The 72,089-nt window shown below is 44.9% G+C and overlaps 1 long non-coding RNA gene across 1 annotated transcript; it reads left to right on the top strand.

Annotated features, from left to right (window-relative positions):
- Positions 1-42,238: 42,238 nt before the first annotated feature.
- On the top strand, positions 42,239-46,738 carry LOC142861103 (uncharacterized). The gene is made up of 3 exons (XR_012912478.1): positions 42,239-42,385; positions 46,087-46,252; positions 46,562-46,738. It is a non-coding gene; the product is annotated as an uncharacterized LOC142861103 (long non-coding RNA).
- Positions 46,739-72,089: the final 25,351 nt, after the last annotated feature.

Below are 72,089 nucleotides of genomic sequence, written 5' to 3'. Positions count from 1 at the left end.
ATACCATGGGATTGGGTGGAAACCAAAGTCCAAGATCTCAGTGTAACAGCTTTACGTGACATATAGCTTATTTTTTCATCTATTCATCCACTCAGTAAGCATGTATTAAAATACTTCATCATACTTGATGACAGTTTAGGCATTATAATATTTGTCCATGATCTGCTATGCTCCAGGGGCCTGCAGATACACGTTGTTGGAGTGGCGGTGTCATATAGAGACTATCCACACGGGCTTCGGATTCGGGTGTGGAGTCCCAGTCTCGGCAGATAGTACATGTGTGACTCTGGACATGTCTACCAACTTCTGTAAGCCTCAGCACACCTAGGTGTGAGATGAGGATTATATTCATTCCTATCTGCCAGAGTTGTTGATGGAAATAAATGACTTAATGCACATTAAGTGCTTGTATTGCCACATCATAAACTTACATTATCTGTTCTCATTTTAAAATTTAGTCTTCACAATGACCCTGAAAAATAGATATGATTGTATCAGCATTCTGTATAGAGAATGTAAAGTTACAGATTTTGGAGAATTTATGTCTCAGATTTTAGAACTTTAAGTCACGATGGCCACCCTACTGTTTTATAGGTGAAGTAACCGAGGTGCAGAGCGGTCATGGACAAGACCAGAACACAAGCCCCTACCCCTAGTTTTCAGGCCAGGTCTCTTTTATTACTCACGATTCCCCTCACTGACGTCGCAGTCTGCAGCCGTCTGGAGGGTGCTCTCTGAACTGTCTGTGAAGGCCCATCACCTCGTGATGCCACAGTCAGCCCTCCCTCATTTGAAGGTTGACTACACCGCCCGTCATATTATCCGAACATTTTCATCCCTTTCTCTCTGCACGTGGGGCCTTTCCGGCCTCATCAATACCTCTACGAGCAAGGAAAGGTAAAAGGGTAGGAGATTTAAGACAGTTATTCTGCTCCTACTAGCAGCTCTGTTTAAAAGATTTGGTGGATGGGGAGGCTAGATTTCAGCTACAGTGGGGTTTTTTTTTACTATAGCCATGGGTTTAAATAAGCTGGATGACCTCCCTTGCTGTTACTATGGATAAATGAGTCAATTTTCTAGCCCTTGGGACCCGTGGCCACAGGGACCCCCTACCTGCCCATTCAGCCCCTCGGGCCTCCCTGGCTCTCTGCCTTGCCTGCTTGTGCCCCATTGCACACCCTCCACTGGGAGCTCTTCATTTCACATTGGAGACAGGATCCTCTCCAAGGTCACCGAGTCCTTGGCCATGTATGTTAGGGCTACCACGCTACACAGGTGAAAGGAGCCCAGAATTTGTGTGCCACAATGGCCCTGGGCCAATGTGAATTAGAAAAATTCAAAGCTGGAAATGAAAACATGTCAGATATTTCCTTTCATTATTGTTATATTTTAAAAGCTAGTTCTCCTCCTTGGAGAGTGCAAGTTTCCTCTGTCTAAGGTCCATGAGGCTTCTTTGCCACTTGTTGTTTTGTCTGAGTTCGGCCGTGGCCTGGGCCACTGCTGACAGAGATGGCCTTGCAGCCACGCGGCTGTTGACCCTGTCAAGTGGGCTTCCTTCTGTTGGCTCTTCATCGTGGGGGTACAGCAGGGTACAGTCCCCAAATCATTCTGCTCTTTGGCCTGTGCCACTTCTTAAGTCCTGTGCCCTGTTTGTCACAGGTCTCGGACACTTCCTTTTGTCTTCTATTACCTAACGCCTCTCTCCTGTGGCTTGACTGCCAGTAACCAAGAACGGGCTGAATCTCGATGGCGGATGAGATATTGGGCAGCCCTTGGGAAGGGGGGCTGCAGCTCTGCCGAACGGCCTCAGTTTTCTCATCTATGAACGTACGGGGCTGCTCTAATGGCATCTGCTGCCCCTGTCAGCACTGGCTTTCTGCGATTCTGTGAATGCTTGTTTTAGTAAGTCCCTCTTTGCATTCGTAGAAATCAGGCAACTGGTATGTAGTTTAGTATCTTCATTAATCATAATTTCAAATTCTCCATCTCTTTTTTTTCCCTCATAGAAGCTTTTGTTCAAAGTTTTAGCAATATTGTGAGAAGATATGGGATACCATCGGTGGAAGCTCTCTGAGCATTTCAGAAGAAAGCTATTACTCTAAATCCAAGGCATTAGTACTAAACTTTTAAGATTCCTCAAATGTAACAAAAGCGTAGCTTATATATTTTTAGAAGCTCAGTGCTATGCTCCTCCAGAATGAAGCTAATGCTTCAACCCTTGCTCTCGACCTCATGCCCACAAGACCCTTGCTTGCCTTTGCCTTCCGTTCCCTGGCTTTCCTGTCCATGTCCTTGTCCCTAGTCAGGCCCTAGTTCGTTGCTGCATGCTTAGAGTTAGGAATAATTGTTTTTAGAATGAGTTTCCTTAATGAAATGGTTAAAAGGTTTTCGTAAAATTAAAATGATTTCTTTTTCATAAGTAGGAAGATCAAACTCAGCAAATGTGATGTGCTGGAGGAGAAAGTGTAGTAGCCTAGCATCAGGGATTTGGGTTCAAGTCATAGCTCTGTTATAACTGGACCATAAGCCCTTGGAGGGCAGGGCTCTGTCCCCCAACACCTGGGCTGAATCCCTGGGGCCTGAGGTACTTCATAAATATCATAAATATTTAATAATAAATAACATAATCAAAATAAATAAACAACTGGGTGATCTTGGGAACTTTTCTGTGTCTTATTTTATTAACTCAGAAAATTTAGGGTTAGGCTCTGGGTGACACACAGGACAAAAAGTGTCTCTTCTTTTGAGCAGTAGGTAGAGTAAGAAGAGATAGCACCCCCCTTAACCTGCCTACGAGGCTATCTAAGGGGCAAAGGCAACGGGACCCTGTTGTTACTGTCTGCCATGCGTGAGGGTGTGGAGACGCTCCAGCCATCTCGACTCTGGTTGTCCATAAGCTTCTGGGCAGACCCTTCAAGAGCAGGGCAACTTCCAGCAGGGGTTTCCCTTCTTCATCTCTTTTTATTTTTGCATTGCTAGCCTTGACTCCCAACAGGTAGAATTCATCCTGCTGAAAAGGCCTGAGTCTTCATTTCTTTTCAAATCCTCTGCAAACAATTGCCTGAGACTGGGGTACAAGACTCTGTAGTGATAAGCACTATTTAAGATGCTTCTGTGAACACAGCTAGCATTAGTGGGGATACCCTAACCTGGCAGGTTCTGATGGGCATCCTCATTTTCTCCCACCCTACCCTGTTCCCTTTAAACAAACGTGAGTTTTTAAATTTCATTTGGCATGTACCCTCCACCCCTGCTCACACCAGGATTTTGGAATGAATAGCATTTTTAATAACTTGAGAAAGAGAGAATTTGGGAGCAGGGAGATGAGGGAGGTGGGTTGATAGTCGAAACTGGAGCTTTTATATTTGAGCTTGGGAAGAGAAACAGTGCTATATTGGGGGGTAAGAAAGGGAGATGGGCCCAGCGGCTCAGTGCCTGCTGGGTCTCGTGTGCTGGGAGGGGAACCTGAAGTCAGTGCCCTCTGTACTGGGCAGGGGTCAAAGGCCCTCTGCTCTGATGGGCAGCGAGGGTCCTTCTAGGCTCTGTGGAGCCACCGATGCTGTAGACACCCGCAGCTCTCCCATCAGATGCGTTTAAGTTGCTCTGCATCTCAAGAGCCGTAGATGTACTGGGAAAAAGAAGTTAACAAACAGGCCCCTCTCTTCAATTCTGGGAGACAGCCATGATATATAAGCTTAACAAATATATTTTAAACTCTGCTGGGTTTCTGATTACAACAGTCATGCTTGTTCATTGCTGAAAATATGAAAAAGCATCAAGAAGAAAATAAAAATCACCTAGAACTCTCTTTCTCAGATATGGCCACTGTTAGCATTCTGGCATGTAGCTTTTTCATCCACATCCACATACGTTTCTAATAAACAGGATTGTAATACCTATATGTTAATATTAATAATTTTGTAACTTGCTTTTCTTAAGCTTAACAATAAATTCTGGAACATTTTTGTTATGCGCTTAAATATTTGCCTTCCACATAATGTTTAGGGGTACCACTCACTCTTGGCTGGTCCGTCATGGCTACTGGTGCTGCCGAGAAGCTTGGGCGGATATCTGCTCTTCACCTGGAAAGTGTCTCTGGTCTCTGCCTCCCTCTGCTTTGCCCCATCTCTGAGAATGAAGGGCCTTCCTCCTCGCCAAGGCTGATGTTCAACCCCTGCTCTCGACCTCACGCCCGTCAAGACCCTTGCTTGCCTTTGTCTTCCATCCTGGGCTTCCCATCCATGTGCCTGTCCCTAGTTCTTTTCACTTGGTGGATATCATAGGAGCATTCTTCCTTATCGCTTCCCCTCCTATGTCTCTCCTCCAGCCAATATTTCACACATCATTGGTATATTAATCTTATTTACAGACACGATCATATCCTTTCTCTGTTCAAAAGCATTTAGCATCTCCCCACTGTCTACCACGTGAAGCCCACACACCCTAGGATCAAATACTGGGCCTTTTGCAATGTGGCCTCATTTCTCATACACAGAAGGAAAATTTTTAACTTTTTCTTTCTTTCTTTCTTCACAACCTCCTACCATGCAGGCTCATCCTCCTTCTCCCCAACCCCTTTGCCTTGGCTCATATCCTCTTTATTCCTTATCTGAATGCCTACAAGGATCTCATCCCTGGCTTTCCTGTCTCCACAACTCCCTCCTTGTCATTACTCTTCAAGATGCATGTAAAATGATGTTCTAAAATGAAACATGACCATTGTACTTTTCCTTAAAACATTTAATGGCTCCCAGAGCATTTGGAAAAGTCCCAATGTCTCAGCATAACCTAAAGGCTCTTCCTGATGTGGGCCTGCCTTGTGTCCCCCTGGCACCTCCTTGATGCTGGGCTGGAACCACACTGAATGCCTCAGAAGTGCCTTCCCTCCCCGGGAACCTGCCCCCACCTGGGCTAAATGCCCACCTTAAGCTTCCACAGCCCCTCATCCTCCTCCAGCCATGTTGCATGGTAAGCGCCCTTTTACCTGCCTGTGAAATAAGGATCCTTGAGGAAACAGATGGTATTGTGTTTGTCGTACTATTTCCCTGACATCCAGTACAGGGTGCACATCACGTTTATTAAGTCATTTCCTGTGTCTAATGAGTGAATAAGTATCTCAATATTATATAATAACGTTTCAGGGATTCAGATGCTGAGAGAAGGGGGCAGTGGATGAGCACTGTCCCTTGTTGGCAATCAGGCAAAAGAAGTTTGGTAAATCATTGTATCTAACAAGCAATCCCCACGATTGCTGTAAGTCTTCATCCTTCTGTATGTGCTTGGGGCTGCTTGTACATATCCTTTCCTGGCTGTGTATGTTCAGGGTTTCTTTAGGTGTCTGTGGTGCCTTGTGGCTGAGGCACTGGCCTGTTTCTGAGGGCAGATCCAGAGAGGAGGCCCCACACCTGGGAGCCCACATGTAGTCATGTCTATCCTAGGGCCACTTTGACTTTGGCCCATGATTTGGTAGCAGTGGCAATGGCAATGACGATGATGGTGATGATGGAAAAACACAAAAGAGTTTTTATTTGTGTCAAGCCCAGGCTGGGGTGCCATTATTCTGTAATGGGCATGAGACACAGGCCTTGTCCGTGATGAGCTTGACATGCGTCTGGTCCCAGTCACTAAACACTATTACAGCTGCCTTCTAAGGGCACCCTGCTGTCCTTCCAGGCCTACTCCATGGAAACATTCAGATCACACCACCCCTTCTTTTTAAGGCCCTTTGGCAGCTTCCTGTCGCATTCAGATCTGAGGTGTTTATAATGGTCTGTGAGGTCGCGCCATGCTCTGGCTCCTGCCTACCACCCCTGAGCCATCTCGCCCCTCTCTCCTCATTCACTCCCTTTCAGAGGCTCCAGCCTTTCTGTTTGTTTCCACCATAGCCACTCCTCTGCCTGGAATACTGTCCCCTTGCTCTTCGCATGACCGATTGCTTCTCTTGCTTCGGGTCTTAGGTGGGCACACCCTGGCCACCCTTTCTCACGGGCCCTCCACTGCATTCTGTCACTACACGCTTCTCATTTTCTCCCCGGCACTTCTCATCAACTGAAATGATGAATTCATCTTTTGGTTTATATGTTTATTGCCACTCTTCAATTCTAAGTTCTAGCACTTACCAGCGGAATAATCTTGGGCAGGTTATATAAACAACATTCACCCCAATGTCTTCATCTGAAAATGGAGATGTTGAGAGGATTAAATGGCAGTAATACCTGTAAGTGCTATAATAGTGCATAATGTTTAGTCAATGCTCGATAAATGCTAGCTGTTATCATCATCCAAGTTCCTTGAGAACAGGGCCCACATGTGTTCTGTTTACCTGTGCCTACCACTATTGGCACATATTATCCAAACTGCTGATTTTTCTTGAGAGCTATTACTATGTCCTAGGCAATGTGCTGATCACTTAAGATGGGTTAATGTATTCAGGCCTCCTTCGCACAGAGAGAGTACCCGAATTGCCCAAGACTGCACAGCTAGTTAATGGTGTACACAGCATTTGAATCCATTCATTCTGGTTTCAGAGTCCGTGCTCTTTACTGCTTTACCAGAACAAGTGCAAATGTTCACTGAAAGTAAATGAGAAGATCCCGCCTGACTTTTCTCTCTCAAAGCATTCTGCAGGACAGCAGGAACACTGCCGGCTCTCTGGATTCATCTAGAATGCTGGGGTGCCCCCATCCTGCTCCACTTGCTCTCCTTGGGAGGAAATGTGGCTTCTCCACCCCACCGAAGGCTGGAAACCGAGCCCCAGCCCCCAGGTGGCCCTGACACGACGCGGGCAGAGACCTCCCGTGGTTTCGCCCATGCGCCGTCGCTCCTGGCTGCACCTGCCGCCTGCAAACGTCCTGCTACAAGGAATTCGCTCCGGCTGATTCTTCTTTTCTTTTCCTCGACAAAAGAACTGTGCGGGGAGGAAACCCTTTACCTGAAAAGAGCTGAAAACCCTTTACCTGAAAAGTGTGGAGCTGGTCTTACTGTCCCACTGATCAAATGGGGCGCCCAGGAGCCTGGCAGTGGGGCAGGGTCTCTGCCTAGAAGCACCCAGGCTCTGAGGCCCCGTTTCTCTGACGGTCCTGCCGGATCCCCGACTGGAGGTGTGAGAGGTGCTGGCAGAGACAGGCTTTGCCTATGGCTGCAGATGGCAGACGCCGTCACGCACAGCCCACATTCCCATTGCAGTGCCTGCTTCTGCTTTCTGTACGAAGACGATACATTGAGGGTCTGTGGGGATTCCTTTGAGCACCCCCTGTGTGACGAGCCCACCTTTGAGGCCTGCCTGCAGTGGCTGCTCCTCCTCGGCTTCTCGCATCCCACCAGGCGAGTCTCTCGATCAGACCTGCGATGAGTCTCCTAAACGAGTGCCTAAGCCTCAGCGCCTCTCAAACCGCCCTGAGCAAGGCTCCCCTGCGGGAAGGGCTTTCTGCAGAGAGGAGGGGGTGTGAACACAAGCACAGGAGCAGGAAATTGTGCATGTAACCAGGAAATAGTGAGCTTGTGCGTTTGACTGACAGATGCAAGGAATGACATGCGTGGTTATTCTCCCCAAGCCCCCATGTCAGTATTTTATTCTTGCCTGTTTCGGCCTTGCTCTGCGTCCCAGGAGGCTGACTGCTAGGCTGGATCGCAGCTCCCTTGCCCTCTGAGCTTCCTGTTGGAATGGACCCGTAGGGGCGCTGCAAGCCGCGGAGGACGGGCACGGAGAGCCGCTGCTCCTCGCACTGCTCCTCCCGCCCTCTGGGAGGCCAGGCCTCCAGCCGCGCCTCTGCCCCGCGCCTCTTCCTCAGCTCCGCTGCGAGGAGGTCGGGCCACTGTTCCCACTCTTGCTCCTTTAGACGAGGGGCAGTTAGGGCTTCTCGCTGGTTCCTGTGGGATTCCCCTTCCCTGACGGCTAGCCACACCCGCAGCCTGTCGGCCGTCCGCGAGTGAATCCCCGGGGCTGGGCGTTGGCCCGTGTGCGCCCGTTCTCGCTGGAACCTGCGGCACAGAGAGCCCCGGGAGGCTCCTGCATAGACTGGCTATAGCTGTGTTTTGGAGAAAACTGAGGACTATGCTCAAGAATTTTACATGCTTTTAAATCAGGCAACCTGGAAATCATCAAATGTCTCTGAGCATAAGAAGGCCCTGAGTGGAGGTCTGAGGCAGCAGTCAACCGAGGAGAAGTGGGCTCAGGAGCTGACGCCCTGGCAGAGAACTGCTGGAAGGGGTGAGGTGTCAAATGTGGGATGGAGAAGGGCCTCTGAGTTGGGTCCACGTGTCCAGGGCGAGGCTCACAGAGGCAAGAACTGGGGAAGGGAGGGATAGTTGCTGTTCGCTTGGTTTGGAAAAGTTGAACATGCTTCAGACCTTCCTCTGCAAATTGTGGTCATGGCTGTGCACCTTGCAGGGGCTGTGGTGGTCTGAGCTAGTTCATCAGTCAGCCCCAGCCGGGGACAGCTCAGAAAGCATCCTGGGAACACACTTTCTGCGAGCGGGGAAACTTAGGAATCATCGGTGCATTTGGGTACTTTGGAAATTAACTCACGGTGGCCATCTGGCCTTACGAATAACAATGAGATCGCAAATCTTTTTCGTAGATGTAGTTTTTAATTTAGAAATGAGTTTAGGCAGCAAAATACATCATCTAAGGACACCGTGAAGAGCAGAGGGCTACTCAGGATGAGAAGAGAAGGCTGGGTGAGAACACGAGGCCCACTCTGTGCAGTGCGAGGGCAGCTCTGGGAGCAGGCTGGAGAGCCAGGGAGGCCACACTGGGAAGAGCCTTCCCAGGACTGGTCCTCTCTGTCCCCTGGGGCGAAGAGCCCCTCGCAGCAGGGTGAGCACCTGGTCCGGGAGGGGATTAAGCTGAAGCTAAATGCTTGCTGGTCGCTGACTCCGCAAAAAGTCTTTCTGTGTTGTGCTGTAAATCGGGCCGAGGAAAGTCATACCACGTTCCATTTCCATCTGTTCCAGCCCAGTGGTCCCATGACACTCCCACCCCTACACACAGGTGTGGAGGTGGGCTGGTGGCCGCAAGGCAGCTGTCCAAGTTCCTGGCCTTTCCTTATAGGTATGTTCTGGGGAAATGACAGGGCAAAGAGCAAACACAAACTCTTTGTGGGTCAGAAGTTGAATAACCTTATTTGTTCCTATTCTACCACTATGGTTACCTTTCTCTCTTTTAAATAATATCCCATTTCCTTTCAATTTAGATTAATGGTGTGAGTTTGATTGGTCAACCATATAGGGACTATGTAGAAGAGAGAACAAATGTGCTTTGATTCCCTAGTGGTTCTACCAGCTGCAGAGTTTCAAAGATTTCTTTTAAAATCTCAATTGAAGATGGAATAAAGGAAGTGTGCTGTGATGAAAGCACATGTGGAACATAGAAAGGTGGCAAGGGAGGAATTTCTTGTAAAATGGGGCCAGAGAAGATTCTCTTTCTTAGAAGTAAATGGGTGTTAAAAAGACGCATGCTTACCTAGAACCACGGTACTTTGAAAGAGTTCAGAGATTTTTCACGACAATTTTCTATTTAAAAAATCATATATAATATTTATAGATTGGCTTCAAGTTTAAAAACTATATTATATCATTTATTTTGAGGCAGGTGTGGTAAATAATTGCCCCATTATCAGATGAGCAAACTGATGCTGAGAGAGGTCAGTTTTCCTGTTTAAGGTCATGCAGGTGATAAGTGGATGGCTGGGTTTTGACCTTTAATCCTGTAGTCTTCCTAGCGCATCATAATGAGAGACTATATTGTCAACGGACACTAATTGTGCACTTACCTTGTTCCAGACACCGGCTAAGCACTTCCCTGGGTTAGCACATCCGATCCTTACAGAAATCCCCACTTTCCAGATGTGGAAAGAGAGGATGTTCCCCCCAGCCTCTGGCTCTCCAAATCGTAGACTGAAGTTTAGTCTCAAGGCCACAAGGCTCAGTCCAGCAGCTGTCCAGCTATGTTACAGGCTCGCCTCATCGCTCACCCAGCATGAAATCAGTGGCGGCAGCATGCAGCGCGCGAGGGTGCGCGTGCCCGTGTGCAGGGAGTGTGTGTGCTGCAGTGCCACCTGCGTCTCCCCTGCCCGCTGGCCATCTCCACTTGGTCACGCTCCCGGAAGCTGGGATGTTCCATTTCTCACACTAAACTCATCGTCATCTTTCCCAGACAGCTTCTGCGTCTGCATCCTCTATCTTGGCCAGTGTCATTGCTCAGGCTTAACCCAGGCACCTCTAGATTTTACGCTGTCTCATTGTGCATGGCCATTCAGGCTTTCCATCCTCCCCACTGTGCCTGGAGTCAGACCCATACCACCTGGACTGCGGCAGCAGGTCTCTCATGGAGCCTCTCCACCCCCTTCCATTCTTACAGATTGCCTCAAGTTATGTTTTCCAGAAACATAGATCTTACACAATTATCTCTTTCTTCAAAACTGTCATGGGCTTCCTGTTACAATCATTCATTCCACAGATGTTAATTGAGCGACTACTAAGGGGCCAATTACTCTTCTAGGGGCTGAGCATAGCAGAATGAACAAAGTAGTTACAAAGCCCCATCTTTGTGCAACTTAAAAAGCACAAGTTCTCCGCCCAGCATTCAAAGCCTCTACGCTTTGGCTCCACTCATCCTGGCCTTTGTCCACTCTTCATGCCACCTGCAGGTGGCAGCTGTATTTCTTGTGAGATAGTCATACCGAGCATTCCTGGGGTCCTTTCTAGCCTGTGTCTCGTTTGGTGGTAACTGGACCTGGAGTTCCCTCCCAAGTGTCCACATGTCTGTGTCCCAGCTCAATTCCATCTCTTCGGTGAATTCTTTCCAGATCAAGCTCCTTCCCCAGCTCTTCTGTCAGAATTAGCCTCTCCTTCACCTGTACTGTGCAGTGTTTTGGCACATCTGTGGTGATCTCTCAGTCTGCATTACTGTGTGTCTCTCCTCCCTAGACTGGGGTCCTGGAGCAGGGAAGCTGCGCCTTAGCTGTGCTTCACTCCAGCGCCCTGGCCCTGGCCGGAGCCGGATGAGTATTCGCCGCCCACACGCCGGGTGCTGCTGTTCACGAAGTAGCTCCCTCCTTCCCCACCGCCCCTCCATCTTCTCCAAGCTCCCTAACAGCTTTCTTACACTAGTAAACAAAGCTTGCACGCTAGCGTCCAAGCTCAGGAACTCGCTTTTAAGCCTCTAGGTGGCGATGTTACTGCGCTCACAGTGCCGAGTTCCCAGTCAAGTTGGGGAACTGCACCCAGGCTGGGGCACCTGCCTTCCTGCCTCCCCGGCTCCCTTCGCCCTTTCTCCCCTCTCCACCTCGCCCTCTCCCACGCGCCTCTCCCTCCGTCTCCGTTTATGTTCCTCCATTAAGTCTCTTCACAGATTTCTTAAAACCCCAAGGTGTAATTGTAGGCCGGAGCAAGTCCTGCCTCTTCCCTCACGCGCTTTGTGTAGAATTTTAAATGTTAATATTGCTACTAAACTCCATTTGCATGTCGGAGGTCTGGGTGGATGATGATCGTCAGAGGTGGGGAGGCAGGAAGCAGCTGTTTGCAGGAGCAGCGGCGACGGCCTTCCAGCCAGCCTCGCCAGGCCCTGGCAGCAGGTGCCACGGCAGCAGGTGCCACGGCTCCGCCCGCACATCTGGGGGGACTTGTCGACCAGGCTCAGGGAGGACCGAGGCTGTGCTCACAGATGTTTCCATTCAACCCGGGACAGAGGAGGGCTGGCGGAATCTCCCGGGAGCCTGGCTCGGAGGAGGAGCTGGACAGCGGGCGGGCTGGCTGGGAGCACGGGGAAGATGTGGCAGAGGAGGGCGGGGACGCAGGCGGGCTGGCTGGGAGCACGGAGAAGATGTGGCAGAGGAGGGCGGGGGACGCAGGCGGGCTGGCTGGGAGCACGGGGAAGATGTGGCAGAGGAGGGCGGGGGACGCGGGCGGGCTGGCAGGGAGCACGGGGAAGATGTGGCAGAGGAGGGCGGGGGATGCGGGCGGGCTGGCTGGGAGCACGGAGAAGATGTGGCAGAGGAGGGCGGGGACGCAGGCGGGCTGGCGGGGAGCACGGGGAAGATGTGGCAGAGGAGGGCGGGGGACGCGGGCGGGCTGGCTGGGAGCACGGGGAAGATGTGGCAGAGGAGGGCGGGGGACGCAGGCGGGCTGGCGGGGAGCACGGAGAAGATGTGGCAGAGGAGGGCGGGGGACGCAGGCGGGCTGGCGGGGAGCATGGAGAAGATGTGGCAGAGGAGGGCGGGGGACGCAGGCGGGCTGGCTGGGAGCACGGAGAAGATGTGGCAGAGGAGGGCGGGGGACGCAGGCGGGCTGGCTGGGAGCACGGGGAAGATGTGGCAGAGGAGGGCGGGGGACGCGGGCGGGCTGGCAGGGAGCACGGGGAAGATGTGGCAGAGGAGGGCGGGGATGCGGGCGGGCTGGCTGGGAGCACGGAGAAGATGTGGCAGAGGAGGGCGGGGACGCAGGCGGGCTGGCGGGGAGCACGGGGAAGATGTGGCAGAGGAGGGCGGGGGATGCGGGCGGGCTGGCTGGGAGCACGGGGAAGATGTGGCAGAGGAGGGCGGGGGACGCAGGCGGGCTGGCGGGGAGCACGGAGAAGATGTGGCAGAGGAGGGCGGGGGACGCAGGCGGGCTGGCTGGGAGCACGGGGAAGATGTGGCAGAGGAGGGCGGGGGATGCGGGCGGGCTGGCTGGGAGCACGGAGAAGATGTGGCAGAGGAGGGCGGGGACGCAGGCGGGCTGGCGGGGAGCACGGAGAAGATGTGGCAGAGGAGGGCGGGGGACGCAGGCGGGCTGGCTGGGAGCACGAGGAAGATGTGGCAGAGGAGGGCGGGGACGCAGGCGGGCTGGCTGGGAGCACGGAGAAGATGTGGCAGAGGAGGGCGGGGGATGCGGGCGGGCTGGCTGGGAGCACGGGGAAGATGTGGCAGAGGAGGGCGGGGACGCAGGCGGGCTGTGCCCCTCGTGCCAGTCTGGATCCCCCAGGGAGCACGGGGAAGATGTGGCTGAGGAGGGCGGGGGACGCAGGCCGGCTGTGCCCCTCGTGCCTGTCTGGATCCCCACCTGCCTATTTTTCTATAGTGCCCACTGCTCTAACAGCACAGCGTTTCAAAGAGGCGTGGTGGAGAAGGGAACGGGTAATTTAAGCATGAAAAGTGTCATTTTGCTCAGAGCAAACTGCCTTTCTGTGGCCTGGCTCTCTTTGTGTGGTTTGGATTTAGGCATACCTGGATGGTCATTTGCCCAGTTCTAAGAGGAAGGCTCACCGAGCCCATTTGTTATGAGACGTGATGGGACTTCCTCTCGCTGTGAGAACAGCAGCCACCCAGTGCCGCTGATTTCCATGTGGGCACACACAGACACGCAAGCACACTCCCCTACACCCACAGGGACACATTAAAGAACCCCTGGATTTCCATTTGCAAATTTCTCTTTGAGACAAATGAAATCCATCCACTTTCCTCCAAATCCCATTCTTCATTTTTTTCCTGCTTATGTTTAAGGTCATTTGGTTTAGAAAAGAGGCCCTTTTACCTGCATGGAGTTAATTAATCCTACTCTTTTCTCCTGCCAAATTCCTCAATATCTTTTGCTTTCTAAGCATGAGCTATATTTTCTTTTCCTTTTTCCTTCAAGTAGCACATGCATGTGTGTTGTCTATAGCTTTTGGGGACCATGCATTTATTGTTCAGTATTTGATTTCACTGTTGTTATTTGTCATTTTGAAAAATTCAGGTACAATTTTAGAAGAGGTTTAGGGCTTTGATTGTTTTTTCTGTCTACTGATAAAACTAGGTCTATTCCTTTTAAAAATATTTCTAAAAATTCTGTCTTAAATTCTTTGATTAGTGCAGTTGATCTCTGCTACCCTCTGGGCATTTGGGGCCGTGTGTGAGGCACCACATTCTCCTGACGCTGCAGCACAATTGTCTCTCTGTGAGCAAGCCTCTTCCCTCTCTGCACTCTAAGGCTGGGGGAGTGGATAGAAGCATCTGCAGATGGGTCTGCAGTATGTCAGCGTCTTTTCAGTTCCCCAAAGGTCCTTGAATAGAATGGTGTTTTGCTTTCCTTTCTCTTGCCTTCCCAGAAGCTTTCTCCAATGTGGTTCCTGGGACGTGGCTGGCACCCCCTGTGAAAGCTCCTACTTGTAGGATCTTTGCAGTTTAGCCCGTGCTCTTGCACCTCAGGCCCGCTCTGGAACCACAGGGAAACCCACAGCGCCCGGCGCGAGGAGCCCGTGCAAAGCCTGCCCGAGGGCCCCGTCTGCCGAAGGCATTCTTAGCAGTTTTCTAGAAATTGGGCTATGGTGGAAAATGAAGCTGCTCAGGAGGAACGTGGTGCCCAAAGGGAGGCAGCAGCCTGAGCGGAGGCTGTGGAAGAGGAGCACCTCGGTGGCTGAGAGCCTGGGTGTCCACGGCAGTCAGACTCAGGCTCCAAGGCCCCATCCACCACTGCGGGCGTTGGGGAGTTGCTTCACCTCTTCAGGCCTCTTTTCTTTTCTTTTCTTTTCTTTTCTTTCTTTCTTTCTTTCTTTCTTTCTTTCTTTCTTTCTTTCTTTCTTTCTTTCTTTCTTTCTTTCTTTCTTTCTTTCTTTCTTTCTTTCTTTCTTTTTTTCCCCAATAAGATGTGAGTTTTATTTTACTTATTTATTTTTTCTATTTTTTTTTAATTTTAGCGTATTTTGGGGGTACAAGTGTTAAGGTTACTTATATTGCCCACGCCCGCCTCTCCCCTTGAGTAAGAGCTTCAAGCATGTCCACCCCCAAACGTTGCACATCTTACTCGTTGTGGTTGTATGTACCCATCCCCTCCTTCCCCTCCCACCCTCCCGACACCCAATATGTCCACTTATGTGTTGATCCATTAATAGCAATTTGCTGGTGAGTACATGTGGTGCTGGTTTTTCCATTCTTGAGATACTTCACTTAGTAGAATGGGTTCCAGTTCTATCCAGGAAAATACAAGAGGTGCTGTATCACCATTGTTTCTTAAAGCTGAATAGTACTCCATGGTACACATATACCACATTTTATTAATCCACTCATGAATTGATGGGCACTTGGGTTGTTTCCATAGCTTTGCAATTGTGAATTGTGCTGCTCTAAACATTTGAGTGCAGGTGTCTTTTTCATAAAGTGACTTTTGACCTGTTGGATAGATGTCCAGTAGTAGAATTGCTAGATCAAATGGTAGATCTACTTGTATCACTTTAAGGTATCTCCATATTGCTTTCCACAGAGGTTGAACTAGTTTGCAGTCCCACCAGCAGTGTAGGAGTGTTCCTCTCTCTCTGCATCCACACCAGCATTTGTTGTTTGGGGACTTTTTGATAAAGGACATTGTCACTGGAGTTAAGTGATATCTCATTGTGGTTTTGATTTGCATTTCCCTGATGATTAGAAATGTTGAACATTTTTTCATATGTTTGTTGGTCATTATTCTTTCTTCTTTTGAGAAGTTTCTGTTCATGTCCTTTGCCTATTTTTTGATAGGGTTGTTTGATTTTTTCTTGCTGATTTTCCTGAGTTCTAAATAGATTCTAGTTATCAGCCCTTTATCAGATGGTAGCTTGCAAAAATTTTCTCCCATTCTGTGGGTTGTCTGTTTGCTCTCTTGTCAGTTTCTTTGGCTGTGCAGAAGCTTTTTAATTTCATTAGGTCCCATTTGGGACCTAATTGGTCCCATTGTTTATTTTTTTGCTGTTGTGATTGCCTTTGGGGTCTTCTTATAAATTCTTTGTCTAGGCCAATGTCTAGAAGAGTATTTCCAACATTTTCTTCTAGAATTCTAATAGTTTCACACCTAAGGTTCAAGTCAGCGTGAGTTGATTTTTGTGAGAGGTGAAAGGTGTGGGTTTTGTTTCAGTCTTCTACATGTGGCTATCCAGTTTCACCAACACCATTTATTGAATAAGGGTTCTTTCCCCCAGTGTATGTTTTTGTCTACTTTGTCGAAAATTAGTTGGCTATATGAGAATGGTTTTATATCTGGGTTCTCTGTTCTGTTCCACTGGTCAATGTCCCTGTTCTTGTGCCAGTAAGAAGCTGTTTTAATGACTATAGACTTGTAGTATAGTTTGAAGTCTGGTATATTGATACTTCCTATTTTGTTTTTATTGCCTAGGATTGATTTTGCTATATGGGGTCTTCTCTGGTTCCATACAAAGCGTAAAATTATTTTTTCTATCTCTGTGAAAAATGATGATGGTATTTTGATAGGAATTGTGTAGACTCTGTAGGTCACTTTGGGTAGTATACACATTTTAACAATGTTGATTCTGCCGACCCACGAACATGGTATATTCTTCCATCTGTTTACGTCCTCTGCTATTTCCTTCTTCAGTGTTTCATAGTTCTCCCTGTAGAGGTCTTTTACCTCCTCAGTTAAATATATTCCTAGGTACTTTATTTTCTTTGTTGCTATTTTGGAGGGAATTGAGTCTTTGATTTGGTTCTCACTTTTACTGTTCTCGTATATGAATGCCTCTGATTTGTGTGTATTGATTTTGTATCCTGAGACTTTACCAAATTCATTTATCAGATCAAGGAGTCTCTTGGTTGAATCCTTGGGGTTTTCTAGGTATAATATCATGTCATCAGCAAAGAGTGAGAGTTTGATCTTTTCTGCTCCCATTTGGATGCCCTTAATTCCGCTCTCTTGTCTGATTGCTGTAGCGAGGACTTCCAGCACTATGTTGAAGAGAAGTGGAGATAGTGGACAACCTTGTCTTGTTTCAGTTCTAAGTCGGAATGATTTGAATTTTTCCCCATTCAGTATGATATTGGCTGTGGGTTTGTCATATATGGCTTGTATCACTTTTAGGTAGGCCCCGTCTATGCCTATTTTGTTGAGTGTTCTTATCATAAAAGGGTGTTGAATTTTTTCAAATGCTTTTTCTGCTTCTATTGAGAGGATCCATATGGTCTTTGTTTTTGCTTCTGTTTATATGGTGAATTACATTTATAGATTTGTGTATGTTGAACCATTCCTGCATCCCTGGGATGAAGCCCACTTGGTTGTGATGAATTATTTTCTTGACAAGCACCTGGATTCGATTGGCTAGGATTTTGTTGAGAATTTTTGCATCTATATTCATAAGGGATATTGGTCAGTAGTTTTCTTTTTTTCTTGCATCCTTTCCTGGTTTTGGTATCAGGGATATGTTCACTTCATAAAATGTGTTGGGGAGAATTCGATCCTTCTTGGTGTTGTGGAATAATTTCTGCAGGATAGGCACCAGTTCTTCTTTGTATGTGTGGTAAAATTCAGGTGTGAAACCATCTGGTCCGGGACTTTTCTTTTTAGGAAGGTTTTTTATTGTTGTTTCAATTTCAGTACTTGATATTGGTCTATTCAGGAATTCTATTTCTTCCTGGTTGAGCCTAGGGAGGCTGGGTGTTTCTAAGAAATTGTCCATTTCCTCCACATTTTCCAGTTTGTGTGCATAGAGGTTTTTGTAGTATTCATAGATTATATCTTGTATCTCGGTGGCATCAGTTGTTATTTCTCCTTTATTGTTCCTGTTGGAGCTTATTAGAGATTTTTCTTTTCATCAGTCTAGCCAATGGTGTGTCAATTTTGTTTATTTTTTCAAAGAACCAACTTTTTGTTTTATTAATCTTCTGTAGAGTTTCCTTGTTATTAATTTCATTTAGTTCTGATTTTATCTTAATGATTTCAGTTCTTCTGCTGGGTTTGGGGTTGGTCTGTTCTTCTTTTTCTAGCTCTTTGAGACGATTCATTAGGTTGTCTATTTGTGATCTTTTCGACTTTTGGATATAGGCATTTATGGAAATGAACTTTCCTCTCAGGACTGCTTTAGCTGTGTCCCACAGGTTTTGGTAACTTGTGTCACTTTTGTCATTTTGTTCAAAGAAGCTCTTGATTTCCATCTTGATTTCCTATTTTATGAAGTGATCATTCAGCAGGAGGTTGTTTAGTTTCCATGATTTTGTGTAGAAATGAGGACTCCTATTAGGATTGATTTCTACATTTATTCCATTGTGGCCTGAAAAGATACATGGTATAATTTCTATTTTTTAAAATTGTTTGAGATGTGCTTTGTGTCCTAGGATATGGTCAATCTTAGAGAATGACCCATGAGCTGATGAGAAGAGTGTATATTCAGTGGTTTGGGGGTAGAATGTTCTGTAAATGTCAGTCAGGCCCATGTGTTCTAGTTTCTTCTGTTTAAGTCTATTATTTATTTGTTGATTTTCTGTTTGGAGGATCTGTCCTGTGCTGTCGGTGGGGTGTTAAAGTCTCCAACTCTTATGGTGTTGTTGTTTATCCATTTGTTTAGATCAAATAGAGTTTGATTTATGAATCTAGGTGCACCAAGGTTGGGTGCATATATATTTAGAATTGTTATGTCTTCTTGTTGAACTGTATCCTTCACCATTATATAGTGACCTTCTTTGTCTTTTATTACTTTTGTTGATTTAAAAACTAAGTTATCTGTAATGAGCACCGCCACACCAGCTTTCTTTTGGCTTCCGTTTGCTTCAAATATTGTTCTCCACCCCTTTACCTTTTTAATTGCATCCTTGCAGGGTAGATGTGTTTTCTGAAGGCAGGAGATACTTGGCTTGTGTTTTTTTTATCCATTCTGCCAGCCTATGTCTCTTGAGTGGGGAGTTCAAGCCATTCACATTTATTGAGATAACTGATAGGTGGGGCAGATTTCTGTTCATTATGTTGGGTTGAACTTTGTTGCTTTGTTTTCTCTCTTGAGCCATTGTAGTGTCTGGACTTTGATCTTTAGCTTTGAGTAGATTTACATTCATGAGTGTTTATTGTGCTGATCCGTAGGTAACACTGTTTTGAGTACTTCTTGAAGGGCTGGTCTTGTCTGGGTGAATTCCCTCAGCCTTTGCTTATCTGAGAATGTCTTGACTTCTCTTTCATATACAAAACTTAGTTTTGCAGGGAATCAGATTATAGGCTGTGCATTGTTTTGTTTCAGGAGAGTGAGAATGGGGCCCCAGTCTTTCCTTGCTTGTAGAGTCTCAGTGGAGAAGTCTATGTTATCCGGATTGGCTTTCCTTTGTATGTTATTTGCTTCTTTCATCTTACGGCTCTTAGAAGGGCCTCTTTAGTTGATACTTTGGTCAGTGTGATGACTGCATGTTGTGATGTCTTCCTATTTGCATTGAATCTCCCAGGGGTCCTCTGAGCTTCTTGAACTTGTATATTGAGATTTTTAGCAAGGCCTGGGAAATTTTCCTCTATTATATTTTCAGATAGCTTGTCCAACCCTTGGTGGTTTTCTTCTTCCCCTTCTGGTAACCCTATGACCCTCACATTAGGTTTCTTCACATAATCCCACATCTGTTGTAGGCTTTGCTCTTTTCTCTTGTTTCTCTGCTCTAGCTCTGTGACTGATTTATTTAATTGGAAGGTGTTATCTTCAATCTCTGAGATCCTTTCTTCTGTTTGATCTACCCTGTTATTAGGCTTTCCACTGTATTTTGTAGTTCCTTGAATTGATTCTTTATTTCAAGGAGTTCGGTTAAACTTTTCTTCATTGTGTTGATTTCTTTAGTTAACTTTTGTTCCAGGTCCTGGAGGCTTTTTGTGGTTTATTTGTGTTGGTTATGGAGCTGTTCTTGCAGGTCATTGAATTTTCTTATGATCCACATTCACAATTCCTCTTTTGTCATTTTGTTGCCTGATTTTGGTTGGTGTCCATTTCTAAGGGGTTGGTGCTCCTCTTTGGGGGTGTGGTTTCCTTTTGGTTCTTCATATTTCTGGAGTTCCTTTGCTGATTTCTTCTCATGTTGATTAGTTGTTGCTTTTTTCCTTTAGGTTTTCATTTGGTTATTCACATGCCTTGTTTAGTTTCTGATCCGGTAGGTGCTGTCTGTGGGTGAGACTTGACCACTCCCTGTACAATAAGTCAGTAGGTGCCATGAAAAGGGAGTGCAGGATGTCCTCCTTGTCAGTAGGTCGCGCTTGCTTGGAGGAAGAAGCTATGCTATTGTTTTTGTGACCTGTGACCAGCTCTGTTCCCCTGGAGAGGCACTCTAGTGCCTCAGATGGTGGGTGGGGCCCTGGGACTTCCAGGTGTGTCCTTTTCTCCCCCTCAGTGAGGGCTGGTTTGGGAGTGAGTCTGGGAGGAGCTGGGTTGGGTGAACCTGCCCTCAGGCACCACCAATGGCGTTAGCAGGGGTCAAAGTTCTGGTTTCTGCTTCCAGGAAAAGCCATCAGGGAGGGGCTGGAATGGCCCCGCTCAGTAAGAAAGTCTGCATGTGGGATGGGGCTATCTGAGACCCGCAGTCTGGAGCAGGCCTTGCTTCTTTCCACCCTCCCCAACTCCGAGGCTTACTCCTGGGCCTCTGCCCGCAGGCCAGACCTCATGCCACTGGGCCTCCCCTTACTGTGATGCCTGAGCAGGAAATCCACCTGGGGTGGGCTCACAGCCTCCCTTTGGGAGAAGGGTTGCCCTCTAGGACGCTGATCTGCCCCTGAAGGCACACACACCTCAGTAGGCTGTTCCCGTATATCCCTTCTGTGCCCCAGACAATGCGAGACCTCGGTGCTTGGGATCTGGTCTGCAGGTCTGACCTCTGGTTCCCAGAGTTCAATTATATCGCCACCAGGGAGAGGAGTGCCAATCTCAATTCCCCCATGGGGAGCCCAAGCTGGGTCTATGTCGCTTAGCCTCGGGGTCTGTCCCGTTCTCCTGGAATCACCGTGCCAGCAGCACCTGGGAGGGCTGGCGGGTATGGAGCTCACAGTCTGAGTTCCCCTCAGTCAGCTGTAGGGTCCCAAAAGGGAAGGTCCCGTTCCCTGGAGGTGCCTCCGGCTGGTGGCTGTATTGTCTCTTTGGGCAGCGGTGGGTAGGGTCGGGGGAGGGGGGAAGGGGACTATATGGCGCCTGCCTCGCGGCTCGGGTCTGTGCACAGGGAGGTGCCCCGAGGGAGTTGGGAGCCTGGTGCCCCATCCGCCACTGGCTTTCCGCTCACTGGCAGTGGCCGTCTCTGGGCTGGTGTCCGCAGGTCTCTCTAGCCGCTGGGGAGCCCACTAGCAGTCGAAGATGCAAGGGAGGGGAAAGTTGACCAGCTACACCTACCCTTGCCGCTGGTCTCCAGGCTGCTCCAGAGGTCTCTGCCTCCAGTTCTCCTCCCGTGGCATCTTCCTTGGTCTCAGGTACCCTCCTTCTAACCCTCGTCCCATGTAGCTTGTCTGCTTGCTTCTTTCTTCTAATTTCTGCTAGAATCTGTCTTTTCTGCAGAGACACTCTGTCTGGCGGTATTTCTCGTCTGCCATCTTGATCTGGCTGCCCCTCTTTTCTTTATATAATACAGTGATAATCATAGTACCTCAAAGGGTTATTCTGTGGGTCATGTGAGATATTGCAGTAAAATTGTTAACACAGTGCTGGAACCATGGCCAGGACTCGGTGAATTTCCCTGTGCCTGAGATGATGAGGCTGGAAGGCACCTGAGCCATCATCTGCCCACTCCTTCATCCCACAGCTGGGTGTGTTCCACTCAGACAGCTGGTGACAGCGGCTGCTGTTAGAAGGCAAGCCTCCTGACCTTCAACCGGTGTGCATTCTCCCATGTGGCAAGCCCAGGGCCTTCCATCCCATACTGGTAGTGGCAGTGGGTGCAATACAGTTCTCACGATGACATAGCCATTCATTCATTAAATATTTATGGGGCAGATGCAGTGACAAGCAATGCACAGATACGATATTCAGTGATCCTATTGTGTCATAGAGGAAACAAAATGTGCACTAGTAACTAAAATTCAGAGTGCTGTATGTCTGCAGTGCCCGCCCCCTGGCTGTGGACTGGTGCCCATCTGTGGCCTCTTAGGAACCAGGCTGCAGCGGCTCCACGTCACTTGCACCACCTCCTGAGCGCCACCCTCCACCCCCACCCTGTGGAAGAAACGTAGGAACCGGGTTGCACAGCAGGAGGTGAGCAGGAAAAAATGAAGCTTTGCTAGAAGGCAGGGAAAAGAGGCCACACGAAGCCAAACACTTAGCAAACACTTACCAGGCCCCTGCTATGTGCTCGCACAATGGGCTCGCAGACTTTAAGAGCAGGAACTGTGTCTCACTTATCTTTGGCTATTCAGCGTCTAGCATGGTGCTTGGCAAGTGGTGGGTGGACAAGTGTCTGTAGGGCGCATGAATAGTCCGGAATCTCTGTCTTCTGCCCCTACTCCAGAGACCACTGTGAGGAAGAGCTGGCAGTGCTGCCACCTCTGCGTCTTCTCCCTTCGGCTCGCGCTGTTTCCTCAAGTGCTGAGCCTGCAGGTGCCCATGGTGGACAGTGGCCCACAGAAGTCAGCCCTGCAGTGGTCACCATCAGTGCTCCGCCTCAGGGAAGACTCTGTCGCAGATGTCCGCACCCTCCAGGGCTGTTCCCGCTTCCCGCGCGAGCGTCCAGCCCGCAGCGCTCCGTGCTCCGCTGGTCTGCTCCGCGTTCCCATCGTGTGGTGTCATCGCCCTGCTTGGCCGCTCTGTTGTAGAGCAAGCTGAGAGGCGTGATCTGACTCTGGTGGGTTCTGCTGCTGTGGCTGGAGGATCGAGAGGAACTGTGTGGGTAGATTTATTTCTCAAATACTCCTCCCCAGAAACCTGTGTCGGCTGTCTTTGTGGAACAAATGGATATCATCAGTGTTATTGATCTGACCTTCTCCCTCTGCCGGTGGACAGCGTTGCCCTCACTGCTCTCACTCTTGGGAGCAATGAGGCAATTTAGAGCCATTTCTAGGAAACACATGCTCTTCCCTTTGGCATTTTGGAGAAAGAAAAACATTTTTGACATGAAAACAAAATAATCACCCCAGATTGTAGCACCCCAGATTCTAGCTGTGTGCCACACCGGAGCTCATGGAGAGCAATTTGGTGGACAATTCTAAATAAAATTTTCTGATGAAGATTCCATTTTGCTGGGAATCTAGTTGGGTTTTCATGTATTTTTGGTTGGTACAGAAAGGGGAACATTCTGATATTTCCCTCATTCTGCAGTGAGGGGAGAATGAGGGCTCAGAGAATTTTCATTTTCGTGCAGTCCTTGGGTTCCTGTGGTCAGTGGCACTGAATGTTCTTCGCAGGAGGAAGATGGTGCAGGAGGCAAAGTGCTCAGAAGTGTTCTCCTTGGGGAGCAAAGTTTGCAAAAGGATAAATTTTATATTGTTTTGCTGTTTCATTACAAAATTATATATGCTCATTAGAGAAAAATCAGGAATCAGATAAACAAAATAAAAAACGAATTAAATCAGGCTACTTTATATAAACTGAAATGTAATAATGAAAATACCATGTATTTGTACACTTTATTCTATTTATAAAATATTTTAATATATTATTTTATTTAATATTATAATGACTCTTTGATTTAGGTTGCTATTATCCTCATTTTTTAATTAAAAAACACTGAGGCTCAGAAAGGTATAGTGACTTCTTCCAACTAAATAGCAGGTAAGTGGCAGAGCTGGGACTTGAACCAAGGTCTTCAGAGCTAAAGTGCAATCTACTAGATTCCAGCCACCTCATCGTTTTATGGGAGCTGTGTGTATCATTCAACTATTGTTACAACATGCTGTGTAACAAACCACCTCAAAACTCAGTGACTCACAAGTATTTATGCTTTCACTGATAGGTTTGTAGATTGACTACAGTTAGCTAATCGAGGCTGGGCCCACCTGGGAGGCTCTACTTCAGACTGTGGATCTATTTAAGGCTTATGGCTGCATCTTTGGTTCAGGTCTGCTCCGTGTGTATTTATTCAGAGGACCAGATAGTAAGGATCCTGTTCTTATAGAAGATCACATGAATATAAGATCCATGACGAACCATCTAAGCACATTTAAAGCCCCTGTTCCTGCCATGCCTGGCGACATTCCATTGGCTAAAGCAATTCACCTGGCCAAGCCCATGACATTAGGAAGGATATGTTGCCACAATGGGAGAAGAGGGGAGTAGATAATAATATAAACCGTCACAATCAGGCATCTTATTCACTGTTCACCTGCATGCAAAATATACTTACCCTCATCCTAATGCCCTTAAGTGTCCCATCCAATTCTTCAAACTTGAAGTCTAGGATCTTGAGTGAAATTACCCCAAATCCTGACATGACTCCTATTGACTGATATATCTAGAAACTAAAGTGACAAGTTATTTGCTTTTCAACCACCCAACATATATGTTAAACAGAGGCAGAATAGCTTCGCCAAATACTCCCATTTGAAAAAGGGAAGAATGGTAGGTACATTGCAGTCATCGGTCTATAGCAATTCTGATATCCTGCCATGCAAGTGTGGCCAGGTTTCTTCATTCTGTGGATACAGAATATTCTTTACTAGACCAGGGGTTGGCAACTAGAAAGGGCCAGATAGTAAATATTTTAGGCTTTGCGGGCCGTATGGTACCTGTTCCAACTTTTCAACAAAAGCAGTATAGACAATATGTAAATGTATGGGGGTGGTAGTTTCCCGCTGTAACTTTATTTACTAAGTCACATAGCAGGCAGAGCTTGGCCTGAGGGCCATAGTTAGCTGACTAGGGGGTAAGGTCCTGGTTCTGCTCCCTAGGGTGATCACCAGTCCATTGTACTTCGTATCTTTTCCCTTCGGTCTCTAGGAGTTCTTTCCTTGTCCATTATCTACCATGCATGGCCACCTCTGAAGAGAACTTTAGAGAATAAGCCTTTATCTCTGGCTCAGTAACTTTTCAGCCTGCTTTCTATTTGTAGAAATTTGGGGACTAGAGATCTTTTTATATCTCAAACAATTACAGTCTCAGGCTGATGGCATTTCACCAATACAGGTGCTTTAAAAGTTTTGTGATTTTCCTGTATATTTGATTTCAGTCAACTCCATGTGCCAAAAGTTACTTCTGTGATGTATTTTGAGACATCTCTCTCTTAAGACTTAATTTTGGCTGCTTTGAGTATATCATGCCTCTGTAGGATCACACCTTTTACCTTTCCAGGAGCCCTTTGTTCAGCTAGGCAACACTTCAGTTCTTTCTGAAATTGTAGCAAAGAATATGACAGCCACATCCTTGATTCAGTCTTTGTTCTGGGACTGCTAACATGATAAAGTGAAAAACAGTTTCACTTTTCAAACCTGCAAGTCTTGGAATTTCTGGGCTTTGTATATTCTCTCTCAATTCTACTGGTCAGTTCTTTTTCAAACTCAACTTTGTCTTGCAATATTTTAAGTAGCCAGTAACAGCTAGATTATACCATCAATATTTTGTCTTGACACTTTCTTGCCCAGTGCTTCAAGTTCATTAGGCACATTTTCTGTCTTCCAAATGATCACAGATGAGTTTTGCCAAGTACTTCTCCAAATAACATGGGATGGCATATTTCCGGCTTCCATGACAGTTTCCTCACCATCTATTGCCTAGTCCCCAAACCACAGTTATATATTTTAGGTTTTCATTATGGTAGTACCCCACGTCTAATACCGATTTTTGTGGTAGCCAGCTACTGCTACAATAACACTGCATGATAAACTATCCCAAAACTCAGAGACTTCCAACTACAAGCACTTATGCTCAGAGTCACAGGTTTGCTGGTGGATTCTTGTTCAACTGATCTAGGCTGGGTTCAGCAAGCCGCACTGATTTAGGTTGCACAAGGACTAGGGTTGCTTCCAGGCCATGGTTTGGCCTCAGGTCTGCTCCATATGTGTGTGCTTTCAGCCTAGGCTGAAAAGGGGCAGCAGTTATGGGGGATGAGCTCTTCTTACAGTGTGTTGCCGGAGCACTAGCCCAGCTGAACCACGTAACACACTTAAAGCTTCCGCTTGCATCATGCCCACTAGCATTCCACTGAACCAAGCCAGGTACATGCCCAGCTTAACACCAATGGAACAGGGAAGTATACTCTGTCTATAGTCGTTGAGGGGAAGGGAATGTATGTTTTTGCTGAACAAGAATTCAAATGATCACACTACGATTCACTTTCGAGATACTGATATCAAAAAGTGAAGGAAAAGATACGGACATGTATCACATGCTTTACTCCAGGCATCTGGTTTTTCAATTTATTTCTCAGGATAACTCTATGACCACCTTCTGGCCAGTGGGGTGCAGGTGCTGTGTGCTACCCTGGGGGATTCTTAAAGGAAGTAGACACGCTCTCCCAGTGCCCCTTTCCATCTTCTGCTGGCTGGGGTCACTGTAGTTGAGGAGTTCCTTGGATCCCCAAATGGAAGCCACATGTTGGTGAAAGCTGGTTGCCTTCCCAGTTCTGCACTATTATGTGAGAGAAAAACTTTTATCTTGTTTAAGTCACTTATTTTTTTTTTTTTGTTACAGCTGCTTAGACTGTATATAATATTGCTTCTAGATTCTTACGTAATAGAGGAAAATCTTTCTGGTTTAAAACACTGCATTTTGGGAGATCTTTGTTAAAACAACTTAAACTTAATTTTTTCCTTAACAAATTGAGATTATAAGACTACTGTTCATGATTGATATAGGGATTAAATGAGATAATGCAAAAAAAAAATCAGAACCTAGTAGACTTAATAAATGACAGTATTAATATGATTGATATATAAAATATATCTAAATAGATTAATATATAATATACATTTTAAAATATATTTAATACAATATATAAATGCAATTAATAATTATTATTGTGGATTGAGCACCAGCCATATTCAGTGTAAAACAGCTAGTTCTACTGAACCGTCAACCTTAGTCCTCTGGGGAGCTCTTCTTTCTTCTGCCTCCCCTGCCCTCAATGTAGTAGTTGCCTCTGTCATTTTTAGTTCTTGCCTACCTCAACCTCCACTAGTTTATGCATAAATAGTCCTGACAATAGTGATGATTTAGAGGCGTTTCAGTGGGAGAACATGGTCTTGAAGGAGATTTGTTGAGTGTGGTTGAGGTGTCTCATTGGTTTCTCAAATAAAGAGTAAGTGTGTTGTGTATTTTGTAACCTCAGGACCACATATGCTGGACTTTTAAAATATAGTTTGATCTGTACCAGGCCCCTCTCAAATGCGTGCCATCTGGGTTAAAGAGAACAGGGCAGAGTATAGGTGGTTCAAGAAAAATTCATCACCATTTCTGGAAAAACAGGCTTACATTTAATAACCTATGCGCAGAAGATCAGTAATATTCTCCATGCATAGGAAGAATAGTATTTCATTACATATTCAGGGTTTATAGAGAGGTGGTTCTAGTGCCTCAAAGAACATCTGCCCTTCATTCCTGTGATGAGCATTCATTGAACAGTCTCACAAGCCAGGCACTTTGCTATGGCTGCAAAAATGAATGAGATGTGTTTGCTATCTGTAAAGGGCTCACTACCTAGTAGTTGTAGGAAGGCAATATATGTAGTGCTTAAGAGAATGGACTCTAGAGTCAGTCTATTTGGGTTCTAACTTTGGTTTTGATGCTAGCAACCTTTTGACATCAGGCAATTTACTAAATGCTTTGTGCCTCAGTTACTTCTTCTGTCATATGGAGAAAACAATAACATACTTTGTAGGGTGGTTGTGAGCATTAAATAAGTTAATACAGCTGAAGCACTTAGAACACTACCCGGCACGTGGAAGTACCCATTATGTCATTGTACACTGCCCATCATTACCCATGAGACTGTAAGCTCTCTGAGGGCAGGGCATCTTGTCTGCTTTAGACTAGGGCTTGGAACTAGTAGGCATTCAATAAGTATTTGTTGAATGAATGGATGATTGAATACAGTAGCATTCGCGCTTTTTGTTCCTTCCAGACCCTCCAATCCTCCAAAACGAAGGGTAATATTAAAATTTATTGAGTGCTATGAGACTCCATGCTAAGTGATTTCATGTATTATTTCACTTACTCGTGCACAAATTTTATGGGTTGGGTGTTATCAACATTACATTTTATGGATGTGGAAACTGAGGCTCGGAGAGGTTAAGTAACTGGCCTGAGGGCACATAGATGCTAATGGGCAGACTTAGGATTTGAACATAGTACTTTCTTGCTCAGATGCTTATGCTTTTGAACCACTGCCCTCTCCTCCTCCTCAAGCCCCATAGATGGCCGAGTTGGTGGTGCCATGAGTGCACGCACATGCCCGCGCAGGTGCCATCTGCAGCACGCAGAGGGAGCTGGGCGCTGTGAGGAAGGGCACGTCCTGGGACCCGCCTTTTGCCGCCACGGCTGCTATGTGTGCTCCAAAGGGGTTATCAGCTGAGAAGTGGAGGGTGGGCTTTGGCCGGAGTGCTGAGCAGCCCATTGCCTCAGCTGCTCCTGCCGTTCTTCATGCTCAGGAAACAGAAGATGCAGTCAAATTTTGAGTTAATGGATCTGTTCCATTCATTATTTACCCAGGGTAGTGCTTTTGATCACAGAAGCTCCTGTGTTTGACAAAGAAGGCATCTCATTAGTGCCCGAGAGGCTATGGAGTGGGCAGAGGGGTGCTGCTTTCTTCTTTTCCTAAACAGAAACACAGATGTCTCAGAGAGTGAGCAGGAGCTTAAATTCTGAGGACTCCAGCAAGCAAGTCAGATATCTTTCTCCCTGTTTCTGCCCTTACCCTTTGTTAAAAGTAAAATGAAGCCCTTTCTAGTCTTGCGCTGTCACGCGGGTGCTGTGGAGCAGGTATTTGCATGCAGCGTGGCCCTAAAGGGACGGGTGGAGCAATAGTGTCTCGATGTATACTGACCTGGCAGCTGCCAGCCTGGGCATGTTGGCGAAGCAGGTGATGTGGGGGTGGGGTCTTCCGGTGACCTGGCACTTTGGGTCCTTAGCTAGTAGTGTCTGTACTTAACAAGATGCCATATACTGTCAGAAGACTGTAGTTCAGGGGTCCTCAAACTTTTTAAACAGGGGACCAGTTCACTGTCCCTCAGACCGTTCGAGGGCCAGACTATAGTTTAAAAAGAGCTATGAACAAATTCCTACGCACACTGCACATATCTTATTTGAAGTAAAAAAACAAACAGGCAAAAACACCCGCATGTGGCCCGCAGGCCATAGTTTGAGGACGCCTGCAGTCTAGTTAATTACATCTAGGTCTTCCATCTCTAGGAATCAGTGGCTGGAAGAGCTATGACCTGATTAGTTAATAATATTCATCATGTTGGATGGAAAATAATAACCAAAATGAAAAAAAAAGATGATATTTACTGAATACTTCTGTATGCCTGTGTTAAACTAGTGCTTTATGTGCATTAGCTAATTTAGTCATCAGAACAATCTTATGAGGATTTTATGTAACAAAAATTAAACACCTGCTATATGCTTTTCATTGTTCTAGGCACTTGCGATAGTTGAGTGAACAAAAACAATAGGGGAGAATAAACAGTGGACACAGTAAGTGAGTTATATAGAATGCTAAAAGGTGTCTGGGTGCAGTGGCTCCCACCTGTAATCCTAACACTTTGGGAGGCTGAGGCAGGAGGATCGTTTGAACCTGAGGTTGAGGCTGCAGTGAGCTATGATTGTGTCACTGCTTTACAGTCTGGGTGTCAGAGTGAGACCCTGTCTCAAAATAAATGACTGACTGACTGACTGAATGAATGCATGCTGGAAGGTGATGAGGTGCTATGGAAGAAGAAGTAGAATGGGAAGGGTATCTGCAGTAAGCAGAGGGCAAAGAGTGGCCATGGAGGAGCGGGCGCGGGACCGCAGGCCGGATGTGAGTGGAGGAGTGAGCCATGCGGAGAGCTGGAGGGGAGGGCGCAGCTGGCACAGAGACCTGACACGGGAGCCTGCAGGCACGGGAGCAGCAGCGGGATGCGGCACCGTGGAGTGACCTGGGGGTGGGTGGAGCGGGGTGCGGCACCGTGGAGTGACCTGGGGGTGGGTGGAGCAGGAGATGAGGTCAGAGAGGTGATGGAGGGGCAGGTTGAGCGGGACGTGATGAGGAGGGGGGTGAAAGAAAGACAAGGCCGTGCCGACTGTGGCTGCTGTGGAAGAGCGTGTTGTGATGGCGGGTTCTTCCTACTTTAGAGCCGCGGAGACCGGATCTAGGCAGGCCAGGCAACCTGCCCGAGGCGGAGAGCCGGGCAGCGGCAGAGCAGGCCTGGCGCCCCCCGGGGCCCAGCGGCCCCCCCCCCCCGCCCGGCGCCCCCCAGGCCCGGCGCCTCCCCCTGGCCCGGCGCCCCCCCCTGGCCCGGCGCCCCCCCCCCGGGCCCAGTGGCCCCCCCCCCAGGCCCGGCGCCCCCCCCTGGCCCGGCGCCCCCCCCCCCGGGCCCAGTGGCCCCCCCCCAGGCCCGGCGCCCCCCCCAGGCCCGGCGCCCCCCCCTGGCCCGGCGCCCCCCCCAGGCCCGGCGCCCCCCAGGCCCGGCGCCCCCCAGGCCCAGCGCCTCCGAGCCGCCGGGCAGCTGCGGGAAAGGTGCTGTCCGTAGCATGCCCAGCCCTGCCCTGGGCGGACGAAGGGCATCTGTCCTCACACGTCTGCCCGCGGCCGCGGCCCTCGCGCCTCCCCGACTGGGTGTGAAAGCTTTGACCACTGCCGCGCGCAGCCGGTGCCCGGCTCTGCCCCGCCTCTCCCGGGAGAGTCCTGCGCGGGCGGGCCCCGCCTTCGCGCCGCGGAGCGGGAGTGCGCGGAGGTGCGCTGCGGTCCCTGCCGCTTCAGGGCTGAAGAACGACTCCAGGCATCCGACACCCTCGCACCCTCTTCATCGCCGGGAGTTGACGGCCAGGGGGTCACAGCCCCCAGCGGGAGACCCGGCTCTGTTTCATTCCTGTTCCCGGACCAGCACTTCTGCCTCAGTGGGGGCCCGCTAATGAATCAATTAAGGAGGGCATTATTATTGGAAGCTGTTTTCAGCCCAATTAAGACCTCTCGACATGTCAGTTTGTGACAATAAAAGTGAGTTAAGTTTCAATTTTTCTTTATTAGGGTGTTTATTAGAAGATTGAAATGTTCGTTAGGCGAGTAAAGCGCTACGTGCGGCCTCCGCTCACCAGCGGCGCCCTGCGCGCCCGGGCCACCGGGCCTTTCCGCACACAGCGAGCTCTAGCTCTGCCTTGGCTGCGCGTGACAGTGAGTTTGTGAGGGTCACAGCTCCAGTTAGGGAATTTTCTTTTGCCTAATGTGAACCTGAAATGCTGCCTTAGGAGTAAGACAGTGGGTCAATGTTTGAAATATTGATAATCCAAGTGTGAGGGCTGGGGAGAGGAAGCTTGTGCAAGACCCTGTGATTAGCCAAGGTACTAAAATCACAGATTTGGAAACTTTATAATTTTTGGCCAAAAAAATTTCAAATATATAGAAAAGTATAAGGAGTAAATTGCTAACATCCATGTAGTCTTCTCCCAGCCTTATCAAATCTTAACATTTTCCCCATATTTACTTCCTTTTTTTTTTTTTGGTTAATAAAATGTTATGGATTTAGTTGAAACCTCTAATGTAGCCTTCTCTGACCTAAGTTACCCACTCCCAATCCTCCATTCCTGAGTTAATTACCCTCCTGAATTTAGTATTTATCATGGCCTACAGGTTTGTATACCATTACTCTACATACTGTGTCTATTTGTAACAATATAAAATATTGTTTTGCCTACTTCCAAACTTTGTATAAATTTTAGCAAATAGTATATATCTTTCTGTGTGTTGTTTTTATTCATGTAATATTTTGTTTGAAGATTTATCCACGTTGACATACGTAGGTTTAGTTTGCTTTCCTTGTATGATATTTAATTGTATTCATATTTACCCCCATTAATTTATCCATTCTCCTATCGATGAACATGTTTACAGTTTTTCTTGATTACAAATAATATTACAATGAACATCCCTGTAGATGGCTCCTTACATACTCTTGCAAATGTTTCTCTAGACTAAGCTTCCTCACACTTAAAAAAAAAGGTAGAAATATTGGGCAGGGGGGAAGGGGGCGGGGGGCGGGTATATACATACATAATGAGTGAGATGTGCACCATCTGGGGGATGGTCATGCTGGAAACTCAGACTTGTGGGGGGAGGGGGGGAAAGGGCATTTATTGAAACCTTAAAATCTGTACCCCCACAATATGCCAAAATAAAAAAAGAGGTAGAAATACATTTTACATTGCAACTTTTGCATGCACACTATAACCCCCCCACTTACAAATAAAATTTACTTCAAACAAAACTATATCCATGAAGCACTCTGATATATACTCTGATATCTATTCTATTCTATTCTTATCTATCTTATCCCATTTGTTTCTTTTCATATTCTATTTCTTTTAAATTTAAAAAATGTTGGTTATGACTCAGGAAATTGATTTTATGGCTCAGGAATGGGTCACAGCATGGCAGTTTGAAAAACACTGTTCTATGGTATCTTGCAAAAAAGTGAAAATTTTTGACATTTTGGATTTTACTAGATATCAATAAATTTTTTTCTTAAGTGGTGTACCTTTTAATTTTGGGAGTATTTTGTTTTAGGTATGTCTGTTTTAAGTGATAATAATTATATTTAAAACAAATTCCAATGGTATTCTTTGATGTTTTATTGAAAGTTTAATCTGTGTACATATAGTTGGACTTTTTGTGACATTTTTATAATATTTTGCATGTTTATCATCCTTTTCCCTTGCTTCTTTTATCTTTTTTCCTTCTTTTCTTCTGTTGATTGAGAAACTTTCTATATTCCCTCTATATTTCTTCTGCTGATTTGGAAGATAGAGCCTATGGTACTATTCTTTTATTGATAGCTTCTCCTACCCTTTAAGAAATACATAATTCACTATAAATATTTATAATCTCAAGTTGTTAAGTAGTGTTTTATTCTTCTACTGAATATAATCAGACCTAGCACCCTTTATCCATTGAATATAACTCTTGCATCTCACCTTGTTATTGTATAAAATTTAGCTTTATCTGTTTTTAAAAACATACACAAATGTTATAAATTTTTATGATCAACAGTTAATTAAATTTATTGACCGCAATAATTTTCTGTTGTCATTTTATATTTCTTGCATTCCATGTTTACCCTCTGGATTCACTTTTTTTCTTGTTGGAGTATATACATCCTTTTGCACATCTTTTAGTGAAGATATATAAGTTATATATTGTCTTTCTGTGATGGAAATTTACCTTTATTTTTGTCTCTACTCTTGAATATTATTTTAACTGGGTCTAAATTTTAGGTTGACGTTTACTTTCCCTCAGCCTTCAAAGACATAACTTCATTGCTATCTGTCCTCTATGTTGCTGGTGAGAAGTTTGCAGTTATTCTAAATGTCATTCCCTTGTAGACAATTTGTCTTTTTTTTCTTTCTGTTGATAGCTCTTAAGCTTTTGCCTCCCTTCTCTTCCTAATGTTCTTCAGGTTCATTAGGAGTTTAGGTGTGGAATTACATTTCTTTGTCCTGCTCAGTAGTCAGAGAACAGTCTTGATTTGATGACTTGCATTATTTTGGAAAATTCTTAGTTCTTATCTCTTCTGGAACATCTCTTATTCTGTTAGAAATCTCACTAGGGGACCAAAGCAAAATGGCTAAATAGAAACCTCCAGTGACTGTCCCTCCACAGTCACTGCAGGCTTTGGGTGAGACTGGGCTGGCTTCAGGCATGAAGCCAGTGCTAGTGGCCACAAGGGAGTGCCCACATCACTCCTCCCTCAACTCTGGCAGCCAGCACAGATAGTGAGGGCAGAGAGTGAGAGACTTTGCCTGGTAGTCAAGGGAATTCTCCTATATCTTACCCAAGTTCACCAAGGAAGTACCACCAGAAGTCCGCAAGAGTCATAGCATAACTTGACTTGGGGCACTCACAGGGCTGATATTGCTGCGGTCACCAAAGACTTAGATCACAACATCCGATTTCCTTTGAGTACATGGAAAGACTTCTCAAGAAGGATGGGTCAAATGAGCCCAGATTGAGAAGATTAAAATAATGGCCATACATCAACAAACATCCACAAGCATCAAAAACATCCAGAAAAACACGGCCTCACCAAATGAACTAAATAAGGTAACAGTGATCAAAGCTGGCACGGTGGAGACATGTGACCTTTCAGACAAAGAATTCAAAATAGCTGTCCTAAAGAAGCTCAATGAACTTCCAGACAACACAGAAAAGGAATTCAGAGGTCTATCAGAGAAATTTAACAAACATATTGAAATAATAAGAAAAAATCAAACAGAAATTCTGGAATTAAGAATTCAAAGGACAAACTGAGAAATGCATCAGCATCTCTCAACAGCAGAATGAACCAAGCAGAAGAATGAATTAGTGAACTTGAAGACAGGCTATTTGAAAATACACAGTCAGAAGAGAAAAAAGAATAAAAAAGAACGAAGCATGCCTACAAGATCTATAAATATCCTCAAAAGGGAAAATCTAAGAATTATTGACCTTAAAGAGGAGGTAAAGAAAAAGGTTGGGATACAAAGTTTATTCAAAGAAATAATAACAGAGAACTTTTCAAACCTAGAGAAAGGTATTATTCAGGTATATTCAGGTACAAGAATGTCACAGAAAACCAAGCAGATTTAACTGAAACAAAACTACTTCAAGGCATTTAATAATCAAGCTCCCAAAGATAAAGGATAAAGGAAAGGTACTAAGGGAAGCAAGAAAAAAGAAAAAAATAACGTATAAAGGAGCTCTGATACATCTGGCAGCAGACTTCTTACTGAAAACCTTACAAGCCAAGGGAGAATGGCATGACATATTCAAAGTGCTGAAGGAAAAACACCCATAACCCTAGAATATTGTATCCTGCCAAAATATCCTTCAAACATGAAGAAGAAATAAAGACTTTACCAAACAAAAGCTGAGGGATTTCATCAACACCAGATTTGTCCTATAAGAAATGCTAAAAGGAGTTCTTCAATCTGAAAGAAAAGGATGTTAATGAATGATAGGCAATGTTCTGAAAGTATGCTACTGAAAGGTAACAGTAAGTACACAAATACAGGATACTCCATTGCTATAGTTGTGGTGCATAACTCTTATATCTTGAGTGGGAAGACTTTTCAAAATATAGATAGCATAAAAAGATATGGATGGAAACAGCAAAAAGTTAAAAAGTGGGTGTAGGATGGAGTTAAAGGGTAGAATTTCTGTTACATTTCTCTTTGCTTGTTTATTTGCTTGTTTGTAAGCAGAGTTGTCATATATTTAAAATAATTGGTTGTAAAATTTTTTTTTTGCAAGCCTCATGGTAAACTTAAATAAAAAACTTACAACAGATACACAAAAAATAAAAAGCAAGAAATTAAAACACACTATCAGGGAAAATCACTTTCAACAAAGGAAGAGAGGAATGAAGTAAGAAAGAAAGAGAGGACCACAAAGAAACTCAGAAATCAAATAATAACATGGCAGTAAGTCCTTACCTACCTATAATAACATTGAATGTGAATGGGCTAACTCCAATCCAAAGATGAGGAATGGATGAATGGATTTAAAAAAAATAGTCAACCATATGTTGTCTGCAAGAAACACACTTCACCTAGAAAGACACACATAGACTGAAAATAAAGGGATGGAAAAAGATATTCCATGCAAATGGAAACCAAAAAAGATCAGGAATAGCTATACTTCTATTATTAATAAATAAAATAGATTTCAAGAGAACTCTCTCATTCTATTCTGTATTTCTTAACTGCTTTTTAATTTATGTTTTCTGTGTGATATATTTTGAGTGAATTTCTTAGTATGACTCTAGAATGTCCATTCGAGGGGTTTTTTTTAAAGGATTCATGACTTTATTTATTTTAATTTTTTTATTTCGGATATTACAGGGATACAAATTTTTAGGTTATGTATATTGCCTTTAACTCACCGAGTCAGAGCTTCAAGCATGTCCATCCCTCAGATGGTGCACTCAGCACCCATTAGATGTGGTGGCACACATCCTGTCCTCCTTCTCCCATCTGTCCAACACCTGTTTAATGTTATTACTATATGTGCACTTAAGTGCTGGTCAGTTAATACCAATTTGATGATGAGTACATATGATGCTTGGTTTTCCATTCTTGTGATACTTCACTTAGTAGAATGGGTTCTACCTCTATCCAGGATAACATAAGAGGTGCTGGATCACCATTGTTTTTGTTGCTGAGTAGAACTCCATGGTGTACATAAACCACATTTTATTAATCCACTAATGTACTGATGGGCACTTGGGTTGTTTCCACATCTTTGCAATTGTGAATTGTGCTGCTACAAACATTTGAGTGCAGATGTCTTTTTTACAAAATGTCTTTTGTTCTTTTTGGTTGATGCCCAATAATTGGATTGCTGGATCAAATGGTAGTTCTACTTGTATCTCTTTGAGGTATCTCCATATTACTTTCCACAGAGGTTGTACTAGTTTGCAGTTCCACCAGCAGTGTATGGGTGTTCCTATCTCTGCATCTATGCATTCTAGAGTTTATTCCATTATTTGATATTTAAACCTAATGATATCTCTCATTTATAAGGTTTTTTTTTTTTTTTTTTTTTTTTTTTTTGAGACAGAGTCTCACTTTGTTGTCCAGGCTAGAGTGAGTGCCGTGGCGTCAGCCTAGCTCACAGCAACCTCAAACTCCTGGGCTTGAGTGATCCTTCTGCCTCAGCCTCCCGAGTAGCTGGGACTACAGGCATGCGCCACCATGCCCGGCTAATTTTTTTTTTTATATATATATCAGTTGGCCAATTAATTTCTTTCTATTTATAGTAGAGACGGGGTCTCGCTCTTGCTCAGGCTGGTTTTGAACTCCTGACCTTGAGCAATCCGCCCGCCTCGGCCTCCCAAGAGCTAGGATTACAGGCGTGAGCCACAGCGCCCGGCCTATAAGGTTTTTAATTGGGACCTTTTCAATTCCCCTCAGTTTCTATAGTCCCATAATTTCTTGTTCTTTTAAAATGGAAGCTGTGACTTTATTAGCTTCTTTGAGTTTTTTAAACATACCTCTCTTAAAATCTTTGTCAGATTGTTTAATAAAATTCATTTAATCTGGGATGGATTTATTATGTTCCAATGGATGATTCTGTTGACTGTTTTTCTTAGCATTAGATTTCTTTATGTGTTTTGAAATTTTAGTGTGCTGGCTAATATTGAGACTTCATTTCCCTTTCTCCTCCACACTTTACACATCTTCCCCATCCAGTGGTTTTGTTGTTTACTCCACCTTGCCTCTGGTACCCTAAGTTAAAATCATTTGTGATTCATATTCTGAAGGGACATTGGTGATAGCCAAGGTATGAGCTGCTAAATTCAATTTCTGCCATCCTAGGCCTATAGCTTATTAAAATTTCTGATCATGGGGAGTCAGGAATTTCCCTGCCAAGCTCCTGGCCTGAAGCAGTAAGCTCTCATTTATCCCTCTGTCTAGATGGCCAACTTCCTGGCCACAATTCTTTGTATCTGGACACAGAATGCAGCAGCCTGTGGCTTTAGCCCCACTCACCATTTTGTATTTCTATTATTTTCTGGTTCATAGAGACCTTTACCTCATATTGAACTTACTCCTGTATTTTTTTACTTTCTATTTTTATATTTCATCTTTTATTGCTAAATGTTTGGAGCAGACAGTGCTACAAAGTATACATTCCCTGTACACTCTTGCCCAGGAATCACTGATTTCCCTTTAATGATCTCTCTGTTCCCTCTTGTTCTAAGTCAGTTTTTCAGAACAACTTTCAATATATTCTCCTTCTTTTCTTGAGTATAAGAACCATATCTATTTTCAAATAAGCTCTTTACACTTTAATCTCATGCTCATTCCTTTATGTGGAACTCTGGAATGAACTGCATGCCACTGCTGAACAGTCCAGCCTGAGAACTCCAGAGTTCTTTTGACTGGTCTGGGTTGGTTTAGGCATGTGAGCCCTGGAGTCTGACGTGACTCTGGAACCCCGGAGTCACCGTTACCTGGCTGTGAGAGTATGGGTAAGTTACATGATTACTATGCCCTTAGTTTCCTCATGTGTAAAATAGAGACACTAATTGAACTGATCCCTAGAGTTTATCATGAGGATTAAATAAGATAATGCCTGTGAAGTGTTTAGTTGTTTCTTGACACGACGAGTACTCAATAAATGATGAATATTATCATTATTTTTACATTTACAGAGAACCCTGGACATAATTTATCAGGCTGGGAAGACTGCGGAAAACTGTTCTGAATAAAAGACAGAGGACAGTGATGTGCTGTTGCAAGGGCACCAATGGAATGAGGAAAATTTAGGAAAGAGACTAAAATGTAAAAAAAAAATGTTCTCTCATGCATTTGTCTCCTAAATCTGTATGGCTGTTAATAGCTTCCGCAGAGTGAACGGTGCTTTTGTATTCCAAATACAGCAGTTAATAAGAAAAAGATGACATTCTAGTTTTATTGGACTAAAACCCGAAGCTTAAATTCAAAGGTGAGCACAGTGGGGTGGGGTGGAAGGAGCCCCCTTCCCGCAGGGAAGACCGGGGTTGAGCTTGGCTCTCCCTGCTGGGGTTAGTCGAGCCACTCCTCTAAGCTCTGGTCTCCTCGTCTGTAAGACGTGGCTGGCAGTCCTGCTTCGTAGGGATGTGTCGAGGATGCAGTGAGCCGATGTAGGTGTAAATGCATGGTACATAATACGTACTCAGTGATTTTTTTTTTTTAAAGAGAAAACCAAAGGGATTTGATGACAAATGCCAAAAACAGTGTCTCCCTGGATCCCGACCTCAATCCACATGTGTATGTTCTTTCTGGCAGGCTGACTCCCTCCACTCGTCCCGACCTTCAGGGCTTGTGCACGCGGGAAGCAGCAGAGGGGCAGACTGTGCAAACTGGTAGAGAAGTCCCGTGGCTCGGGCGGGAGGGCCCGCTTCGCGCTGTAGGATGGATGGGTGCTGGGGAGGAGACGTGGCGGTCTGAACTGCCCGTGGCTGTGCCACTCTAGAGGTGCGGCAGGTCTGTTTTGAAGATGTGGAGTCCAAGTGCTGGGGGTGGGGGGTGGCTAACTCTGCTTTCTCCCTTTGACCCTCTTCCCTCCCAGTGCCAGACGCGCCGCAGGTTTTCCAGTACTCTTCCTTACTGCTTCTTTTCTGCACCTCCCATCCCTTTCTCTTCTGCCTTGGAATGCCCCAGGTTTTCTCTTTTAGGCCTCCTCTTTCAATTACTGAAGCGTCGACGCGGGGTCGACCGGGCTGTTTCCATCAGCACCCAGCAGCGGTAGCCTTTCAAGGCCACTGAGTGGGAGAGTGCCAAGTTTTCACTCAAATCCTTTTGCTCCTTCTACTTTATTCCTGACTCAAGTGTGTACTCACTGTAGTATGCCAGGCTGGCATTTTATGATCAGTTGCTTCCAATGGGGGTTTTGTGATCCTAACTAAGCTCTAACCCTAGCGTTAAATTTCTTCTCAGAATTTTCAACATAAATATTAACTATGAAAAAGATATGCTATATATCGTTTTTAGGAGGGATGCCAGGGACAGGGCATCATAGAGTATCAACATTCTTCCAACTTTGGGCACCATTTTAAATGAGGATAATTGAAGAACACTGTTGTCAAAAGTAAGGCATTCACACCTCTTCATTAAAGAGAGAAATTGTCAAAATAAATGGTTCCCTAAGCTGGTGGCACATCATAATTTTGGGGGGAAATTGTTTCAGCTTGGGATTCCTGATCTCTACTCCAGACTTTCTGAACAGGAATTTCTGGGATGAGACCTGGTAATCTGTATTTTTTAACATGGGAGCTCTGAACAGGGCACAAGTGATTCTGATGCAGCCTGTAGTTGGGAAATACTGGACTAAAGGACCATCTGCCCTAATGTCACACTGAGTTGAGACTCTCTCATAATCTTAGACTTCAGTTAATATTATGATAGCTGGTAGTTTTTACCCTCTTTCATTTTAGTCAAGGAAGAAATGAGTTGACTCATGTTATATCTTGGTATCTCTGAAAGATAAAGATCTTAATTCCTTAATTCATCAAAAACCATTTTCAAACAAAATAAACAAAACCAATGCATCCAAAGCCAGGCAAATCCTGAGTAGAACTGAACTCTCGCCCCAGCAGAGCAGGGAAGAAGAGAATTATTTGTTGAGGGTTGGGGGATAGATGATGATTTATTTCACACATTAGAGTGGTTGTTGTCAATCTGGCTGAATATTAGATACACTCTCCAGAGCAATTAAGTCAGAATCACTGGGGGGAGGGCCCAGGTGTTGGTATTTCTTAAAAAGAGCACTCCCACGTGACTCTAACATGCATCTGGGCTGAAAACCACCACCACCTTGGAGACAGAGACTTGCGCCCAGGGGAAAAGACAGGCAGGTTGTTAGAGCAACACAAGGGAATCTCCCTAGCTAAGAACAGCAGCTCTTTTCTCATTTAAACAATCAAGAAGGGTGGCTTATTCTTTGGAATCTTTGAGGAGACAAGGCAGGGCCTGAGAGGGAGAAAGAAAGAAACAAGACAGGATTTGCACTTTAATTTGGAAGAAAGCTAGAAATGCTGGGTTAGCTGTTTCTCAGGTCTGAAAATGTGTCTCTGGCCTTATTCCCACCCCAGTCCCCAAACTGCTAAGTTAATGACTCTTAAGTTTAACCCTAACCTCAAAGAACCTCAAATAGGGCAACAATATTTGTAATAACAGTACTGTAGAGAGATTTCAATGAGGCTACCCTGTGAATCGGGAAGACTGCAGGGAATCTTATCCTTACCTTTTAGGAAAGAAACAGAGAAATTAAACACAGTGTAGGAGGGGGAATGCAGAATACGGCTGAGCTCCCTGTATCCCATTGTCCCTGTGTGTGTAATGACAAAATCTATGTGAATAAAACACGCTGCTATGTGCATTTTAAATATACTACATGGTTGTGGAAAACAGATTGTCTTTCATATTATTCAGAGACCTCTTGCAATCCCGGGTGTTCTTGGTTCTCCTTCTTTCTCTTCTTTCCTCCCTCCATCCTCATGCCTTCCCCTGTCCCTAACACCTTCCTTTCCTAATTTTTAAAACAATCTTCCTAGTCAGAAGTTGTGCTGAGGTAAGGAGTGCTCCTAAGCTTCAAGAGCTGCATTATCCATGTTGAGAAAAACTATATATTCATATCTTATCTTAGTGTCAAATCATCTCTTAGTCTTTGACTAGAAATTCAGCTTTGGGAGCCATAATTTCTGTAAATACCCTCTTCCATGGAAATTGAAGTCAGGAGTCAGACCAAAAGTCTTTCCCAAGAATGTATGTGCTGAGTTTTCTGTCTCTGCTTCTAAAGTAATTCTCTGCTGATTCCGGCTGTGCGCATCCATTGTGCATGCTGCCCTTGTCTCTTCGGGAAGAAGCAGAAAGGACCGTCTACTTTTTTGTCCCAGCACAAATCTCAGCTTCTAGGATTGTCAAACTCTCAGCGAGAGCAGTGACACCCAGGTTGTTGGGAGGCGTCCACAGCGCCCTCACCCGCACTCTTTCCGTCTCAGCCGCAGGAAAGGGAAGCAGTGTGCTTGTTCTGCCCAGGCTGTTCGGTGTATGTTTCAAAACACATCATCCAGCCCAGTTGTCCAAGTTGAAACAAGTCATCCAGCCTCCATGCCCCTACCATATAGACATTCTGGGGTTTCCACTGCCCCCCCGTCCCTGAACTCCACTGTACAAAGTCTATGACATGAGTTTTGTCCTTATTAAATGCTACCTGCTGTCATGTCTTCTGCAGAGGGTGGGTTCTCACCACTTTTATACCCGGCCAGTGCCCAGTGCAGTAGGCAAAGCATGCATGCTTGCGGGTGGAATGGGCTTCTCACTACTGCTCTGCCTTCTCCGCTTCCCCTTCCACCATTTGTCATCTACAGCAGCCGCCTCGCTTCCAGCAATGCCTTTTCAACACAAGTTGCAGAGGAGAGCTTTGACCTGAGGAACATAAAGATCTAGCTGAGAGGAAAACTTGACTCAAAATTATTGACAGCCAGCTGAGTCACTGTCCCACGACACAGCTTTGTGACTGCACGAGGGCTCTTGTTGGAGGCACTGGGTCTGCAGAAATTATTTGTTCTTTTGAAGGCTCTGTGGGAAGGAGGGTGAGTAGGTTTGGTGAAATACCTAGGTATGGGGCAGATGGGCCCTTTAAAGCCCAAGAGAGGCCAACCAGAGATGCCCAGGAGTGCTGAAGGCTGCAACCAAAGCATTCGCTCCGAACTGGAGCTCCCTGCCTGTGTCTCAGAAAGAAAGGCTGTGCTAGCAGGTTTGGAGAGGGAGCAAAGACGCCACTGAAGCGTGAACTGGCTGCTTTCGGCAGAGCCTTCCGGGCACCATGCCACCATCTCGCTTTCTTTCCTACCCATTTATTTATTTATATTCTTAATTAATGGAAATTTCAACTCCCAGTAGATCAGGAGGAGTTGGTAATAACAGCCAGAGCGTGAGGCAGGCAGGGCCACTGGGGCAGGGCAGCAGCCGCTCTGTCTGCTCCTGGATTCCAGGCACATGGCGGGGCACGAGGAGAGAAAATCCAAGTGCTGGCTCTGTGTAAGAGAGCTGGGACACGTCGTGGTGACCACTGGCCGCCATAGGACTGTGAGTTTCTTTAGGGATCCTTGAGACGTTTCCGCTGCTGGAATCAGACAGCCCAGGTTTGAGTCCTATCGGGCTGTGCAGCCCTGGGCAAGTTGCCTAACTTTTCTGTGTTTCCGTCTCCTCTAGTGAGGGCGGTGATAGCACCCACTTCAGAGGGTTTTGGTGCTAAGTGAGATAATGACGTGAGAGGCTCGGCACAGCGCGGTGCTCAGTGCTGGCTGCTCGTCAGCCATGCCCAGCGCGCCAGGAACCTGCTCCCCTCGGTGCCTCACGCAGCCCACAGGGACCGCCCGCCTTCCAGGGAGCGGGCTGGAATGTTCCAGAATGGGACAGGAACGTCCTCTGTTACGAATGTCCCAGGCACTCTGCCCCTGCTGGCATCTGATTTGTGGGTGGGCTCAGGTGGGGCTTTTGAATCCATAGTCTCAAGTCTCAACCTGTTTGTGACAGTTATGGAGCCTGGAAATGCTGTGTGGTCATAGCCCAGGACCGGCGTGCTCGCGTGGAATTTAGGCACAGCCAAAAAGCCACTGAGGGGCCAGGACAGGGCAGAATGACAAGTGCTCGAAGAAGTAATCAGTACCCCGTGGCCACAGGGAAGCTCCCCAGCTTGGCTTGAGAGGACGCTTGCGGGCGGTGGCCAGGCCGGCCCAGGGAGGCGGGCGAGACGGAGCCCCGCTCTGCGCTTGCCGTTCTGGGTTTGACTCCAGACTCCGCAGACAAAGCTCAGACCCTCTCTAAGCCTCAGTTTCCGGGCATGAAAAACAAGGATGATAATCACAGCGTTCTCCTCATAGAGCTGAGGAGAGGACGATGTGAGATAACTTACCAAGTGATTGATAGAACGCCTGGCAAGTTCTCAGAAGCTGTTAGCTGTTAGGATTAGATCTGCTTCATTTGTCCTTGTATTTTCAATGCCTGCCACAGCGTCTGCTTATGGCAAGAGCTCAAGGAAAGTTTGTGGGAAGATCACATGGAGAACGTGAGACTTGCGATGGGCCACTAACCTTCGGGGCTTGGTATCCCTATCGTGGGGCTTTCTGCTAGATGGCCGTGGTGCCACTTCCAATCAAAGCATAGGTTCTGCGCCAGGCTCATCAGTGCTTCCTGGGCCCGGTCCCCTGGGCCTGAAAGCTGTCTCACCTGAAGGAAGAAACTGCCCTCCCTCTTTCTTGGGAAAATGACACCATGTATTGACAAAAAACTAAGGTCCTAGGTGTCACTCAAGAGGCAGATTTAAAATACTATGTTTGAGTCTTAAATTACCAGCACTTTTTGGGGAAGAAGGATGCACTAGTTACCTTGGATATGATCTTGGACTTCACTTCTAAAGAGAAGGGACAGCTCCAGAGGTGAGCACAGCACGGTGGCAGTCTGCATTAAGAACTGGAGCACAATTGGGAAGGGCTTGTTATTCTACCTGGTGAACCGTGCTGTCTCCTCACCTTGACTACCTCATCCACTTTGTGGCTCACCTCAGTTTGGACAGGACACAGCAAAACAGGAAAGGTCCCTAGAAGGGCAAAGCAGATGGATCTGGGGGGAGGGGTGACTTCTGCACGAGGGAAGATGAGCTGTTTCATCCGAAAGGCGGGGAGGAGAGGTGAGCACCCCCAAGGTGGGAATGTAATGAATGGGAGCAGCAAGCCAATTGCAGCCTCCTTCTCGCCCTTTCCCCTAATTGGAGAAAGAAGAAGCACTTGACAAAATTAAAAGGGAGCAAATTTAGAACTGAAGAAAGGAAATGCTTTCTGCACAATGTATAATTAACCTAGGAAGGAACCTAACCTGCTTGCTATTAACTGAGGCAAGTGGCTAGCTGGGCTTTCAGACGCTTGCAAGAGCAACAGCCGCTTTAGCAGTTACCCTGGTTCAGGCCGCAGTTCTGGGGTAATTCATCCTCTGCCACAAGACATGAAATGATCACCAGGCTTAGAAAAGGCACATCTCCTGGGCTGCAAAAAAAAGTGGAGATGAGATCGGACGGGTAGACGGAGAGGATATTAGCACTGCAAAAGGCCCACAGTGACAGTCCAGGGAAGCTCGGAGACTTGGCTGAGGTCACACAGCTACTTAGTGGAAGGGCCAGAAGCCCAGATTCTGGCTCTGCAGCCATCGCCCTCCCACTGTAGCACGAGGCCCCCAGGGAGGGCTCAGAGGGTCGTGGTGGGCACTGACTCTTGTTTCTGCCTGGCTTTCGTTCTCGTCTCTGCTCGCTGCAGGGTTTGTGGGAAGTTGCTCCCACTGAAGTGCGTCCAGGTCCAGGCCTGGAAAATACCAGGACAGGTTGGTCTCAGGAGCTGTTCGGGGTATGTTAGTTCTGGGTGGAAACTCTGACCCACGTTATGTCCACGCGGTCTCCGGTCCAGCACAGACGCAAGGCAATAGTGTAGAATGGAGCAGGATGACCCTGTTGCGGGGAGGAGGTCAGTAGTACTGGACTGAAATGCCATCTTCACCACTTCTTAGCTGCGTGACCTCAGGCCCCTTACTTAGCCCCTCTGAATCTCTGTCTCGTCTTACTGCCACCTTCTTCATAGACATGTGAGGGTTAAAGGAGATAATACTGAAAACATTTAGCATGCAAAGGTACACAGTAGCCATCCCCAAACTGGAAGCTATTAATAAAATTATTATTAGAACTGGAATCAGCATGAACTGACCTATTAGTGGAAAACCTTGCTCTAATCTTTTAGATTTCTCATCTCTCTGTCTACCTAAATATCTAGCTTATTTTTTTGTCCTCTCGTTCACTCCACAAATACTTTTTAACACTTAGTATGTACTGTGTTAGGTCCAGGATTTACAAAGATAAATAAAATATGGTTCATGCCCTTTTGGAATTCACAGTTAAGTAGAGAAGACAATCGTGAAAAAAGAAAAAGAAGACTGAAATGCAGTGTGACACGTGCTGCGTTGAAAGTGGGCAGCTACAAAGTACTGTGGACTCACAGAAGGAGTCCAAATAAAGAAATGTTTCGTAAGCACTAACTATAGGGGAAGCACGGTGATAGACATTTATCGCGTTACTTTGCAAGTAAGTCCCGCCCTCAGAACAGCAATGCCTTGGAAAGGCAATGCTTGGAAAGGCATTTTGTACTTATTGTGAATCCCAGAAAACATTCCAAGAATCCGAGCTTGCACTGCAGTGTAATCAAACACAGTTTCAAGTGAGCACTATTTATTACTGGGGAATATTTTGAATCACTCAAAAGCGGTTCAAGATGGCTTTTGTTGTCTTGGTGAAGGATGCTGGCTTAAGAAGCCCCAGAAAATGATCAAAAAAGAGCCTGGAAGATAGCCAGGGCTCTTCTACGAATTTCGTAGGCTTCAGGCTCTCTTACCTTTGAGGATTTATCCAAGATCTTATCAAATATACCAAACATATGGCATGCTGTAAAATGCCTCTATATTCCCTGGGAAATGTATACCTTTCGTTGCTATAAAATTTGAAATTATTTTCTAATTTTGGTTTTAAAATCATTTATGATGGATGATTTTTGGCAAGGACATCTCTACTCAGTAATTCTCATGGGATCATAAAATCTTAAATTATATTTTTTGGGGGGATGAATACTAAATAGAACAATTAATGATGTTAACATAATGTTACATCTTATAGACATTCAATTAAATACTTAATTTCCATTTTAAACTTCCTTTTCATATTTGGAGCCAATTCCTTTTGTTTTGTTTTTCAGGCCCAAGACATTTCCAAAGGCCTTTGTAAATCTTAGGCTGGAGGTGCCCTGCTGCTGGTTGGGAGAGCCCCGCGGCCCCAGCACTCCTTGCCCCGACCCGAGCACCCCGAGGCTGACTGGGAGCTGGGCCCCTCGAGGGGACTGTCGTCAGTGAGGTCCACGTGAGGTAGATTTGGGTGGGTGGCCGGGGGTCAGTGGGGTGACCAGTGAGGCAACTGGTAAAACTTGTCCCCAGCTCTCAAATGAAGCTCGACTCTCATTCTCTTGGCCCATCTTCCTGTCTTTCCCCTAGTCTACTTTTCTTTTCTTTATTTTTTTAAAATTATTTTAATAGCTTTATGGGGTACAAATGATTGTTTGTTACGTGGATGAATCGTATGGTGGAGAAGTCTAGGCTTTTAGTGTACCCGTCACCTAGATAGTGTAATTGCACCCTAGTCTACTTTTCATTCTCTCTGACCTCGTCTCCTGGCAGCGGCCTTGTCCATCAACAGCAGCCAAGAGAAGCCAATGACTGCCCTAGACCGGCCCACGCGGCTGGGGCCGCCGAAGACGTTTCTGATCTCAGGGAAAGCATCATGAAAGAAGTGTTGGCCACAAACTGGCATTTGCAGAAATAAGACAATTATGTAGACACTTTGATTACAACTAGAAATACAAAGTGCTCCCCGTGTATTTCTTTACAAAACCAATGTCCTAGTGTCTTTTCAGAGTGCCCAGTGCTACATGAGCGGCTCAGCGTTTGTCCTTGGTAAGGCTCTCCCGAGCGGGGTGCGCCGGCTGTCCTGGTCAGGCCGCGGCAGAGGGCTCCGGGCTCCCGCCGTCGCCTCTGCACCCCGCGGGCCGCCCGGCCGCCTGGCGGCTGCGTCCTCACATCGCGGCTGCAAGGCGCCTCCCGGGGGTCATTGCCTGACCTCCCTGCGATGGGCGGAGTGCCCTTTCCACTGTGCCCCGCCCTCAGTGGTGCCCACACATCCACGGAAGCACCGTCTGCCTTCCGCTGCAGGCGGCCTGTCGGCATATCTGACGCCTCTGTGAGCTCTAAGACGGCTCTGCTCGCCCCTTCTCTATGCCTCCAGCTCCGAGCACAGCGCGAGGCACACAGGAGGGTCTACGGGAGCAAGGTGACTGGCTGGAAACCAGGGACTCTTCCTCATGTGCTGATTTTGGGTTCTTCTCAACTTTGTCTAGCCAAGCCAAGAAAGGGTGCACGCTCAGTCCATTTCCATGAAGTCACAATGAACATCCACACACCTGCAGCATCCCTTCCCCCAGGGCCCCCAAATCATGAGTCGTCAGCTCCAGGACCTACCACTGCCATGGATATTTATAAAACCAGATTAAACAAGCGAGAGCGCAAATAGGAATAAATACTTCCAGTGGTAAAAGGGAAACAAATCAATGTCACTTCTCAGTGTCCAGAGATGCTTAACAGGCAAAGATCACTGCCAAATTGTAAAAGATGTGCTTAGCAGGCAGTGAGGGCAATTCCAGCTTCAGGAATGAATAAACCAGCTGCCTTTTTTTTTTTAATCTTAGAATCAAATAACGTTTTCTTTGGTGTCAGATGATGAATATAAGTCCGTATCTAAGGGACCCGACTCTGAAAGTGCTGAATTGCTTCCCCGGACTAGGAAAGTGTGAGCCGCTCAGGGTCCCCAGGCACTTGCCCCAAAGGCCATGGCGAGACCTGCCGCAGCGTCAGCTCTTGTACCGCCATCTGGTGAGAGTCGGACCTCACGCCTGCCGGCGCGCCTGCGTACCTACCTTCCCAGTCTCCTTTTCAACTCGTCTCCATGCCCTTCCCGCTCAGGCCCTCTGCTCAGGCCTCACTAGGCTGCCTGGACCTTCCCTGGACGTGCTCTGTGTGTTCCTGCCCTCGTGCTTCTGCTGCGTCTCTCTGCCAGTCTGGAATCTCCCTCTGCCCCACTTTGTACACGTCACTTGCTCTTCAAGGCCCAACTCAAAAGTCACTTGAAGCCTCACCTTCCTGGAGGACCTAATTTATCCTCAATCTTTGGTCCTAAATGACCTTATGTGTCCCATAATTATGGCTCTTACTACATTCTGTCATAGTTTCTATAATGATAATAATTAATCCATCTATGAATCCTGTCAGTACTATCTTAAAAAACGTATCCCGAATTCAACCACTCCTGCCTCTACCACTCCAGTGCACGCCACTGTCATTTCTCGTCATGATTACCAAGATCACCTTGCAGCTGGTCTCCTTGCCCCCATGCTTGCCTTCTGCATGGGGCTGCCATGACCCTTATAAAGCTTGAATTAAATCAAGTCGCTCCCCTGCTCAGAACCTGCAGTGCTTCCCACACGGACTAGCCTGGGTTCTCCAGAGAAACAGTAGGATGTGTGCTGTCATGTGTATGCATGTGTATGTGTGTGTATATATGTAGATGATTATAAGGAATTGGCTCTGCAATGACAGAGGCTGGAGAGCCCAGAATCTGCAGCATAGGCCGGCAGCCTGGGGACCCAGGAGAGCTGATGGTGCAGAGGACGTCCAAGGGCAGCCCACAGGACCATTGCCTCTGCATCCGTGCGGCTAGTTGTTTTGGGCTGTTCAGGCCTTCAGCTGATTAGGTGAAGTCCACTCATGTTATAGAGGGCAAGCTGTTACTCATTGTTCACTGATTTCAATGTTGATCTCATCCAAAAAACACCTTCACAGTTGACATATAGAATTAACCATTCCACTCCTTGTCAGTTCGGAATCTCTGCACATCTCCCTAAATCATATTTGATCTCCAAATAAAAACAATAACAAAATCATACTTCTACCTAACAACTGTCCTGCATGCAACTGAAAACACACTAACCCTTTCCTCAGGAGAGGATGCAAGTCCCTGGGTGGGTCCTTAGGGGATGTCCTCTATTGAAGCGCACACAGATGAAGAGCCTTGCCCAAGTCCCTCTGCAAGTAAGTGTGAGAGGCAGGATTTCAGCCCTGACACTCTGGCTCCACAGCCCAACCTTTAATGATGTCTATTCCCTGACCCAATTGTGACCTCCGTAAGGATGGCAACTGTGACTTGTCCATCTTTACTTCCCCAATTCCTGGCACAATTTTGGCACTAAATACATTTTTATAAATGCAATGCATCATAGCTCATTCATCTTCCAAGTTCTCCCATACCGACTGCCCCTGGGGGCTCTGAGGCCAGAGCTCCTAGTGGATAATGTTGTCCTTAGCTTTTCAGTGCAGAGCATAGGGGAAACGAGCTCAGACTTTGCCATAAAACACACTCAGGTTCTTCACTTCCAAGTTGTGTGACCTTGGGTCTCAATTTTTCCATCTGCAAAATGAGGATGATAGTAATGTCTGCTTCCAAGGGCTATTGTTATTAATTTTTTCTAGAGACAGGGTCTCCCTACCTCACCCAGGCTGCAGTGGCTTGATCATAGCTCATTGTAACCTCTAACGCCTGTGCTCAGACGATCCTCCTGCCTCAGCCTCTCAAGTAGGTGGGGCTACAGGCAGACGCCACCACATCCAGCTAATTTTTTAATATTTTGTAGAGACAGGGTCTCGCTATGTCACCAGGATGATCTCAAACTCCTGACTTCAAGTGATCTGCCTTGGCCTCCTAAAGTGCTGGGATTACAGGTGTGAGTCACTGCACCTGGCCCCAAGGATTATTTTTAAGGTTAACTAAAATAATATATGTAAATCATGTAGTTCTGAGCCTGGCACCCTCTAATTGCTTAAAAATGCTGGCTGTTTTTTTTTGTTGACCGTATTCTGAACTTCTGCAGCACATCTCTTGCTTTTTGCACTTGCCATATCACTTCTTGAGTGTTGCAGGCCATCATTTACCTATCATGAGCCTCTGAAACACAGAAGTGGGCAGAGGCCATGCCTGACACTTTGGTGTCCCTGTATAGGCCTGAGACTGGTGCTCTGTGCATCATGCTTGTTGAGTACTTAAGTGAGATAATTGATTCCTGCAGCTCCCACAGGAGAGGTCTCTGTTTCCAGAGATCTGTTTCCAGATCTCCACGATGAGTCCATAAAGATCTGAGGCGGGTTTCAGCTGATGGATTTGGGAATCTTTGTCTACACTCATATTCTAAGGAGTCTTGGATTGGGTGACAATGGTTTAGGTGGACTGAAAACAGAAGAAAAATGTATCCCTTAGCACCTGAACCTATGATCATACTCCTTCAAGCTCTTGTCACCTATTTCTATTTTCCCATAAGAAGAATCATAGTAGTGTAAATGTCCAACAAAAATACTGAAACATTCTGCTCTAATCGTGATTCCCAAACACTTGAAGTGCAAGTTGTAGCACCCAGAATTTCAAAAGAATCTAGACTATAGTATAGGTGAGTAATCTGGGTAGTAATGGGGGAGAAATATGAGAGAAGATGACCAGGGAAGGAGATGTCTGAGCAGAGATCTGAATGACATGAAAAACAAAGAAGTGCAATCATAGGGGCAGAAGGGGCAACGCAGGTAGAAGGAGGAGCAAATGCAAACGACCTGAGGCATCAAATGTTCAGCGTGCAAGAGGAACAGCCAATAAGCCAGTGTGGTAGGAGGCTAGTGAGGGAAGGAAGGATTGTTAGAGACTGGGAAGATGAGGAATTAGGAGGCCAGAGCATCTAGAGCTTCACAGGCTATGGGAAGGACTTGGATTATATTGCGAGTGAGATACAGAGCTTCTGGAGAGCTCTTAGCAGAGGAAAGACATATACTTTATGTGCTTTAGTTTTCTAGAAATCTCTTAGTCAGGATATAATTTATATCTTTTACTTTTCTATAAGATCTCTAAAAGTGGTTTGTAGGGGGATAATAATGAAAGCAGGAAGACCATTTGGGAAGCTACCAAGTAATTTGAATGATCATGGTGGCTTGGTAGAGGTGGAGATGATGAGAGATGGTTTATTTTGAAATATATTTAAAGGTAGATACTATAGGATTTTTGGATGAATTTGAAGTGGCATAGAAGATAAAAAGAGGAGACTTTATTTTTCTTGGAGCAACAGATTGAATGAATTCAAGTCAATAAAATAAAGAGCACTTGGAAAGGGGAAAGCTTTGGGGACAACGGCGGAAATCAATCAATTCCAGATATGTTAAATTTAGATATCCCAGCGGAGACATTGAATCGGAAGTTAGGCAGAGAAGCCTGAAGATCTAGGGATAGGCAGAGAGAATGATATATATATTTAATATTTTGCGATTATCAGCACAAGTGGTATTTAAAGCCATGGAAGTGGCCGAGATTACCTAGGGAGTGAGAGGGAAGAGCAGAGAGAAACCTCAGCCTGGGGCAGCCCAGCAGTTAGAGGATGGGAATGGAGGGCCAGCAACGGAGACTGAGAAGTGGCAGTGATGTTGAGAGACACCAGAAGAGCATTGTGGCCCACAGCAAGTTAAAAGTCCATTTTACGGAGGAAGGACCGCCTGTGTCACATGTCTGCAGGAGATCAGACAGAGTGAGCACTGAGAACTGACTCCTGGGACACATACAAGAATGCTCATAGAGGCACTGTTTATTTTTAGAAAAATACTGGAAACATCCCAAAGTGTCTATTAACAAGAGAATGGGTAAAGAAATTCTAATGTATTTTTATTAGGGAATTCTATTCAGCTGAAAAAATTGAGTGAGCTAGAGCGACATGGGTGCATCCCATAAGCCTGATAGTGAGTGACAGTGGTGAAGAAGTAAAGCATGCCAGACAAACCTACATTGGCTAAAGGAATCTACGTAGTAAAATTGTAAAGGAATACCTGGAAATGAAATATACTAAATTCAGGATATCAATTAATTTAAGAGTGGGGCAAGCAATTTGGGAGCTATACACAGAGACATTCAACAGTATTGGTAATGTTTTACATTTTCAGCTTGGTGGTGGGTACAAAGATAATCAATGAATTATTTATACATTTTGTATAATCTAAATATTGTCTAAAAATTCTAAATAAAAAAGATAATAATTTAAGCACTGAATTTGTCAATGTGGAGGCCATTTGTGATTTAGACAAAAGCAGTTTCAGTGAAATATTTCCTGATCAAGCAAACTGAGTGAGTTTAAGAGAGAAAGGGAGGGTGAAAGTGAAAACAATGAAGAAAAACAACTCTGTAGAGAAGCTCTGGTAAAAAGGGGGCAGAAAAATGGAGTGATATATGGAGGAGAATGTGAGGTAGGGGAGGTTTTATTGGCAAAGTGACTCCAAATGTAAAGTTTGCCAAGGCCCAATAATGTACAAAATTGAAAAATAGTTTATTTTTATTTATTTATCCTTAGCAGATAATCTAACCCCTCTGGTTTCCCTTAGGTATTTGCCTTTTGTTAATGATTATTACCATCTTCACCAGAGGATGAAGAACTCAAATCAGTCCCTTTGGATACTGGTGAAAATAATGTAGCAAAAGCTTCAGTTGGGGAAAAGTTGGAAAACACATTTAAATGAGGTTTGGGATTACTTGTGTATTAATAAAGATAGAACATTGAATAAAAATATCACATAGAATATGTAAATTATTTAAGATGTTTTAGAGTGTATGATTTCTGGAATTATGGAAGTTGTTCAAAATAATGCACAAAAGCTATTTATACCCATAATTGTCAAAAAAACTTCTTGAAGAAGGTGGATTTGGGGAGGTTTTACATGTAATTGTTATTCTATGTATAAGACCGCTTACCATTAGGGAATGGGTATTGGGTTTCGGCTTTTGTTTTTTCCTAGTAGCTGGTGTGGATTTATAAAGATCTTTTCACCTCATTTCTTGGATCCCATTTAAACCAAGGATACCCATTAGCAATAGATAATAATTATAACAAAATATATAAGTATTGTAAATACAATTTACAGAGAATCTATTGTATGCTGAGCACTATTCTAAACATTAAGGAAGATTTCATTAAACTCTTACAACCTCCACAGAAAGTAGGTTTTATTATCCCTATTTTACAGATGAAGAAACTGAAGCAGAAAGAAGTTCCATGTTAGTAAGTTCCAGAACTGTGACTGGAACTCAGAATGACTAATTCCAAAGCCTGGATTCTCCCCACTTTTCTGCGCAGCCTCTAGGAACGGCTATAATTAGTCCCTTCACACAGAGTCGCCCTAAACCCCATCCATGGGACTACAATTTCTGACAAAGCAGGCCAACCTTCTTGCTTCACGATGTTTTGTGTTGCCACCACACACAAGACAATTCGGATAGCAGTGACCATTGCGGGAAATACAGTAGAACATCAGGTAGAAGTTTTGAAGATCTGCAATGAATTAGGAATTAAACTGGGACTGCACGTTTGGGGACCTTTTGCTTTGTAGAACATCCTGTGTTTCTAAAACATCCACAGTGACTGTTGTTGTCCTATATTATTTAAATGAGCAAGTGTCCTAGTTTCAGGAGGAAGTGTTATTGTTTTATCAAATTTACTGCACATCTGTTTAAAGAATATGGCAACAGCATGCATAAATCTCCAATCAAAATATTACAGAACCAGCCAATTTTGTGATATTAAAAATGTATGGCCAGACACAATGTGCTGAAAATGAAAATTTGCCACGTGGTGACTTTTCTGTTCTTCTTATATTGGACTGTTTACCCCCCAATTAAATCTTGTGCAAAAATATACCAGACAAAAAAGGAGATAAATTTGGCTCTAAACAATTAAACTGACATTATAAAAGTTTATATAATATGCCAACATTACAAATATATTTTTTATAACAATAGAATTTTTGTAGTATCTTAAATAGATTTTGAAACATTCAAATTATATATGCCATCACAAATATTGATGTTTTATGGATATGGGATAACATCCTAATATGGAAGAATTTAAAAACTCCTTTAGTGGAAAATCTTCAAATGTTTTATAAGCAACAAGAAAACTCACTTTGGAGGATTTCTAGTGCTAACTGGTATTTTGTTTCTTGTGGGTAAGATCAGTATACCAGTAAAGGTCCAGTTGGACTTTTATATAAGCAGGCTGATACCTTCAGTTTTCAGAAGAGGGACATCATAATTATTGTCTTTCATGGAATATCACCGACACCATGACCACTGTCCTGATGTTGAAATTTAGGACTACTTTCTAGATCCAAGTAACTATTAGGCGTCATCCAGACATCACTGGAGTCTCAGTGTGGCCCTATGAGATGATCCTTACTATCCCCATCTTATAGATTGAGAACCTGAGGTTTGGAAAGTTAACTAATTTGCTCTAGGTCTGTGATCCCCAATCCCCCGGGCTGTGGACCGGTACTGGTCCGTGGCCTGTTAGCAATCTGGCCGCACAGCAGGAGGTGAGCGGTGGGTGAGCGAGTGAAGCTTCATCTGTGTTTACAGCCACTCCCCATCACTCACATCGCAGCCTGAGCTCCACTCCTGTCAGATCAGCTGCAGCGTTAGATTCTGACAGGAGCACAAACCCTACTGCAAATTGTGCGTGCAAGGGATCCAGGTTGTGGCTCCTTATGAGAAACTAGTGCCTGATGACCTGAGGTGGAGCTGAGGCTGTGATACTAGCGCTGGGGAGCGGCTGCAAATACAGATGATCATTAGCAGAGGTTTGATTGCACAGAGATCATAATAAACCAGTTGTCTGCAGACACATATCAAAACCCTATAAGTGAGTGGTACATGACAATTAAGCTGCATTTGGTGACAGGCTTTAAGTCAGAATCTGACACTTATGTTTAGTCTGAGCATGGTCTGCACATTATTTTATTTACCACTTCCAACAGCACCTCTTTTCTGCACTGCGCACTTGTCTCAGTCATAGTTTTGGTAAGCCCACAAGGTAACCCTAGCAAAAATGAGTAAAAAACAAGCATTGCTGGAGAACTTCTTTGAAAAGGGAGAAAGCCCCAATGATGAGACAGCAGAAGACTCTAAGACTGCCAACAAAAATGTAAGCTGCATTTAAAAGAAAATGCCAAGAGTCCTATTTAAATTATGGGTTCATTCCAACAGGTGATTCCCATTCTCCAAGCCTACTTTGTATAACATATGGTGACTGGCTATCCAAAGAAGCCATGAAACCTTCAAAACTGCTTCATCACATGGAGACCAAGCACCTGCATTACAAGACAAATCTTTGGAGTTTTTTCAAAGAAAAAATCTGAATGGGAAGAACACAAGTAATTATTGAAGGCCACCACTTTGTCAAATGTATCTGCACTGAGAGCATCATTCTTGGTGGCTAACTATATCGCTACAGCTAAGAAGCCCTTCACTGTGGGTGAAGAGTTGATCCTGCCTGCTGCTAAGGACATTTGCCGTGAACTTTTAGGAGAGGCTGAAGTTCAAAAGGTGGCACGTGTTCCTCTTTCGGCTAGCACCATAACTAGATGAATTGATGAAATAGCAAAGGATAATGAGGCACAGTTGTTGGAGAGGATTAATGAGTCACCGCAGTGTGCAATGCGGGTTGACGAGTCTACTGATGTTGACAATAAGGCAAGAATGCTTATTTGGTGTGATGTATTTCTCAGGAGGATGTGCATGAGGATATATTATGTGCACTTTTGTTGCCACCAACACCACAGCTGCCGAACTATTCAAGTCTTTGGATGGTTACATATTCGGAAAACTGAACTGGCCATTTGTGTCAGGGTATGCACGGATGGAGCGGCTGCATGACGGGACGGCTTTCTGGTGTCACTACTCGGTCAAGGAGGTCGCTCCTGAATGTGAGTCTGCACACTGTGTCATCCATGGAGAAATGCTGGCTAGCCGAAACATGTCACCTGGACTAACCAGCATTTTGCAGGATGTAATTAAAATTATCAACCACTAGCAAGAGGGCTATCAATTTTGTTTATCTTTTCAAAAAACCAGCTTCTGGTTTTGTTGATCTTTAGAATAGTTCTCTTGTTCTCCATTTCATTCAGTTCCGCTTTGATCTTAGTTATTTATTTTCTTCTACTAAGATTGGAAGTTGTTTGCTCTTCTTTTTCCAGTTCCTTGAGCTTATTCATTAGGTTGTCAGTATCTAAGCTTTGTGTTTTTTGGATGTGAGCATTAATTGCTATTAGTTTTCCTCTCAGGTAAGCTTTTGCTGTATCCCACAGGTTTTGGTAACAAGTATCACCATTATCATTTTGTTCAAAGAAATTCTTTATTTCCCTCTGAATTTCTTCCTTGACCCAATAATTTTTCAATAATAGATTGTTTAGTTTCCATGAATTTGTGAGGCGTTGGGTGTTTCTGTTGGAATTGAACTGTAATTTTATACCATTATGGTCAGAGAAGATACAAAGTATAATTTCTATTTTCTTGAATTTGTTTGGATCTGATTTGCGGCCTAGGATGTGATCAATTTTGGAGAAGGATCCATGGGCTGCTGAGAAGAATGTAAATTCAGCTTTATTTGGGTGATATGTTCTATAGAGCATTATTGGGCATCTACCCAAAAGAGCATAAGACATTCTACTATAAAGACATCTGCACTCAAATGTTTATGGCAGTACAATTCACTATTGCAAGATCATGGAAACAACCCAAATGTCTGTCAATTCATGAGTAGATAATTAAAATTTGGTATATGCTCACAATGGAATACTACTCAATTCTAAGAAATGACAGTGAGCTAGCACCGTTTATGCTATCCTGCATTAAGCTTAAGCCTATTATCCAAAGTGAGGTGACACAAGATCAAGAAAGCGGGATCCACATCTACTTGCCATCAAATTGGTACTGACTGATTAAAACTATGGTGCTCAAATGGTGGTAGTGTTCACCAGGGTTTGGGGGAGGGGGAGATACACATCTTAGGGTTGTGGCTAGCATTGTGTGTCGGGGGGAGGGAATACCTCTAACCCTTCCTAGGGAAAGGCAAAGATATACAATGTAACCCAAAGGTCAAAAAAAGAGAAAAAACAAACAAACTTTTATCAGGTGGGGCAGATGGGAGGGGAAGAATTTATACTTAAAAATTGGTGCGATGCGCACCACCTGGGGGTAGGACACGCTTGATGTTTTGGTAAGGCAGGGGGTGGGGGGAGGAATGGCAGGGGCAATATATGTAACCCTAACAATATTTGCATCCCCATAATATGATAAAATAAAATAAAATTAATAAATATTATCAACCACATTAAGGTACATGCCCTTAACACATGTCTGTTCACACGGCTCTGCGAGGAGATGGACGCAGAGCACACGTGTCTTCTCTCATACACAGAGTGAGATGGCTTTCTAAAGGTGGATCACTGGCCAGAGTTTTCGAGTTATGAGAGCCATCCAGAGATTTCTTTTAGAAAACCAGTCACCACTGGCCCCACAATTCAGTGACACAGAATAGGTCACAAAACTTGCTTACTTGTGTCATATTCAACCTGTTCAACAAACTCAATCTGTCACTTCCAGGGAGACGACAACTGTGTTCAAGTTGGCAGATAGAGTGGCTGCATTCCAAGCCAAGCTGGAATCATAGGGGGCAACAAGTGAACACTGGGAGTTTTGACATGTTTCAAACATTAACAGAGATTTTGGAAGAGACTGAGCCAGGGCCTCTTTTCTCCCAGCTGGTGCATGATCACCTATCTCAGCTTTCAAGAGTCTGAGCACTACTTCCCAACCACAGAAGACCTCTGAACTGGGAGGCAATGGATCTGCACCCATTTGTGAATAAGCCAGGTGAGTTGACTTTGTGCTAGAAGAGGATCAACTGATTGAATTCACAAATGACAGTGGCCTTAAAAGTATGCTTGAGAGAACTTCAAATCTTTATATGTTCTGGATTAAAGTCAAGGCGGAATGTCCTGAGATTGCCACAGCAGCACTGCACTGAAAAGCCCACTTCCATTTCCAACATCCTGTCTTTGTGAAGCAGGATTTTTGCAGTGACAGCAACCAAAATGAGATTACAGAGTAGACTGGACATAAACAACACACTTCAGGTGTCACTGTCTCCCATCACCCCCAGATGGGACCATCTAGTTGCAGGAAAACAAGCTCGGGGCTCCCACTGATTCTGCATCATGGTGAGTTGTATAATTATTTCATTATAAATTACAGTGTAATAATAATAGAAATAAAGTGCACAATAAATGTAATGCTCTTGAATCATCATGAAACCATTCCCACTCCCATGGAAAAATTGTCTTCCATAAAACAGGTCCCTGGTGCCAAAAACGTTGGGGACTGCTATTCTAGATCACATGGCCAAGATCTCTGCCCTTGAGAAGCTTGCATGTATGTAACACTTGACAATTTATAGCATTCTTCCAGCTGCTTCATCATGGATGGGTCTTGCAATGGCTCTGGTATAGATGAGCCACTCTGAAAAGCAAGTGGCTCTCTCACGATCATTGGTGATGGAACTAAGCTTTGCATTACTGACTAGAGTTTTCCATCCAACTGCACAGAAAGCTTCACTGTGAAACAAAAGCCCTTTATTGATTGATTGGGCCTGCAATAAAGCTCCAGAGGAGGAGACGCTGATGACAGAGATGGGGATAAGAGGAGTGTAAAGGAATTCAGAGAAAACCTTTTTATTTTTCCCACAAATTTTCTCTCCCAGCCAGTCTCCATGGACTTACCTCTGATTCTTAGGAAGAGAGAGACTTCAAGCAAAATGTGGATTTGCACACGAACCCTCTGTGAGGTATTAGGAATACCCAGAAACTCTCTTTTAGGATTATAAATTAGGATCATGGTCCTGGTGGGGTTGTGTGTGAAGGGAAGTCTTCCTTCTTGAGTGGCTTGGCTTCAGTGCAGAGTGTAGTGGTAGAGGAGACTTGGGGTGGGGCTCTTTGCGGGAAATTGCTGTCACTGGGAGGAGGTGTTAGCCATTGGTGGTGCACTGTGGGTACAGTTGCTGACAGGACTGGAGAAGCAGAGGAGACAAACCACCGGCTGCAATGTGGTGTTACACTCAGCCCTGGGTTCTGCTGGAAGTAGCTAGAAAGGCTTCGGAGAGGCATGATGCTGAGCTAGAGAAATGGGAGTTACAACTATAATTCAAGGCCAAATCTCTGACATATTTCACAAGAGAGGCACATATATGTCTATGTTTACTTTTGGGGGTCGAGATTGGGATGGGTATGGAATGTGGAGGGAATTAAGGAAAGGTGTTGGAGACCCAGCTGGGAAGTGAGATCATTAAACATGGACAGGAGGAGAGTGAGATAAGACCGGAGAGGTGAGTTGCAGGAGATTATGGAATGTAAGTCTGAGGTAGGTGAAGTTGCTTTGATTGGCAATGGGCATCACTTAAAGATGTGAGATCAGGGTAGTAGGGTGATCAGGGCTCAGCTTTAAAAAAAATGAATCATGAAGTGAAGAACTAGAATTTTTAGAGTGGGAAGAACCTTGAATATGAAGAGACTGATCAGGAGTTGTTTGGCAGTACAGGGGTACCTCATTTAGCTGAGGATAGAGGTTTCTGAAAATGGAAGTGATAAGTGAATGGATTCTATAAAGACGTGAGATGACATTTCAGCAAAAGAGGGATTCAAGAAATGGAACATGGTGTATAAGATGTATATTGAGTTGGGGGAGGGAGAGAAGAGGGGTTAGAGAGGTCAAGGTACTGGCAATCCCAATGAGGAGAGAGAACTGGTATTATGGGTAAAATTGAGTAAGGACACTAGAATGATGGAATGTTGTGATTAGACTGTTCATTCTTTGGAGACAAGACAGGTTCTGGTGAAAACAAGGTCTTTGAGTGGAGGACTTCTTTGGAGTTGAGAAAGTCAAAGGGTGGTTAAACCCTTCAGGCTGGTGGCAGACCTTGGCAGGGATCCCACAGATCTCAGCATATTAGGAACAGTGTCCACCAGGGCAGTGGATGACAGAGCTGATGGCTGAGTGTGACACAGGGAAAGGGACCTGGGCTAGTTTGTGTAAGAGGGAGGCAAAATGGTCTGGGAGCTGGAGATAAGAAGATTCTGGGCTTGACTTCCAATTATGAATGCCGTGAGTTGACAAGATCGTCCACTTGAGATGGTTACAGGGGAAGTGGGTTCTCAGGGAACAACCAGATTAACATCATGGAGTAAGAAGTTAAGAGTATAAGGGAGGAGGATCAAGATGGCGGACGAGAAACACCGCCAGAAAGAGTGTCTGTGCAGAAAAGACAGATTCTAGCAGAAATTAGAAAAAAGAAGCAAGAAGGCGAGCATACAGCAGACAAGGGCCGGAAGGAGGGGTACCTGAGACCCCGGGAGACTCCATGGGAGGAAGCTGCGGAGGAGAACTGGAAGCTGAGACCGCCGGAACAGGCTGGAGACCAGCGGGAAGGGTAGGTGGATAAATCACCTTCCCCTCCCCTGCATTAGGGACTGCTGGTGGGCTCCCCAGCGGGTGGAGAGACCTGCGGACACCAGCCCAGAGACGGCCGCCGCCAGGTAGCGGTGAGCCTGTAGTGGACCCAGCACCAGACTCCCAAATCCCTCGGGGCACCTCCATGTGCACAGACCCAAGCCATGCTGCAGGCGCCATATTGCCTCCTTCTCCCCTCCACCGACCCTACCTCGGCTGCCCAGAGAGACAATACAGCCACCAGCCAGAGGCACCTCCAGGGAACGGGACCTTCCCTTTTGGGACCCTACAGCTGACTAAGGGGAACTCAGACTGTGAGCTCCCTACCCGCCAGCCCTCCCAGGTGCTGCTGGCACAGTGTTCCCAGGAGAACGGTGCCGACACAGAGGCTGAGAGACACAGACACAGCTTGGGCTCCCTGTGGGTGAATTGGGACCGGAACTCCTCTCCCTGGTGGGGATACAGTTTGAACTCTGGGACCCAGAGGTCGGACCTGCAGACCAGATCCCGTGCACCGAGGTCTAGCATCGCCCAGGGCACAGAAGGGATATTTGTGAACAGCCTGCTGAGGTGTGTGTGCCTCCAGGGGCAGATCAGCGTCCTAGAGGGCAACCCTCCCATCAAAGGGAGGCTGTGTGCCCAGCCCAGGCAGCCTTTCTGCGCAGGGAACCTCCCCGCCGGCATCAAAATCCGGGGAGGCCTGGTGGCATGAGGTCTGGACTGCTGGCAGAGGCCCAGGAGTAGCTGCGGAGTTGGGGAGGGTGGAAAGAAGCAAGGCCCGCTCCAGACTGCGGGTCTCAGACAGCCCCACCCACACACGCAGACTTTCTGGCTGAGCGGGACCATTCCAGCCCCACCCTGATAGCTTTTCCTGGAAGCAGAAAACAGAACTTTGACCCCTGCTAACGGCATTGGTGGTGCCTGAGGGGAGGCTTACCCAACCCAGCTCGGCCCAGAACAAGAGCTGATAACAGGACACAAAATCAACAGCATAGCCTGTTCCTCCAAGCAAGCGCCACCTACTGACAGCGACGGCATCCTGCACAGCCTTTTCACGGCACCCACTGTCTCATTATACAGGGAGTGGTCCAATCTCACCCACAGACACCACCTAACGGCTCAGAAACTAAACAAGGCGTGTGAATACCCAAACAAAAACCTAAAGGAAAGAAAAACAACTGATTGACATGGGAAGAAATCAGCAAAGGAACTCAGGAAATATGAAGAACCAAACGGAAAACACACCCCCAAAGAGGAGCACCAGCCCCCTAGAAATGGACACCAACCCAAATCAGGCAACCAAAATGACAGAAGAGGAATTTCGTATGTGGATCATAAGAACACTCACCAACCTACAACAACTCAATAACCAACACAAAGAAACCACAAAAAGCTTCCAGGACCTAGAACAAAAGTTCACTAAAGAAATCGACACAATGAAGAAAAGTTTAACCAAACTTCTGGAAATGAAGAATCAATTCAGGGAACTACAAAATACAGGGGAAAGTCTCAAGAACAGGGTAGACCAAACAGAAGAAAGAATCTCAGAGATTGAAGATAACACCCTCCAACTAAATAAAACCATCACAGAGATAGAGCAGAGAAACAACAGAAAAGAGCAAAGCCTACAAGAGATGTGGGATTATGTGAAGAAACCTAATGTGAGGGTCATAGGGTTACCAGAAGGGGGAGAGGACAACACCCAAGGGTTGGACAAGCTATTTGAAGATATAATAGAGGAAAATTTCCCAGGCCTTGCTCAAAATCTCGATATACAAATTCAAGAAGCTCAGAGGACCCCTGGGAGATTCAATGCAAACAGGAAGATGTCACGATATGCAGTCATCAGACTGACCAAAATATCAACTAAACAGGCCCTTCTAAGAGCTGTAAGATGAAAGAAGCAAGTGACATACAAGGGAAAGCCAATCCGAATAACACCAGACTTCTCTAATGAGACTTTACAAGCAAGGAGAGACTGGGGCCCCATTCTCACTCTTCTGAAACAAAACAATGTTCACCCTAGAATCTTATTCCCTGCAAAACTAAGCTTCATATACGAAGGAGAAATAAAGACATTCTCAGACAAGCAAAGTCTCAGAGAATTCAAGACAAGACCAGCCCTACAAGAAGTACTCAAAACAGTGTTATGCACGGAACACCATAATAAAAACTCACGAATATAAAAACAACCAAAACCCAAAGATTAAAGGCCAGATAATACAATGGCTCAAGAGAGAAATCAAAGCAACAACATCCAACCCAACAGAATGAACAGTAATCTACCTTACCTATCAGTTCTCTCAATAGATGTGAATGGCTTAAACTCTCCACTCAAGAGACATAGGCTGGCTGAATGGATAAGAAAATACAGGCCAAGTATATGCTGTCTTCAGGAAACACATCTAACCTGCAAGGATGCATATAGACTAAAAGTAAAAGGGTGGAGATCAGTATTCCAGGCAAGTGGAAGCCAAAAGCAGGCTGGTGTGGCAGTTCTAATTTCAGATGATTTAGTTTTTAAACCAACAAAAGTAGTGAAAGACAAAGAGGGTCATTATATAATGGTGAAGGGCACAGTCCAACAAGAAGAGATAACAATTTTAAATATATATGCACCCAACTTAGGTGCACCCAGTCTCATAAAGCAAACCTTACTGGATCTAAGCAAATGGATTAATAGCAACTCCATAATCACCAGAGATTTCGACACCCCACTGACGGCACAAGACAGATCCTCCAAACAGAAAATTAATAAAGAAATAATGGACTTAAACAAAACCTTGGAACAATTGGGTCTGACTGACATCTACAGGACATTCTACCCAAAATCCACTGAATATACGTTCTTCTCATCAGCTCACGGGGCATTCTCTAATATTGACCATATCCTAGGACACAAAGTAAATCTCAAGAAATTTAAAAAAATAGAAATCATACTATGTACCTTCTCAGATCACAGTGGAATAAAAGTAGAAATCAACCCTAACAGAAACTCACATTTCTACACAAAAATGTGGAAATTAAACAACCTCCTACTAAATGATTACTTCATAAATGAAGAAATCAAGATGGAAATAAAAAAATTCAATACTCCTACACTGCTGGTGGGACTGCAAATTAGTTCAACCTCTGTGGAAAGCAATATGGAGATACCTTAAAGCGATACAAGTGAATCTACCATTTGATCCAGCAATCCCATTGCTGGGCATCTACCCAAAAGATCCAATGACACTCTACAAAAAAGACACCAGCACTCGAATGTTTATAGCAGCACAATTCATAATTGCAAGGCTGTGGAAACAACCCAAGTGCCCATCAATCCAAGAATGGATTAATAAAATGTGGTATATGTATACCATGGAGTACTATTCAGCTCTAAGAAACGATGGTGATATAGCACATCTTATATTTTCCTAGTTAGAGCTGGAACCCATACTATTAAGTGAAGTTTCCCAAGAATGGAAAAACAAGCACCACATATACTCACCAGCAAATTGGTATTAACTGAACAGCACCTAAGTGGTCACATAGGTACTGCAGTAATAGGGTATTGGGCAGGGGGGAGGGGGGCGGGTATATACATACATAATGAGTCAGATGTGCACCATCTGGGGGATGGTCATGATGGAGACTCAGACTTGTGGGGGGAGGGGGGGAAATGGGCATTTATTGAAACCTTAAAATCTGTACCCCCATAATATGCCGAAATAAAAAAAAAAGAAAAAAAAAAGAGCATAAGGGAATTGTTAAATCAAGAAACGGAGACTCCAGAGAGCATAGGGCAAGGAAGGACTTAGGAGAAATGTGAGTGGCAGCAGTGGGTCAGGGAAGGAAAAATGACATGCTATTTGGGGAGCAGGAAAAAGAAGAGGATAACCATGAGTAGGACCTCAGTTTAGGAAGGCAGAGTCACGTGGCTGCATGTAAGAGGGCCCGCCAGTCTTCCTGGCCCCACAGGCCCCCTCTGCTGCCTGCAAGTGAGGCGGGTCTCCGGGTGGCAACAGTGTGGAGAGGCTTCTGTGTGCTGGAGACAAGGCCGGGCGGCGGGGCAGGGGGACGTGCCCTGAGCTTTGGAGGCTGGAGTCCAGGCTCTGTGAGATGTGGGGCTGGGCTCTGACAGCATGATTTTGCGAAAGAACAATTTGTGTCACCTCTGTGCATACAGTCCTTCACGTGGCTCCACATCCCTTCATCCTAAAGTTCAGGACCCTCACGCATCTGGCTCCTGCCTCCCTCTCTTGCCACTTCCTTCACAAATCATATTCCAATTATCCTGAGATGCTTATCAGGGTCTGAACATTCTATGCAGCTCTGACTGGAAGTCTTTCTCTCCCACATACCGTCCTCTCTCTTTTCCACAGCAGTGGCCCTGTAGCCTTCGCTGTGAGGGTTGAGCTCAGGAATCTCCTCCACCAGGAGGCTTCTCCTGGCCACTTTACGTGGACTAGACGCCTCATCTCTCATCACACCTCTGCCATTGTCAGTCCCTCTCCTATTAATGCCCTCTCATTGCCTCTGTTATTAAACTTGCCACATAATGCGATCTCCTTTTTAAAGAAATCTCCACCAACAGCACTTGACTCTGAGAAACTTTCGAGCAAGACCCATGTCTTATTTACTGTCACATTCTCACATTCTCAGCATCTTCCGTGGTCCCTGGCACATAGAAGACTCTCAATAAATATTCACAGAATGGTTGAGATAATAGAAGCTGAGTTAGGTCAGTGTTGTGGGGAATGAAATGAAGAATGGATTCCAGTGGCATTGTGGTAGAGAACTGACGAGAGTGAGCAAATCGATCCTGTGTGGGCACAGGCGTGTGCGCATTTGTGAGTTTAGTGGAGAGGAAAGGTCTCAAAGCCAGCCATCTCTTACTCATGGGTGATATTTACTTCCCTTTACTCACTAGCCCTGAAAAATATGACTATCTGATTGTCATACCCATCTTTCTACTGAAATTATTATGGAAAAGTCAAAAAATGATCTGAATATTAAACTCAAATGGCTGGCATCTCTTTTGAGGTTTTGGAACTGGCTTATAGGTAAGACTGTGGCACTATTAGCAGAAACAGGGAATTCCTGTTTCCCTTAATTGCTATGTTCAAATGAAGACAAAATGCTGGGAGCAAAAATGATGAGTTCAGGATTGTGGCTCAGGTTAAGACACACAGATATCAAGAAGGCAATTGAAAATTGTAGCCTGGGGTGGAAGGTGACAAGTTCAAACTAATGAGACTCAGGGAAGGAGTGAGAAAGGAAAGGAAGTAGCCGGCAAGGTTGTAATGGAAAAACCATCATTGGAGATTTACCCTCTTTCCTGTAGGTATTTAGTAGAATTATTGTTCTTCTTTTTCTTAATATTTATATATGAATATCATAGATTTATTTAGGCTTAATTTTTTAACATAAAACATAATAATCTTTATTACTTCCTCTCAACCTCCCAACACTTTTCTGAAGTAGGTGGGTAGATAGTATTCCCATTTTGCGGGTGAGAATCAGACAGGCTGCTTATAATCTCAATAGGGGCGAAACAGACATCAGAGTGATTCTTCTGACCTCCAGCGGTTGCCCTTGGCGCTGGCCCGCTCTGCTACTCGTACATAGTGAGGGGCCCCCTTAAATAGGAGATGCGGCTTCCTACCCGTGGAGCACGATCCCCTGCATTATAGTCTAACAACATACTGGGCTGGACGCTGTCTGACACGTGTCTGTGGCTCTCCGGCTCTGCAGCCCTTGTCGCGGAGAGCAGTCACTCTGGCCATCTGCCGCTCTGGTGGCTGGTGGCCGTTTGTGACTGCAAGGTTACAGTTTGGCCGACAGCTTCACCATTTCACCCTTGAGTTCTTTCAGACCCTTGGGTGGGTGCCATCTACTCCTGGTGATTTGTTTTGCTTCCAAATTTGTCAATTAGATCTAAAGCATCTAGTATTTTACCACATTTTCTTTTTCCATAATTCCTATGTTCCAAAAGACAACTGGGAGCTAAGAAATTTTTTAGCATATTTCAGAGTAAATACAGTTTGGGTTTATGTAGGACTAAGATGGAATTTATATTGGCTAACAACCCAGAATGTTTCTCTGCAGTAGTTTATATCCAGATGGGAAGTGGGGTGAAATATTCTTCTATTCCAGGCAAGGGTTGTGGTGGAATTGGAGACTGAGTAGAAATACCAGCAATCCCTTCCTCAGAGGGGATATTTACTCCTTTTGACTCATCAGCCCTGGAAAATCTGACAGGCATCCTCATCCTTCTACTAAAACTGTTATGAAAAAGTCGACAAATGATCTTCTGAATATCAAACTCAAATGGCTGGCATCTCTTTTATTCTTCTGGAATTTTCTGTGACATATGTCACATTTTTCAGGCCAAAATCCTAGAATTCATTCTTGATTCTTCTTTCCCTCTTGTTTCTCTAATGTTGATGGTGATCATATGGTTTATCTTTCCTTTTTTTTTTTTTTTTGGTAGCTTTTTAAAGCTAAAACCTAATTGTGAGTTGCACTGAATTTTTTAAATATCAAACAAATGCTGTAGTCCAAGAATACATTCTACTTGGTCATGATTTTGTCCTTTCTATATTCTGTTGATTTGTTAAGATATTATTTAGAAATGTGTCTATGTTAATGAGGGATATAGGTCTGTAGTTTTGCTTTCTAGTAATGTCTTTGTCTGTTTTTGGTATCAGGGTAATGTTGTCCTCATAGCCTGAGTTGAGAAGTATTTTCTCCTCTGCAACTTTTAGAAGGAATTTGTTTAGAATTGGTATTATTTTACTTTAGTGTTTCTTAGAATTTGCCAGTGGAACTATCTGGGCTTGCTGTTTTCTTTGCAGGAAGGTTTTTAAGTATAAATTCAATTTCTTTAATAGAAATAGGTCATTTGGGTTATATATTTATTCTTGAGTGAGATTGATAATTTGTAACTTTTATGAGATTTGTCTATTTTATCTAAGTTTTCCAATTTATGGGCATACAGTTGTTCATAATATTGCCTTATTATCCTTTTAACATCTATATAATCTGTAATGATGTCAACCTCTCATACCCACTATTGGTAATTTGTATCTTCTCTCTCTTTTTTCCCTGATCATTGTTGCTAGAGGTCTATCAATTTTATTGACCTTTTCAAAGAAGCTGCTTTTGGTTTCATTGCTTTTACATACTGTTTTATTCTGTTCTGTTTCATTGATTCCCATTTTGATCTTTATTATTTCCTTTTGTCTGCTTATTTTGGGCTTAATTTGTTCTTATTTTTCTAATTTATTAAGTTTGAAGCTGAGGTCATTGATTTGAGGCAATTCTTTTCTTCCAATTTAGGTGTTCAGTGCTGTATGTATCCCGTAAGTACTGCCTTAGCAGCATCCACAAATCCGATATGTATGTTTTAATTTCCATTCAGTTTAAAATATTTTCTAATTTCCCTTTTGATTTCTTATTTGATGTTTAGAACTGTGTTATTTAATAGCCAAATGTTTGGGGATACTTTCCATGTATCTTTGTTATTGATTTTTAATTTAATTTCATTGTGAGCAGAGAACATACTTTGTATGACTTGAATCTTAAAAAAATTAATGAGGCTTTTTTAACAGCCTTAAGTACTTTTTTTAATCCAGGAACATTCAACTCTGGGAGTCATATTTGTGAGGGTCAGCAGCAATGCCCTTGCTGGCAACTCGCAGCTTCCCACGGCAGCGCCCCCACGGGCTGCTCCTCCTGTGCTTCTCCCCGTCTTCCAGCCCCTGCGTCCTTCAACGCTCACAGAGCACCTTCCAGAGCCAGCAAGAAATTCGCTTGTCTTATGTGACAGACTGAGAGGGAGGGTGGAATTAGGCTAAATACAGACAGAGGAGAGGGAAGGAGAGCAAATAAAGTAGTAATCCAAGGAAGGCTGAGCTGGGCTATAAAGAGATATTTTATTTTTCGGCTCATAAACTGACTCCGAAGGCAATACCAAAAATGTTTTGAGCAACAAAAGCATGGCTGTGTGAGAGTGTAGCCTTGGAGATTACTCTGAATGACAACAACTCATTTGGATGTATGCGTTCCAGAGTGCTTTAGAAAAATTAATCATTATTTTTAGTTAGATATGTAACTGTCTTTGTGAACATTCCAAGCTCAACGCAGTGCAAGCATGAAGCAACTTTTCTTTCTCTGATCACTGTCTTCAACCATATTTTGTCAAATCTAACTTTATTGTCTTATAATGGGATCATGAAGATTTTCTCAGAGGTTTTTAGTCACCTTCAGTTATTGAAAGTCCTGTACAGTCTTATTTAATTTTCTAGCCCATTTTTGGGACTGACTATGGCCGTTGGGATGCCTGGTGAGGAAAGGCAGGGTCGCCTCTCTTGCCTTTCCTCCTCGCATTCTGTTCATCCTCTAGTATGTTGGCAAGAGGGATGCAGACTAACAAAGGGGCAAGTGTCTCAAATTCAGCTGTTGCTTCTCATCCTGCCCAGCCAGATGAAGTGGTCTGTGAGTATGGAGAAGAGGGTTCCCAGAAATCATCCGCAGCAATTGATTTGAGAGAGCCTGGGCAAAGGGGAGACCAGCGTGCCAGGTGGACACTTGCTTATGCAGCGGTCTTGAGGGTCTGCACTTGGTTGGAAGGTCAAGGTTTTAGCTTTTGATCCACAAAATCTCTCACATTCTTGATGTGACAGACAGCGAATGTTTAGTCAAATGAACTGCTACCCCCTCTCTGCCTTGCTGTCTCCCTCCCATTCATTTTCACTTGCTCAAATGCGCATCACATCTGTCACCTAAGCAGATATTTAACAGGGAAAGAGAGGACAGTCTCTATTTTTGCTGTTATCCTAAGTCTCTAAAAATAATTATCTTAGAGCCCCCACATTTGGCTTAGAGGATGACAAAGATCTAAGTTGGAGGGAAGGAGAAAATTATTGTACTCAATCTACATCCTATGTGGTAACAACTCCACCCACCTAAATCTCAAGAGCTTAAAACAACACAGAACAAATTATTAAGTTATTTGTCTGTTGCTAGTTAGTAGGGAGGCTCTAATCATTATTGCCGACATGGAGGCCACCATGTGAATGATGCTGGATGGACACTGTGTTGGGGAAAAAGAGAGAACTCTGGAAGGTCTTACATTGGCAATATGCCAATCTGGCCTACAAGTGACACATGGCCCACAGCTAGTCACATGGTCCTGATCTGAAGGAAGGTTGGGACATACAACTCCACTGATGACCAAAAGGGAGAAGAATCAGAAATACTTGATTGACAGCATCAGTGATTACCATATGTAGTCTCCATTCCACACCTCGAATGCTCCTCTCTCCCTCTCTCTCCCTCTGTGTTTTTCCTTCTCTCACACTTATCCAGTTTTGTGCTTACACAGATAGTTTAGAGGTAGAGGTGGCATGCAGGCAGCTGAGGTTAAGGGATATAGAATCTTATTCCACATATTGTTACATATACATTTATGTCACATGTCACACACATTCATATGCCTATGAATGTTACCTGTTACAGCAAGGCAAAGTTCAAGACTAGTTGCAGGGATGGAAAAACTTGGGTCTGTAGGCCTATAGTCCAACTCAACGCTGAAGATTACATCAAGTAAGTGTATTAAAGGACTGTGTTTACAGATCCAAAAATATGGTCATATGGCCTGAAAAATTCAAATGTAGTTTTGTGAGCAATGTAATGGAATAAAGAACTAAAACCATCTCACATAATCCTTGGGTTTACAATGTTTTGGACTCCAGCCAAGAGGAGGAGATATAGTTGAAAAGATCTCGGGTCAGGGTCATTCTTGTTTAAACTCTACTACCTTGTCTCTCCGAAAATAAGACCTACCCATGAAATAAGCCCTAGCAGGATTTCTAAGCATTTGCACAATATAAGCCCTACCCCGAAAATGAGCCCTAGTGATGGGCGTGGCTACACAGTGCATGGGCACAACCCGTGCATTCCGTCCCAGAGCAGGAAAGAAGACAAGCAGTCCTTCTCGTCTGCCTCACGAGAGCTCTATTGCTCGACATGAGAGGTTGGGACCAGTGGTTCTAAAGGAAATAGAGTTGCAAGAAATTCAGGATGGAATTTGGGGTTTGGAGAGTTATGATGATGTTCCAGAAGAAGAAGACTTAACTATATTTGAATAAATGTAGATTGTTGTACCATACTTAAAAAAAATAACACATCCCCTGAAAATAAGCCCCTAGGGTGTCTTCTTGAGGAAAAATACATATAAGACCCTCTCTTATTTTTGGGGAAACACGGTAGTATTTAAAATTGCTACTTCCACTGGAGCTACCAAATCCACAAAAGAGGCAGAAGCTGGATAGGGTTTTGGGTTCTATTAATAGAATTTTTATATTAATAGGATATTTATATAAGCAAAAAGTGACAGATACCAGGATTACATATTATAGTCCTACAATCCTATAAATACTGTTTTTTCCTCTGGGAAGCGTGTCTGACCAAAACATATGAATCAATGTGACAAGCCAGCAAAGAGGAACAGAGGTTCAAGTGTCAGCTGAAACAATGTTCGTTTCATTAAAAAAATTCATTTGCACAGCTCTGTAAGCTGCCAAACGGAACCTCTTGCAGTTTGAAGTTCATCCAGAAATCCTTTTGCAGAATATTTGCTGAAACACTGTGATATAGGAATTGTAAGGGATTATGGCTTGTTAGGTTTCTCCTCCCCAACACCTATCTTCCCTAAACTGACTTCTGCCGCCAGCAGCTTAAGCCCAAGGGTCTGAGACCCAGATTCCAAAATCAACATATTGCCCCCTCACTTCCACCAAAAACTAAAACATTATTGGAAAGTTTCACTTCTAACTAAAATCTGCCTAAGTGAGCAGACCAACAGTCCTTCCTACAATCCTGTTAGCCTCCTAATACCCAAACAGACCCCTTTTTAAAAAAATTATAAATTGACTGACAATTTATATAATTGGATAAATTCATGGGTACAAAGTGATTTCTGATTTATGAATACAATAGGGAATAATTAAATCCAGCGAGGTAACATAACTGTCACCTCAAATGCTCAACGTTTTTTTGTGGTGAGAATATTAGAAATTTACTCTCAGTAAATTTGAAATGTGTAATACTCTATTATTAACTATATTCACCATGCTGTGCAATAGAACTAAAAAAAGTTCCTCCTGTATAACTCAGATTCCTCCTGTCTAACTCCTCCCCTAACCCTTGACTATCATCTCCCCATTCACGCCACCCCCGGCCTCTGTAACCACCATTCTGCTCTGTGCTTCCCTGAGTTCTATTGCTTTAGTTTGTTTAGATGTAAATGAGAACACGCAGTATTTGTCTTTCTGTGAGTAATGTTCTTCAATTCCATTCATGTTGCAAATGACAGTTCTTTTTAATGGCTGTATAGTATTCCATTGTGTACACACATAGCATATTTTCTTTATCCTTTGATGGATACTTAGGTTGATTCTATAACATGGCTGCTATAAATAGTGCTGCAATAAACATGGGAGTGCAGATATCTCTTTGACAAACTGGTTTAAAATCTTTTGGATAAATATTCAGAAGTGGGATTGCTGGATCATATGGTAGTTCTATTTTTGGTTTTTTGAGAACCTTCCATACAGCTTTCTAAATGGCTGTACTAATTCTATTCCCACCAACAGTGTGTAAGAGTTCCCTTTTTGCCACATCCTCATCAATATTTATCTTTTGCTTTTCTGATGATAGCCATTCTGACAGGTGTGAGGTGATATCACATTGTGGTTTTAATTT

Source organism: Microcebus murinus, chromosome 2 (genome assembly GCF_040939455.1).
Source record: "Microcebus murinus isolate Inina chromosome 2, M.murinus_Inina_mat1.0, whole genome shotgun sequence".
NCBI classification, from domain to species: domain Eukaryota; kingdom Metazoa; phylum Chordata; class Mammalia; order Primates; family Cheirogaleidae; genus Microcebus; species Microcebus murinus.
Note: the sequence above shows the minus strand (reverse complement) of the source record. Positions and strands in the feature narration are given on the sequence as shown.